The sequence below is a fragment of the Carassius auratus genome, unplaced genomic scaffold, assembly GCF_003368295.1.
Source record: "Carassius auratus strain Wakin unplaced genomic scaffold, ASM336829v1 scaf_tig00003248, whole genome shotgun sequence".
Lineage (NCBI taxonomy): Eukaryota > Metazoa > Chordata > Actinopteri > Cypriniformes > Cyprinidae > Carassius > Carassius auratus.
Window position 1 is genome coordinate 56,854 of NW_020523510.1, and position 72,089 is coordinate 128,942.

The 72,089-nt window shown below is 37.2% G+C and overlaps 2 protein-coding genes and 2 long non-coding RNA genes across 4 annotated transcripts in view; all 4 read left to right on the plus strand.

Annotated features, from left to right (window-relative positions):
* The first annotated feature begins 16,549 nt into the window (after positions 1-16,549).
* Positions 16,550-19,408, plus strand: LOC113070175 (uncharacterized). Its single transcript, XR_003279867.1, has 3 exons — positions 16,550-17,080; positions 19,180-19,250; positions 19,359-19,408. It is a non-coding gene; the product is annotated as an uncharacterized LOC113070175 (long non-coding RNA).
* A 3,017-nt stretch (positions 19,409-22,425) lies between these two features.
* On the plus strand, positions 22,426-24,013 carry LOC113070173 (uncharacterized). Its single transcript, XR_003279866.1, has 3 exons — positions 22,426-22,627; positions 23,480-23,550; positions 23,659-24,013. It is a non-coding gene; the product is annotated as an uncharacterized LOC113070173 (long non-coding RNA).
* Positions 24,014-33,381: 9,368 nt separating this feature from the next.
* On the plus strand, positions 33,382-35,718 carry LOC113070172 (hyphal wall protein 1-like). Its single transcript, XM_026243388.1, has one exon. It carries the CDS (start codon positions 33,544-33,546, stop codon positions 35,692-35,694), a length of 2,151 nt encoding a protein of 716 aa, XP_026099173.1. The 5' UTR covers positions 33,382-33,543; the 3' UTR covers positions 35,695-35,718.
* A 24,186-nt stretch (positions 35,719-59,904) lies between these two features.
* Positions 59,905-72,089, plus strand: part of LOC113070176 (uncharacterized) — a 25,927-nt gene continuing 13,742 nt past the window's right edge. The window contains exons 1-5 of the mRNA XM_026243389.1: positions 59,905-60,041; positions 66,981-67,328; positions 67,426-67,782; positions 68,505-68,606; positions 69,720-70,064. Of these exons, the coding sequence (XP_026099174.1) occupies positions 59,990-60,041; positions 66,981-67,328; positions 67,426-67,782; positions 68,505-68,606; positions 69,720-70,064 (1,204 nt within the window). The 5' untranslated portion in view covers positions 59,905-59,989. The remainder of the gene's footprint in view (positions 60,042-66,980; positions 67,329-67,425; positions 67,783-68,504; positions 68,607-69,719; positions 70,065-72,089) is intronic.

The window sequence follows — 72,089 nt, forward strand, 5'->3', positions numbered from 1 at the left end:
AATATAATATACAAGTTTCACTTTTTGAATGGAATTAGTGAAATAAATCAACTTTTTGATGATATTCTAATTATATGACCAGCACCTGTATATCATTGCTCTTTTGTTGATTTTGATTGCTTCCATTGTCCTCATTTGTAAGTTGCTTTGGATAAAAGTGTCTGCTAAATGTAAATTTAATGTTAATGTGTATTTAACTATATTTATAAATATTTATCTGTATTTTGTATTTTGTAATAATGTAAATGTATTTGTTTTATATCTATACATGCAGTTGTATTCATGTATGTATATTTATTTGTCTAATTTTTATATTTTAATAAAGCAGTTTAGACTACATGAGTGTTTTCTTTATTCTGGATGAATTACATATTCTTTTGTGTCTAGAAAGGGTTAATATGGGCCATATCTAACCCAGAAGTCAGCCACAACTGGGACGGATCTGGGCCACATCTCAGAAATGGCGTGGTTGACATCTGGGCCAGGTGTCGCCCATGCCATTTGTGAGATGCGGCATGGATCTGGTACAGTTGTGGCTGACTTCTGTCTGACAAAACTGGGCCAGATCTGGCCCAGATGTCACCCACACCATTTCTGAGATGTGGCCCAGATCTGGTTCAGTTGTGGCTGACATATGTCAGCCAGACTCAGGTTGAGTCATCGCCGTCATTCCGCGCGGTATGTGGGCCAGAAGAATATGGGAGATGTGGGCCAGAACTGGGCCACATGTTATTTGCTATCTGGGCGGTCTCGGGCTGGAGTGTGTGCGGTGAGCTCCAGCGCAGCGTTAGCGAGCTCTGTGACGTCAGCTTGCTGTGTCCCGAAATTAAAGATAGTGACATTAATCTCGGGGCACACTAAATAGTTGAACTAACCCCCCACTATCACCCCACGCAGCTCAGAGCATCACTCCCAGTGTGCGTTCACACCACCGGCGTCGAGTAAAAGTAAAAGTCTTGCATTGAAAATGCTACTTAGGTAAATATAATCAAGTATAAACATTACTTAATGTAAGTATAATCAGGGAAATGTGTTTAAAAGTAAACTGGGACTACAGTACTGTTATTATATCATTAGATTATTATTCCTATAACGTTACTGCACATAAGCAACTCACCAGAAAAATGAACAATCTCAGACACCTTGGTCCACGAATCACTTTTAATTGATTTTTTATTTCCCTGTACGCAAACAGGGAAACATCATATATTATTGAAATAGCGAAATAGCAATAATCAACCTGTCCTCTATTGTACTGGGAACTAATGTGGTCGGAGCTGCGTTCTCTGGAATCCTCTCAAGCGGTGGACTTCTACGTTCCGATTGGTTGCTGCCCAACCGCGTCATAGCTCATTTCCATAAAGTTGCCTTGATTTCAACTCTCTTCGACGCTCCTCGCCGCTGCTCGACGTCGGCTCACATTGAAAATGAATTACTTCCGGCCACGTTGACGCTCTCGACGCCGGCGGTGTGATTCGTGTGAACGCACAGTCAGTCTGTGTGACGCGTCCCGAAGCTCCTTCATTAACAGACAGATGCATCACAATCACATCACAGTCAGAGGAGGATTCTCTCAGTTATAGTCTGTAGATTGTGTCTGTGTTTCTCTCACTGATGATTCGCTCTCGGTCAGTGATTGTACCCGATCAGATCTAATATAAATAACACCAAATTTGCTGTTGTCAGTACTTTGTAGAATAAAATACACGATGCATGATCATATTACACAGGTGTTTCAAATGTTATTTTAAACATATTCTTAGTGATATTATTATTGTTGTCCATGTAATAAAGAGTGTGACTATTCTCGGGATCATCGACTGGCCCTCAGAGAGAAACCAGACATTAGTTCATTGTCAGTTGTTTTGCTGGTGAGATAGCATCGCTATTTATACGTTTTGGTATATAAATAAATGTTATAAATTATTATTTGTCATTTGATGCATTCTGTTTGATAGGATTTTAATGACCAATGCATGCCATATGAATGTGAGTCAGTAATGATCATAGATCAGTTTCAGAAACTGTATGTATTGTTCATGTTTGTTGAACAAGCCAATGATTACTGTACTAAATTCTTTTTGGTTTGTAAAGGTAGTCTCGTCGACGTGCGTGTGACGTAGCTGTGCGTGTGACGTAGCTGTGCGTGTGCAGAGCGCTGACTGCAGTCTGTCAGAGCGGTTCAAGTTTACTTTCGGTTTCGTTTCTCTGCCGCTGTTTCAAAGAGTGATACATGTGCGAGCATGAACGAAAGGTAATTTATCTTTCTTTATCTGTCATACTGCAATAATATTGCCACAGCATATCTGATTATTGTCATCAGTGCATATTGTAGTTTATACTTGATGATGTGCGCGCACGATTTCTCGTGTGGTATTTAATATCAATGTATAGAGAAGATGTTTACTGAGATAAATGTTGTTACTGTGTATTCTGATGTTTCTTTTGTTTATTTCAGACTAAAGCACATTGGCCACCTCTGTTCATGTAAGAAGTGTATAATGCTGGATGATGTAGAGTCACATCCTGAAGATATAAAGCACTGAACAGCCATCTGTCTCCTGTCTCACTTCTTGCTGGAGCTCCGTAGTGGACAAGCTGCAGAGAACAGATTCCTTCTACAACAACACAACCATATTTACAGTCCATCCAGTCAGACTCTTTAGATATGATCGAGTAGGATATTTCATAACGAGAATAACTCCATAGCGCCATCTAGCGTCAAGTTAATGATAGGGTTTATCATCGCTCCGTGTGAGACGGAATCGTCCCGTGATTAAAGCATCAGAGAGTCCCGCGTGAGCGCAGACTGCACCGTGTTCACAGACATGTACCGGATGAAGAACACATTCTCAACACACGATTCATCATCCGCTTTACACACATTATTGATTTATTCGTGAACTCAGCCGTTAGTTTGATGAAGGCTTCATAAGCTGAAATCCTCTTCCTGCTGCGCGCGCGTCACGAGCGCGGTTTGATTTCACCAAATAAATATATGCGATCGCACACAACTTACTGATCATGTGCTCAACATCGAGCAAGCCAGGAAAACACTGAATCTTTGCTTCGCAGATTAGAATTGTGCGGTAGATGCGTATCATATTCACGCCAAAGTCTATTTTTGCGTATCAATACCACGAGTTTTTGTTTTATTTGCAGTACTATTTATACACATTTTCATGAGACCGGGATCTTCAAAAAAGATGCATTTTCATTCATTCATAGGATATATGGTTGCATTGAAATTTTAGTTCGAAAATGTCAGACTTGTATACTGAGGCTTTAATGACATTATTTTAATATAGTCAGTTATGATCTAAAGTGGGCCGGTCTAATGCAGCACAGCACACAGAAACACTTCATTCATTCTGACAGAGGTCTGCAATCTTCTATCATCTTGTATCCAAGCAGCTTTTCAGAAGTGAGGGGGACAGAAATTACAATACAACATTATATATATCTGAGTCCCTTAAATGTCCTCAGTATATATATGTCCTCGATTTTTAATGTTTTTAAAGAAGCCTCGTCTGCATCTTGTTTCCTTCTGGAGCATCAGTGAATGTTTGAATCTTTTTAAATAGTTGTGTTTGAGTCCCTCAAATGTCCTCAGTCTGAAAAGATGCATCTCAAAATCATAAAGTCACTGCTGGAAAGGGTTCAAATACGCAAATATGCTGGAAAACTGAAGAATCTGCAGGACCTTAAAGATTTTTCTGAAGAACGCTGCTCAGTTTAACTGTTCAGAACAAACAAGGGACTCATGCACAACCATCACAAAACAGAAAGACAGTCGAGGATCATCAGGGAACAGAACACAGTACTAAGAACCAAGGGTTCCCAAACTTTTGAGTGGGGTTATTTTAATAATTTCAGCATTTTTTTTGTCTTGTGGACTAAATGTTAATATCTTTTATGTACAATATCTTACTCAGGACAGTACTAAATAAAATAAAACATGCATTTAGTATGATCTCTCTTATTTTTTGAAAATTACTCATATTTTCACAGATTCTGCAAGAGGTGCCCAAACTTTCGAGCCCCACTGTATACTACAAACACTTTTTTTATCACATAATAAGGCAGAATAGTTTGTATAATAATAGCATTTTTCTCATAGAAGGTTTTTCTGTGAAAACAATAATGATGGTGAACAATAGTGGACGCTGTCGCCCATATTTTTCCTGATTATCACTATCAGCGCGAGAGCGCGCTCTGGCTTCGAGTATGAGTGAAACACACACACACACACACACACACACACACACACACACACACACACACTCCCTCTGCATGAGAGTTTAGCGCTCTGTGATGTTCATCTCGCTGTATTCTGGGTCCGAATAAAATATCAGGTCATGCGCAGACTATCCTGTCTCTTTGAGTTTACATCTATATTTATTCACACCAGCTCTTGAAAACCTCTGCAGAAAGCCATCATGATATTGTGAGTGCACACAAGTAATAGACCTTATACAGATCCGAGCCATGAATATCTCTCATCTTTATGAGCAAAAATAACGGTGTATTTTGTTAACACCTGATGGCTTTTCTTCTGGGTGTTTGAATCACAACAAATGTGTTTCAGAAACACACGGTTATAACAGCCAGAGAAAAGACTAAGACAGAAGTCAAGGGTCAAGAGCCCAACTAAAGCAGACACTGATCTCTAACATGGTTACTTCAAATGAAACAATAAATCAACATCTAAACCTTAGTTCATTCTCAATAAGATCTTCTGTAGACGTCTGACAGAAATAAAGTCAGTCTGGTTATTAATAAGTGGAGCTGCTGATGCTGTTTGTGGGTTGTTTCATCAGATCTTGAGAGATTTCATGTATTTTATTTCAGTTGATTTCATCTAAGTCTGTGTCTGAAGTCAGTTGTAGTAGTTCTTGTGTTTCTCTTTTCTTCAGTGATTCTGTTTGTTAACAGCAGCTGTTCATCACTAATTCACTATTATCACTCAGTTAATCACTTAATTACTTAAATGCAATGTATAGCTTCTTTCAGTCAACTCAACTGAATTAAGTTCAGAGTACTCATAACTGTTAGTTTTAAAACTTAATAGTTTAAGGCAATCGGTTTCCTCAAACGGTTTGAGTTAAGTTTACTTGTCGGGTTTTAGAGTGTATCATCTTTTTTTTTTTTTCAAACATTTATTTTCTTTATTTTAATGTTTGTATCCCCCAAGACACGTTTCCCCTTTGCCAATTAACTGAAATTAAATTATTTGTCAAATTCTGTTGAACAATAAGTATCTGCCTATTTATTAAAACCGCCTGTACGGCATCATATTTACTACACAGAATCCCAGGGCCTATAAATGATCAATATGAACACAACTCCTTGTTTTACACAGTCTACTTCATGCCTTCTGTCCTCTGACTGATAGTTTATACTTTTTCAATCAAGTCAAGTTTGTTGTTGTTTTTGTTCAAGAAGTCTTTAATGATTTTTATAAACTAAATTTAAGATAAACTGGACTGAAGCAACTTGAGTTTACTACATCATTTCTATATTTAAAATGAAAACTTATTTTTACCTTTTTTTCATGTTAATGTAAATGTCAAATTTAAAACAACAGGAACATTTAATTGCAATGGATAGATTCAGATCCAGGGCCAGTACTCACAAAACATCCTAAGGCTAAAAGTCGCTCATAACTTGCCGATTTAAGAGAAAATATCAAAAATAACAATACTTAAAATAACGGTCGTGTCAAATGTAGGACTCATAATTTTAGGACTTTGTGAAAGATTATTTCACAAAGCGTTTTAGCACTACAACTAGCTCCTAAATCTGAGAAACAAACCATCTCAGAAACTGTAATGCTCCCCACTACAAATACCATCACAAACATTACAAACCATCAACTTTTAACCATTAAAAAAACACAAAATTACTCAAGTGCAACTTTTGAAGGGACACAAATAATCCAGCTATAACTGTACTTATAAGGAAATGTATGCACAGAGGAAAGCAGTACAATCATTAATCAACACTGTGACCCAATGACAACTTCGATTGATTGGTTTATTCATTCATTGTTTGTTTGTGCATTCGTTACAGTTGATAGTTAAATCAAAGTCTCTAAAACGTCTAATAAACTGAGAAATGATTCTTTCGAGGTGTACACCTTAAAATTAAAAATCGGATGATTTACAAAACATTGGATTCTTAATTTGTCAAATCAAATCTAAAAATCAGAACTTAATTTAATAAAATGATGGATAAAAATCTCTTTATGGGGTGATATTCCTTACATTTATTTATTATTATTAATGATGTATTTTTCCTAATCAATAATTATTTAATGTTGTTTTTTCTCTCTCTTTTCTTTGTGCATTGCTACTGCATCTGCTTTATGTTTCATATTACTGTTTTCATGATTGATGTTCTTTCTTTCTTTCTTTTTAATATTGTTCAGCTTTATTTCGAGTGGTTGGCTCGTCTCTTCTGCATCTGGATCTGGAGATCTTTAAGCACATCGTGTGGATTTCACTGGAGTGTGTGTGTGTGTGTGTGTGTGTGTGTGTGTGTATCTTACTGTGGGTTTAGCCCAGCGCTGTATGAGGAAGTGGTAAAGTTTGTTTGCACTTTCACTTCCGCTCTTCTCGGCAGAGAATGGTCGCTGGTGACATTAACAGAAGATCAAGCCAGTATGAGACCGGTTTGTCCTTCCACAATTTATTAGTTTTTCTGATTTATTTATACTCTATCTCAGTAGGTGGAAATGCACTGCAGATGTGAGTTGGTTTACCAGCCGTCACTAAATGAAAAGAAGAGGAAGACGTGCTCTTTCACTTCTTCACTACTTGTGTTGTTTGTGATTCATGTTTGAGTCGATGCGGCAGAACAGAACAAATGATTCAGAGAGAAACTAGTTGAACTCGCTCTAATGGGTATGTTTTAATGATATCATTCTTTTCTGTTTTTATTAATTGTATTATTGCCTGGTTAACTGTTGCCTGTGTGTCACAGTCGAAAATAACCGAGCCCAGTCTCATAAAAATGCACATAGACAGAAACTCGGGGGTATTAATATGTCAAAATGGACTTGGCGTGATGATAATCACGTGTTTGGTGCACATATAATTCACAGTTTCTACACACATATGATGCGCATCTACACACAACCCTAAACTTACACACTGTGTATCATATGAGCAACAAAGTCCATTTTAGCCAAATCGAAACGTAAACTCGTGCTATTGATACACACTTTTATGAGATCGGGTTGAAAATAAGGGACGTTAGGTGCTGTGTTTAATGTGAAGGAAGTTTTTGGTTTGTTTTTGAAGGATGTATAGTATTCATAGCGAATGTGTTTATATATTGTAAATGTCTTTGCTGTATTAGGCCTTTCAGGGATGCACGGTTAGCGTTTCCTTTAGATCTAATACTCTTGTTATAGTCTTTTACTTCTTATCTTCTGTGAATGTGGGATCCAGACTGACAGAGGAGAGATTAGGCCTCATTAGTTTGACAAAATTTTCCAAACCATTCATACAGTTCCTGAAACAAAGACACGTTTCTCAAAACCTTTAACACGTCACTTGTTTACACACACACACACACACACACACACACACACACATATACGGTCCAATCTGTTCAGGGTTTTCTTTGTATTAAAGATTGGTGACTTGTCTGAATAGAAACGTGCCTTTGATTTATAGTCATCTCATCGTCTCTTGCACCTGTTTATTATTGACCTCATTAGGTCATCAAGATTACAATTACCTTTTTATGGATTACATATTATTCAATGGCAGTAAATATTTCATATTTTAAGTAATTAAGTACTTAAATTAAACCTTATATAGTCCAGAACTGATTTGAATAATTTTCATAAAGGGGGTAGATTCATTAATATATTTCAGCTTGGCTGTCAGGGGCGATTCTAAGATTTTGATTTTAGGGGGGCTCAGCCCCCAATAAGGGTATGATTAAAAAATATTATTTGACTATTAGGTTAGGGTTGTATACTACTAACCTTATTGCAATCCACTATTCCATTGTATTCCCTGTATTTCATATATGGGAGTAGGAGTACTGACTGAGCCATATACAACACTGTAAAAAAAAAAACTAATACAGTTTTTTTTACATGTGACCAGTCACTGGAAAATTTTGAATTGGGAATGTAGATATTTTTTTTTATTTTTATTTTTTTACAATAAAGACTTCCTGATTCAGTATTAGGACATTCATGTTTATCCTTTGATGATACCACTGCTTTTTCTTATTAAATGTACGTGGAAATTGGCAGAAAATTAAAACAACATAAGGGTTCAATGACTGCAATGAATCTTGGGAACACAGTGGTATTGTGTGTGTGTGTGTGTGTGTGTGTGTGTGTGTGTGTGTGTGTGTGTGTGTGTGTGTGTGTGTGTGTGTGTGTGTGTGTGTGTGTGTGAGGCTGTCTGTTCTATTCTCACCTGACTGTTGCTCATTTGCAGACCTACTCTCGCACGACAAAAAAAAAGTTGTATATCCATCTACAATGAAATATAAATTATTATTATTATTATTATTATTATTATTATTATTATTTCAGGGGCGTCGCTAGGCCCTTTTTAGGGGGGCTTCAGCCCCCCTAAACTTATGCCCAGCCCCCCTAAATAATTATTTGATTAATTAATTAGTGATCGCTTCAGTCCCCTTTAAAATCTCATTTGAGACGGTGGCAAGCTGCATCAAGTTCCGGCTCCTCCCCTGATCTGAGTCTGCACGGATTCAGCGCGTTTTTCAATCCACAGGGGCGCCGAGCAGAGCGAACATCAGAGAGTATAAGGTGTGTGTGTGCGTGTGTGTGTGTGTGTGCGTGTGTGCGTGTGTGTGTGTGTGTGTGCGTGTGTGTGCGTGTGCGCGTGTGCGCGTGCGCGTGTGTGTGTGTTCTCGCATCCAATACCAGTACGTCTTCGCTGCGTTCACTTTCAGCCTTTATCACAGTGTGACAGATGTGTTTTCTTCCAACAAAAATGAAGCGATTAACACCCATGAAAACATACTTTAGAAAACGATCATGATTTATTTTAATTTACTTTTTGAAATTGAAAACATATTATTGTGTATTTCGGCATTACATTATGCAGCCATGCAAAATAAATTATTAACGACACACATCATTGTCTGAAAGCACTAAATGTCACAGAGAGAGAAACATCATGTGGAGATATTTTGTTTTCTATTATTAAACATAATTTTGTATTAAGTAATAATTAATCATTAGTGTATCATGATACATATATTAGAGTAAGAGTAAAGGGATCTGTGATTTTTTTTTTTTTTTAAAGTAATTGATTTATAGAAGTGGCAAATTGATAATGATGTTATTTTTAATAAATATAAATAAATATAGAACAGATTAAACATATTGCCAATAGACAATTACATTAATACATGTTTTGTCTATATTCTTAATGAATATTAGCTGGTTAGTTAAATTATTTGAAATGAAATACATTTTCAGGGGGTGACTTGATGTATAACCAACCGTATTGTTGATTATAAAGGCTAAAAAGCTAAAAATTAATAATAATAATAATAATAATAATAATAAAATATAATAATTTATATTTCATTGTAGATGGATATACAACTTTTTTTTGTCGTGCGAGAGTAGGTCTGCAAATGAGCAACAGTCAGGTGAGAATAGAACAGACAGCCTCACACACACACACACACACACACACACACACACACACACACACACACACACACAATACCACTGTGTTCCCAAGATTCATTGCAGTCATTGAACCCTTATGTTGTTTTAATTTTCTGCCAATTTCCACGTACATTTAATAAGAAAAAGCAGTGGTATCATCAAAGGATAAACATGAATGTCCTAATACTGAATCAGGAAGTCTTTATTGTAAAAAAAATAAAAAAAATAAATAAATAAATCTACATTCCCAATTCAAAATTTTCCAGTGACTGGTCACATGTAAAAAACTGTATTAGTTTTTTTTTTACAGTGTTATATATGGCTCAGTCAGTACTCCTACTCCCATATATGAAATACAGGGAATACAATGGAATAGTGGATTGCAATAAGGTTAGTAGTATACAACCCTAACCTAATAGTCAAATAATATTTTTTAATCATACCCTTATTGGGGGCTGAGCCCCCCTAAAATCAAAATCTTAGAATCGCCCCTGATTATTATTATTATTAATTTTTAGCTTTTTAGCCTTTATAATCAACAATATGGTTGGTTATACATCAAGTCAGCCCCTGAAAATGTATTTCATTTCAAATAATTTAACTAGCCAGCTAATATTCATTAAGAATATAGACAAAACATGTATTAATGTAATTGTCTATTGGCAATATGTTTAATCTGTTCTATATTTATTTATATTTATTAAAAATAACATCATTATCAATTTGCCACTTCTATAAATCAATTACTTAAAAAAAATAATAATAATCACAGATCCCTTTACTCTTACTCTAATATATGTATCATGATACACTAATGATTAATTATTACTTAATACAAAATTATGTTTAATAATAGAAAACAAAATAACTCCACATGATGTTTCTCTCTCTGTGACATTTAGTGCTTTCAGACAATGATGTGTGTCGTTAATAATTTATTTTGCATGGCTGCATAATGTAATGCCGAAATACACAATAATATGTTTTCAATTTCAAAAAGTAAATTAAAATAAATCATGATCGTTTTCTAAAGTATGTTTTCATGGGTGTTAATCGCTTCATTTTTGTTGGAAGAAAACACATCTGTCACACTGTGATAAAGGCTGAAAGTGAACGCAGCGAAGACGTACTGGTATTGGATGCGAGAAACACACACACCACACGCACACACACGCACACACGCACACACACACACACACGCACACACACACACACCTTGTACTCTCTGATGTTCGCTCTGCTCGGCGCCCCTGTGGATTGAAAAACGCGCTGAATCCGTGCAGACTCAGATCAGGGGAGGAGCCGGAACTTGATGCAGCTTGCCACCGTCTCAAATGAGTTTTTAAAGGGGACTGAAGCGATCACTAATTAATTAATCAAATAATTTTTTAGGGGGGCTGGGCATAAGCTGAAGCCCCCCTAAAAAGGGCCTAGCGACGCCCCTGTTGGCTGTATATAGCCGCGTTTCCACCGCAGGAACTTTACCCAGGAACTAGGGACTTGGTCCGGTACTTGGTGTGTTTCCACCGCAGGAACCAGGAACTAAATAAAAGTTCCGGGTAAAAAAATGCCCCCCAGAAAGTCCCTGCTGGCGAGGTGGTACTTTTTTAAAGTTCAGGAACTTTCGGGGGCGGGACTTTGGCGCTAAACATCCTGATTGGTTGAGTTGACGCAGCATTGGTTGAGTTCAACCACCATTTATTCGGATCAACATTTTCAAAATATTACTGTTATTGTGTCATGAAATGTAATTTTAAAAGTATTTCAGGCGAGAATGTAGTTGTTTAAAACTCAAATCTGTTGTTTATTTATAAAGACAGCGCCTATTTAAAAATGTGTTTCGCCGATCTCGTAGACGGTGAGCTCCACTCGATCAGCGGGAGCTCAGTCCTCATGTATCCGCCCAGAGGCAGCCTCACCTTGGATAGACCTTCTGATATGTGCCGCTGGCTCTGATGTGTCTTTAGTGGTTAAACATAACATATAATTCAGCTGCGGGGTAAATCTAACAGGTTTTCTTTGGTCTGTATTCAATTTATCTATATGTTAAAATGAAAATAAAAAAGGCAAGTCTATATAATATTTCGTTTCATTGTAATGGATGTATATAACGTTACACATATCCCTGAACTAAGTACATTTCTGCAGCTGTTATTATGTTTAAATGAAAACGAAAGGAGGCAGTGGTATTTTATATCCTATTTCGTTTTATTGTAAATATACTGAGAGGAAAATAACAGTAGCCAAAGCCATCTGAGTTCACGCAGCATTGGTTGAGTTCAACCACCATTTATTTGGATCATTTTCAAATATTACTGTTATTGTGTCATGAAATGTAATTTTAAAAGTATTTCAGGCGAGAATGTAGTTGTTTAAAACGCAAATCTATGGTTTATTTATAAAGACCGTGCCTATTTAAAAAATGTGTTTCGCCGATCTCTGCGACGGTGAGCTCCACTCGATCTGCGGGAGCTCAGTCCTCATGTATCCGCCGAGATGCAGCCTCAAATCGGCTAGACCTTCTGATATGTGCCGCTGGCTCTGATGTGTCTTTAGTGGTTAAACATAACATATAATTCAGCTGCGGGGTAAATCTAACAGGTTTTCTTTGGTCTGTATTCAATTTATCTATATGTTAAAATGAAAATAAAAAAGGCAAATTTATATAATAGTTCGTTTCATTGTAATGGCTGCATATACGTTACACATATCCCTGAACTAAGTACATTTCTGCAGCTGTTATTATGCTTAAATGAAAACCAAAGGAGGCAGTGGTATTTTATATCCCATTTCGTTTTATTGTAAATAGGAAAATTGCAGTAGCCAAGACGAGCTGACTGAAGTTATCAAGTACGCTGCTGTTTATAGATTTACCGGACTTGCGTCGTCGCGGACATCACACTCCCGAGTCGAATGCACAAAGTCTGAACTAACTACCGAGGATGCACGTCCAAAATCAGCGTACTTTAAAAAAACAAACAAATCAGCAGTACTTTGTATTGAGAAACGCGCGCAGACCTACGTCACCAGTCTATTTGCCTAATCTACCCGGTACTTTACACCGCGGTGGAAACGCAGAAAGCAACAGGTCTGGGGGGAAAAAAGTTCCTGGGAAAAAAAGTTCCTGGTAAAAATGTTCCGGGTAATTTCGGTGGAAACGCGGCATATAATGTGTTTTAGGCCTCTGAGATCGAGATAAGATGTTAGGATAGGTAAGATCTCTTTACAGTAGTGTAATGATTGTAAACTTATTTTAAAGTTTATTGCTATATTTTTCAGTGTCTGCATTCCTCTGTTTATATCGTATAGTGTAGAGTCATTGACCTGCAAAAGGAGGTTTTCGTACAGTGTTTGAAGTGATCTCACTAGTGCTCTCCAGGCAGTGAAGTACTCTGTGTATTTGACAGATTTGTGTATCACCTTGAGTCATGTTTTTGACTAAACTATTTGACTTTGACCTGGAGGTCTGAAGTTTGCACAGGTTGGTGTGTAGTTTTGAGAGTGTGTTTATAGTTGTGAGGAAATGGTGAATTGTGTGTTAGCAATCGAGAAAAACTGTAATGTGCATATGGACAAATCCACTGTCAGAGAAACAGTCTCTGAAATCAATCCTTTGCCAGTTCAGTTTTCATTGATCAATGATGGGACGAGGACTCTGCAGGAGTTGAACAAGAATACATCTGCCTTCAGTATGTGGACTCTGATCTTCAGCCATGAGAGGAGTTCATTGGAATTAGGCTTCTTCTTCAACCAGTCTGGATTATAGTAAAAGCATTGCTTTATTTCTATGAAGCCCTTTGCCCCACTGTTTGAACATCTGCTATTCAAGCAGTTCTTAAACCGTATTAATCTGTGTTTACTGTGTTAAATGGCATCCTGTGGCACAAATGATACATCAGTTAAGGCTCCTTAAAATGATACATCAGTTAAGGCTCTCTTAAAACTCCTTAAGAGAAACACTGTGCTTGGTCTTGAAATGGCACAGGACATAATCGGGGAGTTTGAGAGTTCAGTCAGCAGACCGTATCAGGGAAAGGAAATAATGCCCGAGAGGAGGACAGATGAACACTTCCAACAACTGTTCACCAAAGCTTGTGATCTAGAAACAAAGCTGGATCTGAAACCTGTTCACATTCCTTACATCCGAACACAAGCCAAACGATTCAGCGGTCAGACTGCACCTGATGTCCAGAGCTACTTCAAACCCCAGTAATACAGCTCTCACATTACTGTAGTTCACTAGTCTATTTAAAAAATTAAAAAATAAACTGACTGTGATGTGTGAATATGTAGCCTAATTTTTAGCTGAAAATATGCTTATTATAAACCATCAAAATCTGTGGTATGCTCACTGACCTTACTGTGGTTTTTTGGAGGAATGAATAAATAAAGATCTTGTGTTGTGTGTGTGTTTGTGTAAAGATGGACAGATAGATCCAGGTGTGGTTTCGTCCGTGGATCATATACATGATAACATCCAAAGTCTCTGCTGTGTTCATCTGTCTCTCTCACAGATTCTCAGGGTTCAGAGTGTTTTCCTCTAAACAGAAGGGACTTTCCACCTGACACATCAGGATTTCCTGAGCGTGAGTAATGTGTGACGCTGACTGATACGATGAAAACTTCAGCTCCTTCATCTCTTCTTTCACAGCTTTAAAGTCAACCTGACTGCTGCTGAATTCAGGACTGAAATCACTGGAGTTTCTGTCAGTTCTGTCATCAATGTGTCCAGAGGATCATCAGACAGGACTGTGTTCCTCTTGAAGTCCTCTCACAGGTCAGTGACTGAATAATGAGGATTCATGATCAACACAACACTGGCCTGAATCATATTTGTGATGCACTTGTAAAATGTAATTTTCTGTAAAGTTTCTTTGTAACGATTTGTATTGTAAAAAGCACAGTACAAATAAACTTGAACAGAATTGAATTGATTGTACATCAATTTTTGCAATCATATTTTTTTTAAATGATGAGAATATTTCTATTTGAAGCAATCTCTGTCGTCCCACATGAGAAAGGAGGTTTCAGAAGAGAGAAGGAGTGTTTTGACTCATGTGAGAGTGTGATGGAGAGACCTTAAAGTTGTCTTGATCAGTGTTTTACTGGCTTCTGCTTCTGCTCTTGTTATTGGGGATTTCCTGATCGAGGGGAAGCCCTCATTTGAGATCATTTATAAGCTTGTGAACACATTGTGGTGCTGTGTAAACTCCAGCCTTTTCTAATTCTTGGCAGTTCTAGTTTTACACTTTTATTAACAGTATTTGTTTTAAGCTCTTTAATGTATTTGCACATTTTGCACATCCCCTCTAACTGAAGAAACACATGTTTTGGAGATTGTGATCCTCCTTGTGACTGCTCGGGTCATTATCACCGGGACAGTCTAATATAATATTTTATTGAATTAATAAAATGTGCATTAATAAAGTTTGAAGCTTATAATGCAGCATTATTGTTTATTTTATGATCCAGATTCTAAATCTAGAAACTACATTGATATCTTTCTCTGGTTAAACCAAACTATAACAAAAAGAAATACTCTTAACACATTGATCTCTGATTGAACTTCCTCTGATGATTTTACATGACAGTTTCCAGAAACTCAGTGATTTCAGTCTTGAATTAAACATCAGTCACGTTCACTTTAAAGTTCTCAGAGAAGAGATGAAGGTCCTGAAGCTTTCATTACATCAGTCAGACTCGAGCAGATTGTTTCTCAGCTCTGACGTCAGTCGGGAATTCCCTCGTCGTGTTTTTCTGATGAAGAAACCACAAGACCTGCTTTAGAGAGCGACACAAATCAACTCAAGAAGAGGCTTTTAATAAAGATTCTCAAGACTGCTCAAGCACGATCAGATTCCAGAAATAAACTAGACTCACAGAACATTACACTTTATAAAGAGCATAATCAGATTACAGTTGCCTTTTATAGATTACATATTCTTCAAAGGCAGTAAATCATTCATATTTTATTGTTTTCTTCTAGTTTGTCTTTTTCTCTTTTTTTTTCTTTCCCCTCTAAAAATCCTACTACATGTCATAGTATTTGCTTTGACTATATTTATTAATATAGAAATAAACTTCACGTGTTCAGTTCGATGGTCACATTGACTTGCTGTTAAACATTTTTCGGTATTTGATTTATATTCGGTGGAAACGTGACGTCCGTGAGCGAGGCGCGAGTCAAACGAGTGTGTGCTGTAACCTGAATCTTTTCCTAGGAAATCACGAAATAAACTGCGTGCATGCAGTGTAGTGGTCAGTTAAGTCATGGAGTTACCAAAACGTTGATTAAATCATGCCTTAAAACTGCATGCGTGTAATATATTTTATCAGAGACATTTAGGAACTTAAATTGTTTTCAGAAATGTCCTGGAGCTCGTTTAGGTTCAGCAGAAGCAGCTCTTAAAGTTATAGCATGCCAATACAACCAGCTGTTGTGAAGTCTGTTAATCATGGGGAGAAAAGAGGGAAGAACTTTTATAGCTTTAATGATTCGTCTATATTTAATTTAGAATTTGTGAAAGTGTGATTAGTGTATTTTTTATTTTTTTATTTTTTTATGGACTGACAGCACTAGTTGAAATATCCTCTACAGCAAACCCAACCCTAAAAACACATTTGTGGATGCAGGCTTTCTGTCTTAACTTCCTCATGCAGATATGACACCCATCTTCGTTCCAGAGCAAAGCTCCTGGACTAGAAAACTCATGCACATGAAGCTGGATATGTGACGCTAACCTTCAAAAGTATGGTTTCAAATCTAGCAGATGTTGGAATTGTTTTGAAGTCATAGCATACTATTTAGATAAAAAGTCTCTGCTAAAATTACTAGATAACATAATATTCTGCAAGCAATTGTGTGAAAAAAAAAATAGCCTTTATAAATCAAAACTGTACCTGTAAATGATACTTTGTTTGAAAAGGAATAAAAGTTGTCTCTTGTGTTCAATTGTACTGGAAACTGCCGTGATTCGTACATATTGGTAGGCCATTTTTTCTGTTTTGCAGAAATGTATGTAGAGGCACATTTTTCCAATGAGCATATGTTGCAACCAGAGTTTTGGATGTTGTATCATGGCTGTTTAGGCAGAAAAACCTCATTAAAAGTCTCTGCGGTGTTCATCTGTGTCTCTCACAGATTCTCAGGGTTCAGAGTGATTTCCTCTAAACGGAAGGGACTTTCCACCTGACACATCAGGATTTCCTGAGCGTGAGTAATGTGTGACGCTGACTGATGTGATGAAAACTTCAGCTCCTTCATCTCTTCTTTCACAGCATTAAAGTCAACCTGACTGCTGCTGAATTCAGGACTGAAATCACTGGAGTTTCTGTCAGTTCTGTCATGAATGTGTCCAGAGGATCATCAGACAGGACTGTGTTCCTCTTGAAGTCCTCTCACAGGTCAGTGACTGAATAATGAGGATTCATGATCAACACAACACTGGCCTGAATCATATTTGTGATGCACTTGTAAAACGTAATTTTCTTTGTAACGATTTGTATTGTAAAAAGCACAGTACAAATAAACTTGAACTGAATTGAATTGATTGTACGTCAATTTTTGCAATGATATTTTATAAATGTTGAGAATATTTCTATTTGAAGCAATCTTTATCGTCCCACATTAGAAAGCAGGTGTCAGAAGAGAGAAGGAGTGTTTTGACTCATGTGAGAGTGTGACGGAGAGACCTTAAAGTTGTATTGATCAGTGTTTTACTGGCTTCTGCTGTTGTTATTGGGGATTTCCCTCAAAAAAAAAAAAAAAAAAAACTGGTAATTTCTGATTAGTAAGAGCGGAAAAATGTGTATTTAAGATGGCCTTCACTTTTAATTAGACCCACACTCAGAGTGTGAATTACCCCACCATAATTAACCATAATTGACCCCCTGTAATTCACACTATGAACTTTTCATTACCTGATGGGACACACTTACATAATGTTTTAAAAATGCAAGTTTTTACATAGTTTTATTTTAATTTTAAATTATTTTATAATAAAACAAACAAATAAGAAAAAATAAGGAAGTGCATATTATAAATAAAAATAAGCAACAAATACATGTCAACAAATCAAGCAACGAAGCTAACACAAACCAACAAAATTAAATAAAGTAGATTGTAAAAGTGAAAATTCAGTGCAAACAGTGAGTTACAGAGAAGTGCCAAATTCCACATAAAATCTTAGTTTGTCAAACTACAAACAAATTGTACATTTCAAACTGAAGACTCACAAACAGCTGAAATAGAAACACAAATATATACAACAAATAACTAAACATGTATTTTTGTATCAGACTGCAGGGGCTTCATTATAGATTTGCTTTTAACTCAAGAAGGAAGCATTTATAGCTGTGTTTATAATCTGCTTACTAATGTATATTAATGTAACGACGATGCTTTATAAATGATGAATTGACTATTCACTAATGTTTATTAGCATGCAGTTGTTAGAAAGTGTTACCATCATATTAACTTTTGTCATGATATATTGTTGATCAGATTTTTGATGTTAACAAGATCAGTCCTCATTCACTTTAATTAAACTGGAAAGACTGAACAGAATGACAGAATTAACTTTTATTATTGAAACTATCTAACCCTGCATAAAGAAGGAAAATCTCACAGAAACTCAGATATTTGAAGGTTTAAAATTAATGTTTCTTAATAGAGGTTTTAAAACACTGACAAATGAAAACAAATGATGCACTGAAAGCTGAATACTGTTGAACCCAGTGTGACTTTATAACGCCCCCTGATGCCTTAATAAATATCTGAATGTACTTCTTACATGTTTGTCTTTGTTCAGTAATGTACATTGAGAAAAAATCATTTGATTAAAAATATAAAGATGAATGTTTTCTAATAATGCTAAAACACAAATACACTGATTGATGATCACACTTTCCTGAAATAAGACTGAAATGAAAGAAAGCAGCGTTACATTATCATTTATAATGTTCATGAATGTGGTTTATTGTGTTTGTGTTTAATGTCCTGATCACCTGCAGCTTTTATGATTCATACTATTTTTGTTCATGTTCTGTGATTTCCACTTACACTTTTATTTCATGTACTTTTATAAAGCGCTGTAGATCTGGTTAGAGAAGGTTAGAGTCTGAAAGAAAGGTATTAAATAAAGTATTTTTAAAAATGTTTCTTCTTAATGATTCTACAAATTTAATCTTGATCTCTATGGTAAAAAGGGTTGACCAAGACATGTTTATGAAACCAAATATCTGTCTTGATGACAGGAGCTTCGAGTGCAGAAAAATGACAAAGGGATTTACAGACAGGAAATAAAACACAGGTCAGAATCAGATTCAGAAGAGCTTTATTACCAAGTATTTTTACACACACAAGGAACCTGACTTGACGACAGGAGCTTCAACTGACAAACATACATAGGATCCTTGCGTAATTCCCAGATCTGTCCAAGTGTTGCAGGATGTCATGCAGTCCCATGTCGACTGCATCAACCACAGATCTGTTTTCTCTGTAGGCAAACTGAAGAGGATCCAGCAAGGGGCCAGTGATGTCCTTCGTGTAGGCCAACATCAGTTATCAGTTCAGGTAACAACAGTTTTCAGGAGCACTGTGCAATAGAGTTCCTCTTATCCCTCATCATTTTCTTGACACAACTGAAGAGGTTTTTTTCTTCTCTCCGTTGAACTTTTTCAGGAGGAATCACTTGGCCCGGCTCGCTAGATCCACCTTTCCATGATCCCCCCCGTCAGCATGGGATGATTGTCATGAAACTCTTCCCATGATTTCAAGTTCTGCATCAGGAGGATGTTGTGAAAAAAACATGTCAGGATACCTGATCACTTCAGAGAACAAAACTGCACATAGTGCAATGGCGTCTTGGGGAGTCTGTATATAACGGTCGACTTTGGCGAGGTTCCCATTCATGTAGGACCAAACTGTCTCACTAAAATGTTTATTGAACTCTTTTGATGTTTTCAGTGTTGCATAACAAAGTCTTTTGTCTGAAAGATGCATGTCTTGCTCATCTTTTTTGATTGGACGACAGTACAGATTGTTTGGTCGCATCTGTATCGTGAATTTACCAACTAAAAAGTCAGTGGCCCTCATGTCCTTTTTATCCCAAGATTTAATGAGAAAACATATTATTGCAGCATAATGAGGAAAACTTGTTATTCTGATCGGTGCTCGCCATATGTTGTCAGCGACTGAGTCCTGGGGAATGTCTTGAATTGTTGCAGCGGAACACCCTTCCCAGGAGGTGTACACTTTAGACGCTCCATCCAGCATTTTTGCAGAGGGACTTCCAACATTTGTCCTTAGATGAAATATATCAATACCGTCGCTCAGAAAGTTCTTCTCTTTCATCTTCTCCGGATGGAAGGACAGAAGGACTTCTAGCTTGTTGTCGTTCCCCTCGAACCTGGACTGCATGAATGCCAAATACAGAGACGTGCGCAGATATTTCTTCAGAAGCAGTAGCCGAGATTTGGCCCAAGTATTGTTCAGTGGTTATCATTAATAGTTGAAATCTTCTTCAGTCTTCATCAGTTATAGCCGTAATCTTGTTTGGTCAATGGGGAAGTTCTCATTTAGTCTAAGTATTGTTCAGTGGTTATCATTAATAGTTGAAATATTCTTCAGTCTTTATCCAAATATTGTTCAGTGGTTATCATTAATAGTTGAAATATTCTTCAGTCTTTATCACTTAGAGTCGTAATCTTGTTCAGTCAGTGGGACAGTTCTCATTTAGTTTAAGTATTGTTCAGTGGTTATGATTAATAGTTTAAATCTTCTTCAGTCTTCATCACTTACAGTCGTAATCTTGTTCGGCCAGTGGGACAGTTCTCATTTAGCCCACTTATTGTTTAGGGGTTATCATTAATAATCGAAATATTCTTCAGTCTTTATCACTTACAGTCGTAATCTTGTTCAGTCAGTGGGACAGTTCTCATTTAGTCTAAGTATTGTTCAGTTATTTATCATTAATAGTTGAAATCTTCTTCAGTCTTCATCAGTTATAGCCGTAATCTTTTTTGGTCAATGGGGAAGTTTTCATTTAGTCTAAGTATTGTTCAGTGGTTATCATTAATAGTTGAAATCTTCTTCAGTCTTTATCACTTACAGTCGTAATCTTGTTCGGTCAGTGGGACAGTTCTCATTTAGCCCACTTATTGTTTAGGGGTTATCATTAATAATCGAAATATTCTTGGTTCGAAATCTTGTTCGGTCCACTTGCCCGAACTCATGTTCAGGGGACGCAGTCATTTTATTTCAGGCCTTTTTCATGCTTTTAGACAGGACAAGAAAGAGAGGGGGACTGGAAACTAAATTGTCGAAAGACGGGATTCGATCTCGAGGTTTAAGAAGTGGCGCTGCAGCACATGTTAGCGCGTTAACCACTAGACTATCATCGCCAACAGTTAACAGAAGTGTTGTTCTGTAGTTAACACTATGATAGGTCTGGTTATTCATTCATTATTTTGTATTTTGACCGTATGTATGACAGCTGAATTTAATTTGCTCTCCTCAGGCGACTTCAAGCCCTCTTTTTTAGATTTCAGAGAAACCAAAGGAAAAGAGGCAGCAGTCTGATGTGAGCTAACTTTTTAATACTTGAACCACTGGTCCGCTTGTCCTCCGATATCAGACTCCTGTAACTAATCATTTTTTAAAGTGAAAAAGTGACGTGACATACAGCCAAGTATGGTAACCCATACTCGGAATTCGTGCTCTGCTTTTAAGCCATCCAAAGTGCTCACACACACACCGTGAACACACCCGGAGCAGTGGGCATCATTTACGCTGCGGCGCCCGGGGAGCAGTTGGGGCTTCGGTGCCTTGCTCAAGGGCACCTCAGTCGTGGTATTGAGGGCTGATAGAGCACTGTACATGCACTCCCCCCACCTACAATTCCTGCCGGCCCGAGACTCGAACTCACAACCCTTCATTTAGAAAGATTGTATTGCTTTTGGCCCACTTTTATTTTCTAAAGACTGATCTTTTTGTCATTGACTGTTTAACTTTTCCAAAAGAAATAAAGTGACTCTATAGGCTACTGTTGAAAATATGTCTTCTTGTCTTTAAAAGGTTTTCCCCAAACTTGGAAATAGTGATGAATCATCTTCACTTCATTATGTTGATTCAATTACATTTTCATGATTTTCTGTGGAAATCTCAAATTTGTTTCAGCATTAATTGCGGGTGCCAAAGTGATATGGAACCAGCATGACTTTGTCACTTTAATTCAAAGTAGTTGTCGTTGACACGCTGATTTAACATTACTGGTGGCTTGCTGTCCGGGATCTGTGTCAATAAACGGCTTTTCAGCGTCAATGCAAACCTAAAGCGGAAGTTATTACTCCACCCCCAGAGGAACGTCATCATGGCAGCTCTACGTTTGGACCCATGTGGATCAAACCACGGATCTGTGTCAAAGTACAGTTTCAGGAAACAGTGTTCACTAAATCGTTTATTTCCCCTGCAGGGACGCGTCGTACTGTGGTGGACGAGCGGCGAGCCGCGTCTTTATGCGGGAAACGCGCTCCCGGTGAAAGCAAAGCGAAAGCGAATCTCAACTCAGCGGCTACGGTTCTCTCCGTTTTTCTTTGCACCAACTCCTCGACATGTTACACTTGAACAGCGTGATTTATAAATGGTTTATCTTACTTGTACTTGTTCAGTTTCGTTACTTTCCCAGTTTTTATTCATTTTCATGACTTTTGGAGATGTTTTTCATGTTCGTGACTTATTGAGATTTTTTTGTCATGACTTTCCCTGTTTTTATTCTTTTTGGTGTCTTTTTGAGAAATCATGTTCGGGTATTTTCATTTGGAGCCAAAATCTTGTTCAGTAGCCTAATACAAGAAATAAAAACAACTTTTCTTTCTTGTTCTTTTAATCTGTGTTTTTATCAAGCGCTGTCGAACTGAAGGTGAGAATCTGAAAGAACGGGATTCAATGAGGTATGCAAAAAATTGTTTCTTAATGATTCTACAAATTTAAATGATGATTAATTAGATTGATTTTCGTTACTTTCCCAGTTTTTATTGATTTTCATGACTTTTCGAGATTTGATTCATATTTGTGACTTTTGAGATTTTATTTATTATCATGACTTTCCCTGTTTTTTATTCAGTTTCATGCTTTTTTGAGAATTTGTTCATTCTCACGACCTTCCATATTTTTATTTTTTGTTCATGACTTTTTGAGATTTTTTTCATGTTCGTGACTTTTGAGATTTTATTTGAGAAATCATGTTCGGTGATTTTCACTTAGAGTCGAAATATTGTTCAGTAGCCTAATATATAAAAAAGAGAGAGAAAAAAACCTTTTCTTTCTTGTTCTTTTAATCCGCGTTTTATCAAGCGCTGTAGAACTGAAGGTGAGAATATGAAAGAACGGGATTCAATGAGGTATTTAAAAAATGTTTCTTCTAAATGATTCTACAAATGTAAATGATGATTAAAATGTAAAATGTCATCTTTACCTCTATGGTAGAAAAGGTTGACAATCACACAATGTCACCAAGACATGTTTATGAAACCAAATATCTGTCTTGATGACAGGAGCTTCGAGTGCAGAAAAATGACAAAGGGATTTACAGACAGAGAAATAAAACAAAGGTCAGAATCAGATTCAGAAGAGCTTTATTACCAAGTATATGTACACACACAAGGAACCTGACTTGACGACAGGAGCTTCAACTGACAAACATACATAGGATCCTTGCGTAATTCCCAGATCTGTCCAAGTGTTGCAGGATGTCATGCAGTCCCATGTCGACTGCATCAACCACAGATCTGTTTTCTCTGTAGGCAAACTGAAGAGGATCCAGCAAGGGGCCAGTGATGTCCTTCGTGTAGGCCAACATCAGTTATCAGTTCAGGTAACAACAGTTTTCAGGAGCACTGTGGAATAGAGTTCCTCTTATCCCTCATCATTTTCTTGACACAACTGAAGAGGTTTTTTTCTTCTCTCCGTTGAACTTTTTCAGGAGGAATCACTTGGCCCGGCTCGCTAGATCCACCTTTCCATGATCCCCCCGTCAGCATGGGATGATTGTCATGAAACTCTTCCCATGATTTCAAGTGCTGCATCAGGAGGATGTTGTGAAAAAACATGTCAGGATACCTGATCACTTCAGAGAACAAAACTGCACATAGTGCAATGGCGTCTTGGGGAGTCTGTATATAACGGTCGACTTTGGCGAGGTTCCCATTCATGTAGGACCAAACTGTCTCACTAAAATGTTTATTGAACTCTTTTGATGTTTTCAGTGTTGCATAACAAAGTCTTTTGTCTGAAAGATGCATGTCTTGCTCATCTTTTTTGATTGGACGACAGTACAGATTGTTTGGACGCATCTGTATCGTGAATTTACCAACTAAAAAGTCAGTGGCCCTCATGTCCTTTTTATCCCAAGATTTAATGAGAAAACATATTATTGCAGCATAATGAGGAAAACTTGTTATTCTGATCGGTGCTCGCCATATGTTGTCAGCGACTGAGTCCTGGGGAATGTCTTGAATTGTTGCAGCAGAACACCCTTCCCAGGAGGTGTACACTTTAGACGCTCCATCCAGCATTTTTGCAGAGGGACTTCCAACATTTGTCCTTAGATGAAATATATCAATACCGTCGCTCAGAAAGTTCTTCTCTTTCATCTTCTCCGGATGGAAGGACAGAAGGACTTCTAGCTTGTTGTCGTTCCCCTCGAACCTGGACTGCATGAATGCCAAATACAGAGACGTGCGCAGATATTTCTTCAGAAGCAGTAGCCGAGATTTGGCCCAAGTATTGTTCAGTGGTTATCATTAATAGTTGAAATCTTCTTCAGTCTTCATCAGTTATAGCCGTAATCTTGTTTGGTCAATGGGGAAGTTCTCATTTAGTCTAAGTATTGTTCAGTGGTTATCATTAATAGTTGAAATATTCTTCAGTCTTTATCCAAATATTGTTCAGTGGTTATCATTAATAGTTGAAATATTCTTCAGTCTTTATCACTTACAGTCGTAATCTTGTTCAGTCAGTGGGACAGTTCTCATTTAGTTTAAGTATTGTTCAGTGGTTATGATTAATAGTTTAAATCTTCTTCAGTCTTCATCACTTACAGTCGTAATCTTGTTCGGCCAGTGGGACAGTTCTCATTTAGCCCACTTATTGTTTAGGGGTTATCATTAATAATCGAAATATTCTTCAGTCTTTATCACTTACAGTCGTAATCTTGTTCAGTCAGTGGGACAGTTCTCATTTAGTCTAAGTATTGTTCAGTTATTTATCATTAATAGTTGAAATCTTCTTCAGTCTTCATCAGTTATAGCCGTAATCTTTTTTGGTCAATGGGGAAGTTTTCATTTAGTCTAAGTATTGTTCAGTGGTTATCATTAATAGTTGAAATATTCTTCAGTCTTTATCACTTACAGTCGTAATCTTGTTCGGTCAGTGGGACAGTTCTCATTTAGCCCACTTATTGTTTAGGGGTTATCATTAATAATCGAAATATTCTTGGTTCGAAATCTTGTTCGGTCCACTTGCCCGAACTCATGTTCAGGGGACGCAGTCATTTTATTTCAGGCCTTTTTCATGCTTTTAGACAGGACAAGAAAGAGAGGGGGACTGGAAACTAAATTGTCGAAAGCCGGGATTCGATCTCGAGGTTTAAGAAGTGGCGCTGCAGCACATGTTAGCGCGTTAACCACTAGACTATCATCGCCAACCGTTAACAGAAGTGTTGTTCTGTAGTTAACACTATGATAGGTCTGGTTATTCATTCATTATTTTGTATTTTGAACGTATGTATGACAGCTGAATTTAATTTGCTCTCCTCAGGCGACTTCATGCCCTCTTTTTTAGATTTCAGAGAAACCAAAGGAAAAGAGGCAGCAGTCTGATGTGAGCTAACTTTTTAATACTTGAACCACTGGTCCGCTTGTCCTCCGATATCAGACTCCTGTAACTAATCATTTTTTAAAGTGAAAAAGTGACGTGACATACAGCCAAGTATGGTAACCCATACTCGGAATTCGTGCTCTGCTTTTAAGCCATCCAAAGTGCTCACACACACACCGTGAACACACCCGGAGCAGTGGGCATCATTTACGCTGCGGCGCCCGGGGAGCAGTTGGGGGTTCGGTTCCTTGCTCAAGGGCACCTCAGTCGTGGTATTGAGGGCTGATAGAGCACTGTACATGCACTCCCCCACCTACAATTCCTGCCGGCCCGAGACTCGAACTCACAACCCTTCATTTAGAAAGATTGTATTGCTTTTGGCCCACTTTTATTTTCTAAAGACTGATCTTTTTGTCATTGACTGTTTAACTTTTCCAAAAGAAATAAAGTGACTCTATACTGTTGAAAATATGTCTTCTTGTCTTTAAAAGGTTTTCCCCAAACTTGGAAATAGTGATGAATCATCTTCACTTCATTATGTTGATTCAATTACATTTTCATGATTTTCTGTGGAAATCTCAAATTTGTTTCAGCATTAATTGCGGGTGCCAAAGTGATATGGAACCAGCATGACTTTGTCACTTTAATTCAAAGTAGTTGGCGTTGACACGCTGATTTAACATTACTGGTTGCTTGCTGTCCGGGATCTGTGTCAATAAACGGCTTTTCAGCGTCAATGCAAACCTAAAGCGGAAGTTATTACTCCACCCCCAGAGGAACGTCATCATGGCAGCTCTACGTTTGGACCCATGTGGATCAAACCACGGATCTGTGTCAAAGTACAGTTTCAGGAAACAGTGTTCACTAAATCGTTTATTTCCCCTGCAGGGACGCGTCGTACTGTGGTGGACGAGCGGCGAGCCGCGTCTTTATGCGGGAAACGCGCTCCCGGTGAAAGCAAAGCGAAAGCCAATCTCAACTCAGCGGCTACGGTTCTCTCCGTTTTTCTTTGCACCAACTCCTCGACATGTTACACTTGAATAGCGTGATTTATAAATGGTTTATCTTACTTGTACTTGTTCAGTTTCGTTACTTTCCCAGTTTTTATTCATTTTCATGACTTTTGGAGATGTTTTTCATGTTCGTGACTTATTGAGATTTTATTTATTTTCATGACTTTCCCTGTTTTTATTCTTTTTAGTGTCTTTTTGAGAAATCTTGTTCAGGTATTTTCATTTAGAGCCGAAATCTTGTTCAGTAGCCTAATACAAGAAATAAAAAAACCTTTTCTTTCTTGTTCTTTTAATCTGTGTTTTTAGCCTATTAAGCGCTGTAGAACTGAAGGTGAGAATCTGAAAGAAAGGAATTAAAAAGGTATTTTTATTTCTTCTTAATGTTTCTACAAATTTAAATTATGATTAATTAGATTGATTTTCGTTACTTTTCATGACTTTTTGAGATTTAATTCGTGTTCGTGACTATCGAGGTTTTATTTATTTATCATGACTTTCCCAGTTTTTATTAATTTTCATGACTTTTCGAGAATTTGTTCATTTTCATGACTTTCTTTAATTGTATTATTGTTTTAATTGTATTATTGACTTTTTAAGTTTTTATTCATTTTCGTGACGTTTTGAGAAATCATGTTCGGTGATTTTCACTTAGAGCCGAAATCTTTTTCACTAGCTTAATAAATTATGGTTTGATCCTAATATGTTTATTTACATTTATAATGTGTATTTTATTATTTATTGTTTCCTTATAGTGTTTTCATGTATATGCATATAGTTATAAATTTATGTATATTTTTATATTATGTTTATTGGTTTATTTTACGTGCGTTCATTCCATGTGCTCGTGGCGTTATTAGCACGAGTCGGATCGACATTCAACGCCGATTGAAACGTGAAACAGATAGCGCCCCGGGTGACCGGAAAAGCCCGGAGTTCCTCTGTTGCTGCGTGGGAGAGCCGGAGCCTGCCGAGGCTGTCAAAATTGCAACGTTTCATCTTACCGCGGGACCCGTCGCGTTCTTGGAGAAACCTCAGGCCTGCAACGTAGGGTGTTGTGAGTGAGTGAGATCGTGAATGTGGGCCCACGTAAGTGAGTTTTGTTACTGAATGTAATGATTATTTCAGTGGGTAAATCTTAAAGTGTAATGTCTGGTTATTGAGTTGTACATTGTACATTTGTAAATTTTTCCAATTTAATTCCCTAAAGTGTGTTTAACACTTGTGAAAATAGAAGTTTGATTCATTACACCTTTTCACTTATTTTGAAGCATTTGATTTGACATTGTAAAAGTTTGTAAAAATAATTTATTGGGTTATTTAAATATAAACAAAGCCTCGTAAAATCAGTATTGGATTTTAGAGTCTGTATTGCTGCTGAAACAAACAGAAACAGATTATAATTGACAATAGAAGTTAAATATAGCATTGAAATAAATACTTACCCACACTGTTAGAAAAAGAGGTACAATACAGGTCCATTTTTGTTCCCTAAGGTACAAACTTTGCATGTGTACCCTTAAAAGTACAAAAATGTATCTTTAAGGTACAATTGTGCACCTTTGAGGTACAATTATGCACCTTTCATTGTACATTGTGAGCTTTTCGAGGTGTAAGGTACATATTTGTCCCTTACATATTTGTACCTTAATGTTTAAATATAAAATGGCAGGAATTAGTGGATGCTGAAAATGTCATCTCTCAATATAGAAACACAAGTTAACCTATACTATCAAACTCAATAATGTCAAACTAAATTAACTGTGAAGTTTTGAGATATGGGCAAAATAAATCAGAATGTTTTTTTTTTTTTTTTTTTTTTTTTTTTTGTGAAATGTCCCTTTGAATCATTTTTAATCATGTTAATGAGGATTATGTAATCATTTATATTCACAAACAGTATTGAAGAATTTGATTTTCAAACCATTTACCCTATTTATATTAGAATAAAACAGACAAATAATTGTTAACGCTTTAAGTTGTGTTCTATTGAAAGGATCTAGCTACAGGCTAACCAGAGTTTGACTCGGCGGAAGCATAAATATTGCAGCGCGGAAGGATACATGAGTGAATCGACAATGATCCAACTGTCAGTCTCTGTCAGTGTCGATCAAAGGTGGGAGGATGGCCCTTCGACATTTATCAACGGAAGATTTAATCACGGAGTTATTTACTTTGGGGACAGAGGTCACTGAAGAGGAGAAAAGTTAATTCAAAGGTAATTTGAATTTTTAATCAGTGTTTGTTGTGTTAATTCAAAGTTGGAAGTTAACTTTTACTGTTAATGTTAGTGCTAGCCAAGTTCATACTCTGTCAACATTAGCTAGCTAGACTCACGTTGACGATTGCCATTATTAACGTTAACTAGTTAACGTTAGTTAAAATATTATTATATAATAATAGCATAAATAAATATTATTATTATAAGTAGCAGTACTATCTTGGCTACAGTTCACCATCGAGCTAACGTTAACTTCTCGGCGGCAAAAACGCTTCTCATCCAACTCTGCAGCCGAAAAGTTAACGTTAACGTGAAATATTAAAATATTTCAGAACAAAAGACTAATGGGCGGCAAAAACGTTTTTTCCACATCATTATAGCTTAGCTGTAAAACTACTGCGTCAGAGTTGGATGAGAAGCGTTTTTGCCGCCGAAAAATCTTTTGTTCTGACTTATGTGAGCTAGCTGGACTGCGTCAGAGGAGAACGATAAAAAAAAAAAAAAACCTTTTTGCCGCCCAACAGTCTCTTGTTCTGGAATATTTTAAAGCTAAAGCAAAGCCATTTGGGCGGAATGTGACTATCGATAGCCAGTGACTGTTTGAAAGTATGATTTAGTCTTTAAATATGCGGTTTATTTATAAAGACAGCGTCTATTTAAAAAATGTGTTTCGCCGATCTCGGAGACATGAGCTCCACATGATCAGCGGGAGCTCCATCATCATGTATCCGCCGAGAGCAGCCTCAGCTCGGATAGACCTTCTGACATTTGCCGCTGGCTCTGATGTCTCTAGTGGTTCAAGATAAAATGTAATTCGTTTGGGGTAAAGCGAAACGTTTCTTATATTTGTCCTTTATTCAATTAATCTATTAATATGTATATATATATATATATATATATATATATATATATATATATATATATATATATATATATATATATATATTAGGGGTGTAACGGTTCACAAAATTCACGGTTCGGTTCGATACGATACACTGATGTCACGGTTCGGTTCGGTTCGATACGTTTTAGATACAGCAAAATGTAAAAACATCTCAACTTTTCAGAATGCCGCAAGCGCACCGCGGGTCATGTGACAAGAACCAACCAATCAGCTTCATCCTTTCCCGTAACAACGTTGAGAGCTCAGCCAAGATGAAGGAACAGCTGATCATAGTTGTATATGGATTGCAATTTTGAAATAAATTCAGTAGCAGAGCTACTGCAAGCGATTTTTAGAGCTGCAAATCCATTTATCCTTCGCTGAAATTTCCGCGTCTCATGGAGAGAGCACGTCATTGTTGCTTAGCAAAGACAGACGCCTCAGGAGAAAGACGCGCTTAGCGTTTTCCATGCGTTTTTAGGCACGATATGTGAACGGCCCCTAAGGCGCTCGCTCACTCAGCACGCGCTGAAGGCTCGTTGCAAAATGTCTAATGCATTTAACAGACCAGAAATATAAGATCCTAAAATAACCAACAGGTCTGGTGTTTGGGTTGGATTCCCTGTAAGCTATAGTGTCTAAATGCTGCAGGGATAGTTTGCTGCGTGCATGTTTCTCCTTTTTTTCGTCTTTTCCCAGATAGTACTGACGCATATATCCCAGATATTCCCGCTGTTTTTTTTTTTTTTTTTTTGTAATCCCGCTGGTGTACCCTGTCATGTTGCAGATGCGACATACCGTTGTTTATTTATCCACCACTCTCTTGCCATCACCATTATAGCTTAAAGGGAATCCAAAGTGCACCCAAACACCAGACCTGTTGGTTATTGGAGGATCTTCTCATTTCTAGTCTGTTAAACGCATTGGCTATTTTGCAACGAGCCTTCAGCGCGTACTGAGTGAGCGAGCGCCTGCTGAGTAGCCTAACATAAACATATAAGATGGTGTTTTTTTCTTCTTCGGGAGTGTCAGGGGCGTTGCCTGTTACGTTGTTTGGGTTATTGGGCTACCTTGTTGAACGCATATCATTATATTTCTTTCTCTCTCTTTTTTTTTTTTTCAAATATAATTAATTACTCCAACGAACCGTTCGGTATACATAATGCGTACCGCGTACCGAACCGAAAGCGTCGTACCGAACGGTTCAATACGAATACGCGTATCGTTACACCCCTAATATATATATATATATCGTTAGGTCCTTTTTATTCCTGAAATATGAACTTTTGTCATGAAGCTCTGGCTGACTGCTCACCGACAGCATCAGTTGTTTCTCCATGTTGAATGAGTGACTCCTAGCAGGCTCCTGATTGGTTAACGCGGCGCGAATTGACGCCCAAGTTCAAATTTTTCAACTCGGGCGGCAGACGCGAATCGCGTCAAACGCTTAAATGCACCATTCGCGCTTAACGCGCGTGTCGCGCGAAACGCTCAATTCGCGTCATTCGCGCTAACTAGACTCGAACTTTTTCCCCATTGACTTACACTAACGTTACAGTCTGCCTTTTTAAATTGTTGTATGTTGTTACCAAAGTGGTGGTTAACATTGCTGTTTTTCTTTTCTCTTTTGTCTAGATAATGATGTTGATGGAGAAGCAGTGGACTATGGATTGAGTGAGAGGATGATTTCATGCCTCTTTGAAGGGTCGTTTAAGAAGCAAGCCAAATTCAACCGATTTGTTCAGCAGTGGAAAGAAAACGTGACACTAACCCTCGAGCCTGTCCCGGTACATTCAGAGAAGGCTACAGCAGATACATACTGTGTCGATGATAAACTGTGTGTTAGTATGGGGCATTTATGTTAAGCTGTGTTGGGAGGGCTGTAGAGGGTTGTGGATGAACTCAAAGCTTGTGTTTTTTAATCCAGAACACATCAAGTGTCATTTAGTTTATCCGTTATGTTACTCTCTTTACTTTGGTGTGGTGTGCTAAAGTGTTTTGCTTGGTCTTTGATAAAAAACTCATGTTTTTCTGCACTATATTGCTGTTCTTATTAGTGATGTTCATGAAATTGAAAGAAGGAAAATATAAATGGTTCCATTGTATTCATTCTCTGATATCGCTGTTCATTTTGTTTTTGAAGTGGCAGTAAGTTGTCAGTTTGTCAGTGAAATGCTTCTTAAAAAAATGTAATTATTTTTAATGTTTTTATATCAGACATGACATCCTAAACATTGTTACATTTTATTTTGGGTTGTTACATTGTATGGTTGTGAGATGAATTATTATTGAATCTGTGAATTAAACTGTTTTCCATTTAAGGACTAAAATAAATGTCTTAAAATGCAGTTAGTTGTTGTTTGCCTTCATTTTCTTTCTCTCCTTAGGGAATAAAAAGGAACTTTTTTGCCACCTAAAGGTACAAAATGGCTTTGTCACTGGGGTGGTACCTTAATGGGACAAAATTGTACCTTTTTCCAGAGGTACTTTATTGTACCTTTGTCTAAGGTACATTATTGATCCTCAAAGGTACAGTATTGGCCCTTAGAAGGTACAAAAAAGTAAGGTACAAATTTGCTCCTCTGACTCAAGGTACAATAATGTACCTTTGAGGGTACCACCCCAGTGACAAGATTTTGTTCCTTAAAGGTACCGTTTTGTACTTTTTTTTTCTGAGAGTGCAGGCCCCAGCTTTAACATAGCAGGTAGTTTTACTGGGGTCACAAAAATAAATAAAAAACATTTTCTTTCTGTTCTTTTAATCGGTGTTTTTTCAAGCGCTGTAGAACTGAAAGTGAGAATCTGAAAGAAAGGGATTAAATGAGGTATTTACAAAAAAAAAGTTTCTTCTTAATGATTCTACAAATGTAAATGATGATTAAAATGAACAATATCATCCTTACCCTTTGTGCAAAAGGTCATGGTCAAGTTACATTTATTTTAATATTATAGTCGTTTAGTATTCTGTTCAAGTGTTGCACCTGTTGAGTGGGCGGAGTTTAATCGGAAGTCTCGCGAGTTTGGTGAAAATAGCGTGAGATCAGATATACGGCAATGGAGAAAAAGGAGAAATGCGGTCCGTGTTAGTATTGTAAATTCATGCGGCAAGTTGGATTAAAGCCATCAAGCTATAGATTTATAATATAGCTCTCAGCTGGTGAGCAGTTTGGCATTTCAGATGTGTTGGGCGGCCGATGTTGTGTGATCGCTTCAGAAGTTGCTGGAATTATATGTTGAATATCAGCGCGTGCATCATTGCAGAACGTAAGTGTTTATATCATATTATTCAGTCTAATAATCATCGTTTGATATGCTGCTAGATGCATCAATAAGATATTTCTTCAGTTATAAAAGAACAGCTGTTATATTATGCTTTTATCATATGTTTTCGATGTCTCTCGCGTTTAATCATGTGAAGTGATAATGACACAGCACTTTGTTGTACAAAATGTAACAGAGACTAATTGAGTTTATTTGTTTCATTATAGAACCACACGTTTGTCCAGCGGACTGTAATCACACAAACCCAACACACACACTGAATATCGCAGCACACGAAGCTAAAGGCCTCACTGTTATCACCACATCATATTAACCCTATCAGTATCAAACAAAGATCCCTACTAACATACTGTCTGTTCAAGATCCAAATGTGATGACATCATGTCTGAGGATCAACGTCTGAAGATATCTGTGCCTTCCTTTCATTAAATGATGTTTTATTAACAAAGTTCGGGAGAAGCACGAGCAGATAATTAACACAGGTGGAGAGCACTCAGCAATCAATGGTAAGAGGTGTATATATACAGCAGTCTCACCTCAATTCATTTGACAGTCTCGCAGCAGTTAGTAGCTTTTGGTTCCAGCTCTGCCATTATGTCACAATCGAGCTCTTCATCTGATGAGAACGGAAACACCACCAAGGATGCACGTTCACATTCCGCCGGTCCAACGACCATCCCTCCAACGCCGGACGTCGCACCTGAGCCCCAGGCTTTTTCACGCGGCCGCACACCAGCCCGAACAGCCCTACGCTCACCAAGACGTCGAGGCCAGTCTTCACCGCCCCCGGCAAGGCTTCCACCTTCTTCCCCGGCCTCCTCCTACCGCTCGGCCGTCCCGACGATCCCACCTATCGGGAAGTGGACCGTAGCTGGATTGAGGGAAGCGCTCGGCAACTCAGACATACAGGCTTCGCGAAAAATGAACAAAGCGGAGCTGTATGATCTGTACGTTTCCCTACAGTCGACTCCAAAAACGACCCACAGGCAGAGCAAAGCCCGCAGGGCCCAAAATTCGCCTGCCCAGCTACCACCGTCGTGTTCCCGCACAGGATCCGGCTCGCTTCGCCCATCGAGCCGCAGAAACCGGTCTTCAGCGAGCCTAGGCCGCGCCCCAGATTCCGCCATGGCAGGTCCACACCCACCTCCCGATGAGGCCCAGCCCTCCACCACGGTTTCTGCTGCCACAGTGCCGCATGCAGCCAGGCCCAGCGGCCCCCCCACAGCCACTCAGTTTCATAATCCTGCTATACATAACCCTTTTTCTTTTCAGTGGCCTACAGCCCCCGTTGGAGACACTAGCGCGAGGCCATCGCTGCTACCAGCACAGACCCAAGGATACCAACAATTCTACCCACCAGGTTATAACCCCGCCCACTTCCAGTGGCCTGCGGCTCCAGTAGCTCAAACAAGCGCAGGCCTGCCTCCGCTTGCAGTTCAAGCCCACGCTTCAAATTATTATGCTCCCTGTTCGTCATACCCTCCAACTAACTTTCCTTTTCAAACCACAGCAGGTCATCTAAGCGTGAGGCCGCCGCCGACATTCGCAGCCCCGGATCATACCCTTCCTAGCTCTCTCATACAAAATAAATCACCTTATTCTCTCTTCACAGCGACTCCGATGCCCGTGCCATCCAACGCAGTCGTCATGGAACCATCACCGGTATCCCAAAGCATCCGAGCACAGATCTTATCAGAAATTCAGGACGCTGGCTCCAGAGGCGGATCAATTCCCAACTCCAGTACCTCGCTATTCAGAACTAATATTCCCGTAACCCACCCGTTAAAACCCCTGCTTGACGCATCGCTCGACACTATCCTCAAAGCAGTTTCTCCCAGAACCCTCCAATCCTACATAACGGCTTGGAGATGTTTCAAAACATTCCACGTCTCTTATAACATGCCTTTCCCTGATTTCTCTCTTCTTTCAGTCACCTCTTTTATTACCTACCTTAATAGCATTAAGGGCCTCCAAGTCGGGTCCATCAAAGGATACTTGAGCGGCATCCAGTTTTTCCATAAATTGATGTACGGCGCTCCTTCCCCCGAGATAAACAACTCACAAACCTCCCTCCTGATCAAAGGGATTCAAAGATCCCAGCCCAGCCGTACCGACGCTAGACAACCTATAACGTTAGACATTCTCACCAAATGCATTCGCGCCCTCCGCACAGGCTACCAGCCCATCAGTACCGCTCGCACACTTGACGCTATGTTTGTCCTAGCCTTTTTTGGTTTTCTCAGATGTTCGGAACTCGCCATCACGTCCAACTTCGACCCAAAAATCCACCCCACCATCTCAGACTTATCAGTAATAGATGGGGAATCAATTTCATATTTGATTAAACAAAGTAAGACCGACCAAACCAAAAAAGGCCATTTCATATACATTTTTAATCTCCCATCGCCAATCCAACCATACCAGTCAGTTCTGGCATATTCGCAATGGAGAAGCTCTCAGGCCAAATCTCCTCTGGAACCCCTATTCATAGACGAATCCAAAAAACCTGTGACTCGTTTTTGGTTCCAGAAACACCTCAAAGCCGTTCTCCAACAGTCAGGCATTCCAGTAAAGAATTTTTCAAGTCACTCATTCCGTATTGGGGCAGCAACTTCAGCAGCCCAAAAAGGCCTCTCCCAACAGCAGATACAAGCCCTTGGGAGATGGTCCTCAGATGCTTTCCATAGCTATATCAGGACCAACCGATTCCACATTAAAAAAGCTCACCAAACCCTCATTGAATGAGAAAAAAAAAAAAAAAAAAAAAAATTTCTCTTTCGCCCAGCGAGCATTGGTCTCAAAGCGGACGCAGTGTGAGAAAATCTCCCGGTCAAGGTCTCATTTTCTCTCTTTTCTGTTTCTCTTTCTGTCCAGCGAGCATTCGGTCTCACAGCGGACGCAGCGAGAACTTTTCCGGTAGAGCACTTACGTTTTCTCTTTCGTCCAGCGAGCATTGGTCTCAAAGCGGACGCAGTGTGAGAAAATCTCCCGGTCAAGGTCTCATTTTCTCTCTTTTCTGTTTCTCTTTCTGTCCAGCGAGCATTCGGTCTCACAGCGGACAAAGCGAGAACTTTTCCGGTAGAGCACTTACGTTTTCTCTTTCGTCCAGCGAGCATTGGTCTCAAAGCGGACGCAGTGTGAGAAAATCTCCCGGTCAAGGTCTCATTTTCTCTCTTTTCTGTTTCTCTTTCTGTCCAGCGAGCATTCGGTCTCACAGCAGACGCAGCGAGAACTTTTCCGGTAGAGCACTTACGTTTTCTCTTTCGTCCAGCGAGCATTGGTCTCAAAGCGGACGCAGTGTGAGAAAATCTCCCGGTCAAGCTCTCATTTTTCTCTTTTCTGTTTCTCTTTCTGTCCAGCGAGCATTCGGTCTCACAGCGGACAAAGCGAGAACTTTTCCGGTAGAGCACTTACGTTTTCTCTTTCGTCCAGCGAGCATTGGTCTCACAGCGGACGCAGTGTGAGAAAATCTCCCGGTCAAGCTCTCATTTTCTCTCTTTCCTGTTTTTCTCTTTCTGTCCAAAAAAAAAAAAAAAAAAAAAAAAAAAAAAGCCACAGGCCCACTGGCCAAACTTTCAGACCCTTTCTAGAGACGCCAGCACGCCAAACGTGGCACTCATTTGGGGGGTCTTTTAGTTCAGCGGCTGTCCTCTGCTATTTCGCTTTTTGGGGGAGTACTCTGGGTTCGGGCCGAACTCCGAGCTCGGAGCCCTCCCTCCGGACAGCACGCCAAATACGCATTAAATCTTACCCTCCCAATTGTATGTAAGTGTGAACTCGTAAAATGATGTTTTATTAACAAAGTTCGGGAGAAGCAAGAGCAGATAATTAACACAGGTGGAGAGCACTCAGCAATCAATGGTAAGAGGTGTATATATACAGCAGTCTCACCTCAATTCATTTGACAGTCTCGCAGCATCCCCCCACCACCCCTTCTCCACACTTCTAATCCTAAACCACTTACATAGGGTAGGGGGGAGTACTCTGGGTTCGGGCCGAACTCCGAGCTCGGAGCCCTCCCTCCGGACAGCACGCCAAATACGCATTAAATCTTACCCTCCCAATTGTATGTAAGTGTGAACTCGTGAAGTGGACATTCTCTGGAAACTTGGGACTTGTTGGGACTGAGTATTCTCAATAACACATTTCACTGCCTTATATCAACATTATTGTATCTTTTGATTTAAAGAACATTGTTTTATTGTTTTATTGTTTTGGTTATTTCACGTAGGCCTACGCTGTCTTATTGTGTCATTTACATTGTGTTAACATTGTGAGGAAATAATTCATTTTTTCATTAATACATTGAGTTAATTGGACACATGACTCTGGCTTCTTTAATCCTTTCCTAGTTACTGGACATTATTTGTGTAACTAGTACTCTAAGGTGATTTAGAACCGTAACAGTAATCAGTGCATACTACAGTCTTCAGTACACCCTTTATCGTTAAAGGTTGACAATGACACAAAGTCACAATGTTTTAGCGGACAGGACAGTAGAACATTTTTTTAAAGTCAATCATACGGCGTTTAATCTTTTACTATTCCTGAATATGACCGAATAAAATGTGGAAAAAAAACTTTCGTTTTATATTAACATAGTATACATACATAAACAAATACATTGAAATTGCCATTAAAAATATTTTAAACCATTCAAGTTTGTACAGTCGGATTTTGAGACATTTGATGAAACTTAAATTGAAAATGAAAATATGAAAATGTAATTTAATATTTTTTAACAAAAATAAAGGACAAAATATGTTTGCAGCTACATATTAACAAGGTCATAGTCGGGTATACTTAATAAAAATAAGAGTAACAGAAAAAAAATCTAGTTTATGTTGTTGTGTTACTTTCGTCCCAACCGACGGAGTCGAAAGTACATTTCTACAAAATACCACCTGGTATTGATAGAGCACACTTCTGAGTTACTGGCCACAGCAGAAATATATCTCTGTCTACAGGAGATTATATTTTAAAATGATGATTTCCTGAAAATGGTACTTTGGCCCCTGCTCTCCCCTACTACAAACTGCTTCAGATCGCTTCAAATGATAATTTACAAAGCATTCAGATAATATTTTTGTGGAAATAAAAACAGACCTAAGCGAACAACAAGCTTTAAATGAGGCAATAATGATTGGTTATTTAATAATACTTGTATTTTTTAATTGAATAATACTGTTAAAATACATATTGTAATACAAGATAATATTTTTTTGTACATTACATAGGCTATTATCACAAATGCCTGCAAAGGGCGCTAAAGGTCTGATAATTGCTGTTTTAACACTTACAGGATGGTCAAACATTTGATTCAAATATCCACTTAATATTTCATTTCTGCCCACCTTTTTGCGATAGAAATGCTATAGCCTCTATAATTTCTTCAACAAAAACATGTGGACATCACCAGGGGCGTAGCAAGCTTTTCAAAAGTGTGGGGGATGGATGTGGTTTGTTTATAAACAATAAAAAAAACGCTGAATACAGTGACAGAGGGGTACAAAATGCAGGGCTTAAAGTTTGGCTGGGGAAAAAAATGATCCTACATTAAAAAAAAAAAAAAATAGAAAAGGGGAGAAAAAAAAACCGCCCACACAGAGCTTTTTCTCTGGTGGTATAAATAATGTAACAATTTACAAACAAACAAACAAATTTTTCTTTCATAATTCTTCAACAGGTAGGCAAACAATGTCATCATTTCTCACTTTTTTCTCCTCAACAGGTAACGTTACAATCAAACACTCAGTAAGTATCCACAAAAGTATTCAGCTAATCAACAAACAATGCTCAAAGTATCAAAATCAGTTGCACTGGCAATGAACCCATAAATACACTGCTTAACAATGCCAGTTTGTCCACCCTCCTTGGCAATTCCCTGCCTTCTTCGTCACAGTTATGTTATACATTGCATGCCACATAACGTTACATAACCGAATTTAGCTAGCTGCTGAACAATATCCCAATAATATAAATAAGCATTAGTCTAAAAAACGAAATATAATACCGAAAACACTCGACATGTCAACAAAAACGATAACAGAACATCTTCCCAAACTCTTCCCGCCTAGGTGCCCGCCTCCTCAGCACGAGCTGACCAATAACACCCCAAGAGAGGCGGGACTTAAGGCAGAACAGCCAATCATCAGCCGGTCAGGCTCAAAGCAGGTGTCATGAGAGGGAGGCAGCCGCGGAGAGCGCAGACACTGAGCGGCCAGAGAAACGGAGGAGCGACTGTAGTAAAGCGTTTGTGCAAAACTGCGGAAAAACTGCAGAAAACGTGTGGGTGTTGAACCCTCTCACCGGGAAAAGTGTCGGGTGCGACGCCCCTGGACATCACAACCATTACAAAGACTAATCCTTTTTTTTTTATTGAAGTACTATTTCTTGTGTGTCATTAATAAATGCTTGAGACTATAAAATTAATCAGACAACTGTAGTAAAATCATAGCCATAGACGACTATCTTCAACTGTAATTATTAAATAATAAAATTGAATTAATATTTAGTTATTTTTATATTTTATTACAGTTCTATTTTGACCTCTATAGTAGGTGTTTTATTTATTTATTTATTGTACTTCCATAATAATGTGGGTTAAGGGCACAACATTTCTGTTAGGGAACGCATTTGTCCAGCAGCGCTCTGTCGTCCCACATGAGAAAGCAGGTTTCAGAAGAGAGAAGGAGTGTTTTGACTCATGTGAGAGTGTGATGGAGAGACCTTAAAGTTGTCTTGATCAGTGTTTTACTGGCTTCTGCTTCTGGTCTTGTTATTGGGGATTTCCCTCGAGGGGAAACCCTCCTCATTTGAGCTCATTTATCAGCTTGTGAACACACTGTGGTGCTGTGTAAACTTTTCTAATTCTTGGCAGTTCTAGTTTTACACTTTTATTAACAGTCTTTGTTTAAAGCTCTTAAATGTATTCGCACATTTTTCACATCCAAGAAACACAATTTTTGGAGTCAACTTCGCTCCGAGATTGTGATCAGTTTTAAAGCTTATAATGCAGCAGTATTGTTTATTTTATGATCCAGATTCTAAATCTAGAAACTACATTGACATCTTTCTCTGGTTAAACCAAACTATTCTGATTCTCCTTCTTAAACCGCATTTGCCAAAATGATAATACTGCTGCAATGTAAACCCCCAAATCAAACTTTCCTAACACAGTTATCAGTTAAATATCATCAAATATTCATAGTATATTTCCCACATTAGTCCAAACAAGCTGTCACAGATTTGAAACGTCCTTTTCTAAAGTTAGACGACAAACATTGCTTCAAAAACAGTGAACATAGTTTTGTTTCTAGCAGATTTCATTCAAATCCTCTGTGATTGAACTTCCTCTGATGATTTTACATGACAGTTTCCAGAAACTCAGTGATTTCAGTCTTGAATTGAACACAATCACGTTCACTTTAAAGTTGTCAGAGAAGAGATGAAGGTCCTGAAGCTTTCATCACATCAGTCAGACTCAAGCAGATTGTTTCTCAGCTCTGACGTCAGTCGGGAATTCCCTCGTGGTGTTATTCTGATGAAGAAACCACAAGACCTGCTTTAGAGAGCGACACAAATCAACTCAAGAAGACGTTTATATTCGGTGGAGACGTGACTTCGGTGCGCGACCGATCTGGGATCATTTAGCATCATTTACATGATTAAACCCAGTCTCAGTCGAAATGCGTTCCTCTAAACACGTCATTACGTACATTACTCTACCTTTCGCTGCAATTTGAAAAAAGAGAAATGTCCAGAGAGAGGCGCCAAAACACGTTTAATGCGAGCCGTGGCACTCTTCTAGGTATTTAATTGACACTTATTGTAAAAATGCAAGTGTTTACATAACTTTTTATTTTTATTTTAAATACTTTTGAGGTAAAACTTACAAACAAGAACAAAGTAAGAAAATAAATAATATAAATAAAAACGAGCAATAAAAAGAATACATTGCCAACAAATTAAGCAACAAATCTAACAAAAACCAACACAATTAAAAAAGTACATTGTAACAACATACAAATTGTACATTTCAAACTGAAGACTCACAAATAGCTGAAATAGAAACACAAATATGAACAAAAATCTGTTTATATCAGATTTCAGATTTTTCTATGACATTGTAGAGGTTTATGTTTCATTTTGTACCTTTTTCTGTCTTGGATGAAATATTTCTACATTCTGTATCACTCTTTTCTTTCTTACATTTTTCTGTTTAGAAGATAAGTGAGCCTTTAAATATCCTTTGTTAAAAGCTGACGAAAGTTTTATTACTGTCTGAATCAATACTGAATTTCAGTAAGAATGTGTTTATAAAGCATTTATTAACAAACTGAAAAACTAATGTTTAATAGCATGCAGTTATTATAAAGGGTTATCTAGTAATTTTCCTCACACAAAACCTATTTCAGAAGACTTATGAATATTGTCATATTAACTTTTGTCCTGATACATTTTGGATCAGATTTTTGATCTTAACAGGGCCAGCCCTCATTCACTTTAATTAAACTGGAAAGACTGACCAGAATGACAGAATTAAAGATTAATGTTTTCTAATATTTCTAAAACACAAATACAATGATTGATGATCACACTTTCCTGAAATGAAAGAAAGCAGCATTAGATTATCATTTATAATGTTCATGAATGTGGTTTATTGTGTTTGTGTTTAATGTCCTGATCACCTGCAGCTTTAATGATTCATAGTCAAACCGAAAGAAGACGCTCATCATAATTCATGTTAAAATAGATATTTATCATATGCAAATGTACTTGCATACATTTCTAAGCATTTCAAAGAAATATAGAAAAATATGGGACAGCGCCATACAAATCAAATTATGCTTATCAATTTAATCAAATCCATATGGACAATTTACTAATTTTCTCACATTGTTGTTAAACAAAAACAAGCATATCTAATGCTTTCTGGGACTTTAATTACAAACTGTACAAGCAGCTATCCTGATAAAGGCAAAACATTTTATGCAGTTTGTTTATTTAATGACAAATGTAAAAATTTACTATCTTTTATCTTCATTTATTCCAGGAAAATAAAGTTTATTGTGAACGTAATGTGTGTTTTTATGCATATGCTTGTGTGAAAGTTATGAATGGTTCTTTTGAAAGCATCGATCAACACTCATTTTTAGCAGATATACGTTTATTAGTGTAAACTGTCAAATTAAATCTTTATTTTAATTATATTTTCCCGTCTCTGAAACGGTTGAATTTTATTTTAACTATTTCAGTCATTTATTTTTGTGAAAAGGTATTTAGTTCACAAATGGTGTGTAATGTTTTATGAATGTTCATTTGTAAATTGTATTTGAGTATTATAAATACTGGGCAATAGTGACACCTACTGGTGAAATGTGTAACATTCGTTGAATTTGTCACATGATCTAGTAAGCCATGTGAGTATCAGATCCACAAAAGAAATGCGCACATGCTGAGAGCTGTTTAATTGTATGATTGGTAGAAAGAATGTCTTTGGATTGCATCTGTTACTTTGCAAGGTTAATGTATTGTGTGTACTGATATTGGTTCAGTAAGTAACAGACTTGGTTAAACTGCGGTAAAAACAGAAACGCACTCACAGTATCTGAATGTAATTTTATTTGTTTCAGTTTTTCACTGTGTCGTGATGTAAAGATGTCAAAATGTTGATATCGATGTTTAAGTGATGTCGAAATATAATCAAGATGGCGATGAAGATGACACTTGTACTCTTTGAAAAGAAGACATTAAACGTTAAGACATCAGTTGAAGCGGGATCCTTTTAATCAGAAGAAAACCTTCAGGAGCCGTTACATCAGGCACGTGCACAGGTAGGGCTCAACCTGTGCAGAGCACATGCCCTTTTTGCCCTTACACTCCGAAGTGCCCTTTTTTTGGTGGTTTTTTTTTTTTTTTAATCACTGCTATTGGTCACCCTTTACGTCTGTCTTTCTGTTTTACCAAATGAAAGTTCTTAAAAGGAGCTTGTGTAAATCTTATTCGATCCTCAAGCTGTAAGTAAGCTGATAACTCCGCCCCCTCTCATTGAATCAACTGAAGTTCCACAGCAGCCGCACTGTAGACAACAGCTGAGCTGAACAAAGATTTGCGAAGGGTAAATAAATATCTTGTTGTTTGAAGAAGTACTAATAAACACTGTCTATAAAGGCTCATATTTTATTTATTTGATGTCTGACTCACTGACTGAGACATGTGGGACGTCGCCTGAGAGAGAGGGCTAGCATTTGCCATCTAGTCATAGCCAATACATAACCAACATTTAAATAGCCTGGGCAGATAGTAGCATTTCATCTTTTATAAAATGCTAATTTGGCCAAATGCATTTTACCACAGGAAAAACTGAGCGCTCCGTCTATATAGCTAAAAAAAACTAGTTTGTAACCTGTAGATGAAAATGTAATGTGATCCCGGCAGCGGCAGGCGCTGTCGCCGTTTTAATGACGGACAGAAAAAAAAAAATCACATTTGCACACATTCACTGGTCAAAAACGATATATTGATAAGTAATACAATTATGGGAGGCCGTTTCAGCAAAAAAACGTCCCAGCGTTACTCGTCGTAATTATATTTTTACTAGTAACAATTCAATTAAAGAGCTCTATAATTTAATTTCTACTAGTAACAATTACAATTAAAGAGCTCTATAATTAAATTTTTACTAGTAACAATTATGATTGTAGAGCTCTCTAATTGAATTATAGAGCTCTGCAATTGTATTCTTACTAGTAACAACTGAATTAAAGAGCTCTATAATTCAATTTTTACTAGTAACAATTCCAATTAGAGAGCTCTACAATTCATTTATTACTAGTAAGAATACAATTGCAGAGCTCTGTACAGTGGCGGTTCTACATTGAAATACACCCTGGGCGAGACCCCTTTCGAGCGCCCAACCCCCCCCCCCACACACACACAAAAAACAATAGCAAACAAAGTTCTGCACAAACAGCAATATTTTATTATAACAACTGTTTTCATATGATGTGAGATCATTGCATGCATGTTTCCAATTTGCCATTCCTGCACTTGTTAAATTGATGTTCCTCTTGGAAAACAATTTGCAGCAGAAGCAAAAGAGGCTGTTGTTCTTAATTGAAGAAATCAGCCAACTTCTTGCCATCTTTTCACCACTTACTAATGTCTTATTAAAATATTAGTGGTGGCAACTTCTCCCATTACTCTCATTCCTACGGAAAACAAAGCCAGGTGGCACTTTACTTGGTCCTCTGTGAACCAGCTCAGTCTGAATCCTGTCAGTCAGATGTGAGGGCCAGTGGGGCTCAGTGGGGGTTCAGCTCCAGGCATTTCTATCAGACAGCATATTGGCATATTACTCAAAACACATAGCAGTGAAAAAACACAGTCCTACTCATAAATTATCAGAAATATTAAAATTACATTAAATTGCAGTTGTCTTGTAGCCCACACACACACACACACACACACGATATGTACACCTGAAAGCTCATGCTGGGTAGAAGTAGAGGCAAAGAGATCTTCATCCTCAATATCAGATATTTGTGGAGACATGTGTAGCGGAGGAGGTGGTTGGCTCATCCTGACCAGTGGCAGAGGATGCTCCAAAATATTTTAGAAGTGCCCCTGAAATTGCATTTTAACTTCATTTGAAATCAAAAGACCATAGGATAATGTTTTATAAAGCTAAAACAGCCTAGGGTCAAATTGACTCAAAACATAATAGAAGGGTTACATAAACATGCTCTTACACACTAAATGTCTGTCATTACACGCTATATCCTCCTAGACCCGGAAAATAAAAACATTTATTTATTTAATTTTTTCCCCCATGTCATCACATTTTTTAGAGCATAGAAACAAATAGTAAAAAAAAATACATTGAAAAATTATATTTTATTCACGTTATGCTATGGTCACTGGGACTCAGTTGTTTAAAAAATAAAATGACTTTAAATTATATGTATAGGCAAAAACAAAAACTTTTTGGGTTTCAGGATATTTTTCAACCAAAATATGTATATCAATCTAACTTTCATGGAGGTGCCATTAGGTTACTGCCTCAAATTATACGCATGACACACTTTTAGTTATGACTTGTAAAACTATACTTAGGAAACTATACTTAGAATATTGTGTAGCAAATAAAATGCCATTGGTTATTTAAAGGGCCTAATGTTAAACCAACTGATGGAAATGATAACTGAACTTTTAACAGTTTTATTGCAAAGCACAATATTATAAATTAGATCTCGTGATTGAGTTGAAACCAAATTATTGTTATATAATCATAGCAAGCATCATAGCAAAAAGGTTAACATAGAGTTATACCCACCACCAATTAACATTAGCCCTTCATTCATGAAATGGATACTGTAATTATACAGAGACAATAGTTGCATACCTTTATCTTTTGCTCGTTTCTCCTCTTCTTCTTTTCTTTTTTTTCGAAATTGGGCACCTGGCTTTGACCTTTTCTTCTCCATCTCTGTTTATTTGGCACTCGACAATCAACAGATTTCCCATCCCCCCAACTGTCACTCAGGACCAGAAGTCAGGACTAAACCAATTCACCTTGATGACCGCATAATCGTTTTGTATTACCTAGTTTCATTTGCAGGAACTATAGGCATGTATTATAACATTATGAATGAAATGTGCGTTATTTGGAAGAAAGTCGAGGTGTGTGACTGACTTTAGCCTATTATTAATTATATTACTAGTGTGGATCCCCCGTCCCCGTCCACCCCCGCCCTGTCCGTTCCATTTGAGAGAGACCCAGAGGTGAAAGGTCTCACGCGCCTCTCGCCCCACCCCCTTACACTTCTCTCACAACACAAAACTTCTGTTTGCATTTTCAGTGTACATTTTCAGCAAGCAGGGGCGCCGGCAGCTGCAAGGAGCGCCAATTTGCCAATTCCACACACAGTGAAATGATATAAATGACGAAAAACCGCTTCGCGACACAGAGGATTTTTTGTTTATCTGCTCGTGCTGCCGCCCCCAATGTGTCACGAAAAAATGAACCCCGGGCGGCTGCCCGGTTCGCCCGTGCCTAAAACCGCTACTGGCTCTGTAATTCAGTTGTTACTAGTAATAATCCAATTGCAGAGCTCTGCAATTCCACTAGAGAGCTCTCTAATCCAATTGTTACTAGTAAAAACTGAATTATAGAGCTCTCTAATTGTAATTGTTACTAGTAAAAACTGAATTAGAGAGCTCTTTAATTCAATTCTTACTAGTAACAATTCCAATTACAGAGCTCTATAATTGTATTATTACTAGTAGAAACTCCTATTCATGAGATGCAAAACAGATTGCAGATATCCCGCCTACAACAGTGCATTTCAAAATAAAAGCCCTGTAGCGTGGTTCTAAAGTATCCTGAAATATTGTACAGACTTAGGTAACATTAATCATGTTCACATTAAAGCAAAATTAAGATGATGCCTGAGATGAATATTTACAGTGTTTAGAATTGATATGCAATAATAGAATGATTGTGTTTGTTGTTTAGTAAAATAGAAAACATTAGGCCAAATAGTCTTAAACTTTTTTATAAATTGTGACTCGGGGTTAAATCTAGCCTAAAGTTTTTTTCAAGTTTTTTTTTTTTTCTTCTTCTTTTTTTCTCCAGGTTGCAATATTGTTTTATATTTTGCCTTCAAATAAGCTTATGCCTGTTGTGGTTGCATGTGTTTGTTGTTAAGTAAAATGAACAAGAGAACACTGAGGAATTCTGACTGTGCATTTAACTCTTTTGTATATATAAATATATATATTATCGTTAGTCTCATATCATAATTGATAAAAGTTATATTTCAATGTTTTGGTAAACAAGAAAAAAATTTTTTTAGAAATCACATTGTTATTTTTTATTGATATTATAACAGTACATTCAACCAGATGTGTGAACAAGTATGCAAAAAGAAAAAGATCCATCATCAATTGCCTAACCAATAAAAGTGACTCAGGCAGAATATGCCATGACTTTCTCTTACATATAAAATGCAAACATAACAAAACTTGTTTTACTCTCCTAAATGTAACCAAGATGTGTAACTTGTGAACCCTAACCAAGTTGTTTCTTATTAATGTCTAACCTTAACCACTGTTTTCCTTTCCCACCCTTAATCGAAGTTCCACTTAGGTGCTGTGCAAACATAACCAAAGTTTTTTTATTCTCCTAAATATAACCAAGATGTGTAATTTGTCCTGACGGCAGTAATGGGATGGGACTGTAGGCAGTCCAGAGAGCCATTCTTTCAGGAAGGTCTGGTCAACATCTGATATGGGCACACATGGGCCAGTCTTGTTGATCTCGGGTTTACACGGATCAGTTTTGGATTTTAACCATGATCTGATGGTTCTGGGGGCGATGCAAAGTGTTGAACAGAAAAGATTCTTACACACAGGTAGTTTACGTCTATCTGCCAGTTGCAGGTAGTATAATAGGGACGTTGTTCTCCAAGATGCAACAACACCTTTCTTCTGTTTTATGGGCACATTTTGGACTAGAGTCTGGATATACAGCTTGCGTGTCTCCCAGAAAGGCATGGACCAGAAATTGTTGAAGATATCTGTTCCATGCTATTCAATCAGTTTCTCTGACTTTAAGCAGTGATGTGATGTGTAGGGTGGGCCCATGGTCTTTGGTGGTCTCTCCTGTCCCATTGGATTCTTCTAATTCTCCCCCTTAAGACGCTTCTCCTTTATCAGCTCTCGCTTCACATATCTGGCCTTGGGCGCCTATGACGTTGAACAGCAGAAGTTTCAAGTACATCTCCTGCATCTCCTTCACCGACAGCTCCTTGAGCTGTGTCTGTATCACTACCATTATCTGGGCTGTCATCTTTCTCAGGTGTATAGTCCTCATCCAAGACAGTGTCATCGATTTCACTATTTGACGATAAATCAGGATCTGATTCTGCTCTGGAGGCTTTACTGGCCGTTTCCTCTTATATCTGTTGCCCCATGTCTACGCCATTACCTTCTTTCTCAGATCTGCTCTCATCTAAATCCTCCAACTCCACTACATGGGTATCAACTTTATTTCCTGACATTAAAACAGAAAATGGAGTGCTGTTGAGTATTTTAACTCAGTAAATCATGTTAAATTCATAGGTCCACTGCAAAAAAAAAAAAAAAAAAAAAAAAAAAAAATTCTAAATCTTACCAAATACTTCTTATGTCTAGTCAAAATGTCTAATTTATATAAAAAACAATTTTACTTTTTTTATTTTACTATTTTTACTTTTATTTGCATTTAAAATAAAAAGTAAATGCTTGAAAAATTACTTCACTTTATTTTTTCCAGCATCTTTGCATATCTGAACCCTTTCCAGCAGTAACTGTATGATTTTGAGATACATCCTTTCAGACTGAGGACATTTGAGGGACTCAAACACAACTATTAAAAAGATTCAAACATTCACTGATGCTCCAGAAGGAAACAAGATGCATTAAGAGCTGGGGGGTGAAAACTTTTGGAATTTGAAGATCAAGGTAAATTGTACTTAATTTGTGCACCGGGAAACATACAAGTATCTTCTGTTGCTTAAGAAGGGCAGAACTAAATGGAAAACAATTATATTTCAACAAAATAAGAAAAATTTGGCCATCTTCATTGTGTTCAAAAGTTTTCACCCCCCAGCTCTTAATGCATCTTGTTTCCTTCTGGAGCATCAGTGAATGTTTGAATCTTTTTAAATAGTTGTGTTTGAGTCCCTCAAATGTCCTCAGTGTGAAAAGATGCATCTCAAAATCATAAAGTCACTGATTGAAAGGGTTCAAATATGCAAAGATGCTGGAAAACTGAAGAATCTGCAGGACCTTAAAGATTTTTCTGAAGAACGCTGCTCAGTTTAACTGTTCAGAACAAACAAGGGACTCATGCACAACCATCACAAAACAGAAAGACAGTCGAGGATCATCAGGTAACAGAACACAGTATTAAGAACCAAGGGTTCCCAAACTTTTGAGTGGGGTTATTTTAATAATTTCAGGAATTCTTTTGTCTTGTGGACTAAATGTTAATATCTTTTATGCACAATATCTTACTCAGGACAGTACTAAATAAAAAATAACATGCATTTAGTATGATCTCTCTTATTTTTGGAAAATTACTCATATTTTCACAGATTCTGCAAGGGGTGCCCAAACTTTCGATCCCCACTGTAAAAACATAAAAACTATCATATTGTATTATTTGTCTGATGATGTTCAATTATCAATCAATCCATCCATAACCAAGATAATTACTAGACGATTTTCATTATCATTATTATTACTATCATCATTATCATAGATTTTGGCCTTTATCATAGACTTTGGCCTTTTCAGAACTTTTACTATTATTATCATTATTATTATCAATATCATTATTATTATTATCATTACTATTACTATCATCATTATCATAGATTTTGGCCTTTATCATAGACCTTTCAGTGTCCCACATCAAAAAAAATTAAATGTTGGGTTTAATTAAAAATATTATGTCACCAGGTTCAACACAATTTGTTTAACTAATCTCAACAAACAATAATTTAGTTCATTTTACAAAAGATGTTAAAGTAAACTTAAATTAACAAACCTTAGTAGGATCAACAAACAACAATTCAGTTCATTGTACATGACAATTGTGATTAATGATGACAAAGAAAACTTACTGATTCCACTTCAGAAACACCGCCCCCTGCACTAAGGATTTTGTAAGACTTAAATACCGAATCAGTAAACTAGAGTGCAGTCGCCCAATACAATTCAACGCCAACATTGCTTTGTAATTAAGGTTCATCAAACAGACCACAAACACACGTTTGAAATGCAATACTACATTTTAAAGAACTTATTTGTGTAATTTGTTATAAATTACATTAGAACAAATTCATTAACTAAACTGTGATCTGTTATTACTCAGGTACCTATCTAATGGTGCTACACTTCTGCAAGAGGGTGACAGAACAACAATTACCCATAATACACTGCAAAATCCTCAGCCAATGAGATTCAAGTCTGTATTGGTTTTATTAATCTGTTACTTTTATGCAACAGTTATGTTGGCTGAACAAATCATTTTTAAGCTGACAATACACACTTTTTTGTTGAATGAACTAGACTAAATTAAGTTCACATTGTTAAAGTAAATTTGCAAAAGTGAAAGTAAATTTTGTAGTGTAGGAAGCACCAGATTGTTTTTAGACAACTTGCACTAAGAGCACTAATATGTCTATAATTTCTTTTATGAATGTGTTATCTGCTTTTTCTCTTTTTATTTTGTTAGGAGACGTCCTGGGGATTTAAAATGGTATTGTGTTTGAATTTAATGTTTTGGCTACAAATCGCAGATATTGCAGACTGCTCAGCCCTGCCTCTCCACCGTGTACTTCGTCCATGTCAGCTGGGGGCGCCAAAATTTCCCGCCTGCCTGTTTATATACCCCAGTTGAATATGCATAAGGCACGATTAGCAATGATATGTCACCGATTACAGAGCTCTGTAATTCAATTTGAACTAGTAAGATTGCAATTACAGAGCTCTCTAATTCTAATTGTTACTAGTAAGAACTGAATTATGGAGCTCTGTAACTTAATTCTTACTAGTAACAATTCAATTAGAGAGCTCTGTAATTTAATTATTACTAGTAAGAATTGCAATTAGAGAGCTCTGCAATTGAATTCTTACTAGTAATAATTTGATTATAGAGCTCTCTAAATGAATTACAGAGCTCTCTAATTGAATTGTTACTAGTAACAATTCAATTAGAGAGCTCTGTAATTCAATTATAGAGCTCTGCAATTACACATATCTTTAATGTGTATTTTTACTAGTAATAAATCAATTGAAGAGCTCTGTAATTCAATTGTTACTAGTAAGAATTCAATTAGAGAGCTCTATAATGGTAAATGTTACTAGTAATAATTCAATTAGAGAGCTCTATAATTGTAATTGTTACTAGTTAGAATTCAATTAGAGAGCTCTATAATCAGAATTGTTACTAGTAACAATTGAATTGCAGAGCTCTATAATTAAAAATGAATGGAAGTCAATGGAGACATATGACTAGTAATAAATGAATTGTAGAGCTCTCTAATTGGAATTGTTACTAGTAACAATTGAATTAGAGAGCTCTATAATCATAATTGTTACTAGTAATAATTCAATTATAGAGCTCTATAATTGTAATTGTTACTAGTACAAATTAAATTATAGAGCTCTTTAATTGAATTGTTACTAGTAAAAATATAATTACGACGAGTAACGCTGGGACGTTTTTATGCTGAAAGGGCCTCCCATAATACAACAACATATAATTTGTTTTTACCATCGGAAAATCAGGTGCGCCCCCGCGCTGTTTCGTACTGGAACTTACACAAAGCAGCGAGTGATCCTCGTCACCTAGATAACATATTTCTAAGAAATTTCTTCTTTGATTTATGATTGCTAATACACTTAATTTATTAACATTTAGGCTAATCATGTTATGGTATACTCTCTGTATACTCTCTTTATAAAATGTTGTAAAACATGGTTTTACTACAGTAATGTAGTAGTAACTAAAAAAAAAAAAAATACTACAGAAGATCACTGAAATCTTTATATTTTATCATACAGAATGTAATTCGTGATTCATTCCAAAGCTTCATTTATTTGATCCAAAATACAGCAAAATCAGTAATATTGTGTAATATTTTTACAATTTTAAATAACTGTTTTCTATTTGAATATTTTAAAATGTTATTTATTTTTGTGATCAAAGCTGAATTTTCAGCATCATTACTCCAGTATACTCTTCAGTGTCACGTGATCCTTCAGAAATGCTTTTCACTGCAACTGTACTTTTCACACTATTTTTATTTATTTTTTCATTGCTGGCTTATTTTAGGGAAAGTGTAGTGAATAAGAGACCTTCGAGAGACCAACATCCCTAGTCCACCACAGTATCAAATTTTTGCCAGATACATGGCTCACAGAAGGTTGCTGTTGTATTAGGTTTAAAGAAGCCCTTAAAACCCTGTTTATCTATATTATCTAATATTATTATTATGGTTGTTATTAATCGTGAATAAATCTAAAGCTTTTGAGACTATTATTTTGTGTTATTGAATTTGTCATGAAGATGTGACCATTTCTTCCTTTTATGCAGGCTTACTAAATAATCTTGATATAAAAAAAGGGGGGGGGGTGCCCTTTTTCAGTTTCAGCACATGCCCCTCAAAAGGTCTGTGCACGGCCCTGCGTTACATTAAAGTTGCTTATATGTCTCCTTAAGTAATTCACGGTGCTGACACATTTTCCAATGTTAAATGTTTTATAAACCATGCTAATTAACAAATCTGTCACAATCAATAGACAATCAGTACACAGTCCAGCGTAATTAAACACACAGTCAAATAAAAATAAAATCAAAGCATATGTTACAGCGAATCCTCGATCAGAACAAGTCGGCCATTAATGTTTGATTACCACCCCTTTACCTGAATTCATTACTTCAGACTTGTGCCTCTAGAAGCTTGTGCTCTTCAACTGAACGTCGCTTTGTGGTTCATCTCAAAGAAGCACAAAGTCACTTTTACAGACTTTTAAATTAAATGTTCCCTCCTGGTGGAATGACCTCCTTAGCCATCTTCAAGAATCGGCTTAAAACACCTAACCCATCTTTATTTGACCCTCTAACGAGTCCGAGAATATGAAAACAAACACATTCAAACATAGGAAATTAAGGGAGCCTATATTTGTAATGATTTATAAGATCTAAAAAGGAACAATTGTGCATAGTCATTAACATAATAAAAGCAGTGCTTTAAGTGGCCCAAAAGAGGTGCCGGTACTCTATTATAACATATATATATATATATATATATATATATATATATATATATATATATATATATATATGTTTTTTATGACTCCCCTCATCCCCATTGTTAAAAGAAAAAAAACATAAAAAACAATGACAGTTGTAACAGTGCGTAAATCAGACCTTAACTCTAATGAAATAATGTACACAGTGCCCGAACTGTCAATCACTCCTGTACGCGTGCATCACTGACTGTCCTCATCGCAGCTGCAGCTGCAGCAACTTGCGCTTTCACTCTTCATCAAGCTTTCAAACAAAAAGGGGACAAAACGGTCGTATTGTCTTTGTGCATATGGACTTATTAGATAAATAAATATCTAAATTCGTGCCTAGCCGCCTACGGTATGTTTGTTTAGAACTTAGAGAAAAGATGCTGCAGCCAATGAGCATCCGGCGGGGGCTGGTTGCAGGACGACTCAACCTCCGCACACAGTTTTTAATGTTTATCAGACAATAACTACTCAAGATTTTGCTTTAGTATCATTTTCGGGACAATCAGGGCCAGATTCGGGATCCTGGACAACAGTTTAGATTTCGGGAATTGTCCCGAATTTTTCGGGATGTCTGGTCACCCTTCCTGAAAGAGCTGCTGCATTACTTCATTAGCTTGCGTCTGAGCTGCAACGATATCACACAGACTTGTTAAAGAGTCAGACAGTGTCAGTCATCTGATTCTGACCGTGCCGTTGTTACAATACTCACTGAAGCTAGGAGAGCATGTAGGGTGTTGTTCACCATCTTTGAATTTTACAGAACTGAGCATGCGTGTATCACACATTTTGTCCAGCTACGTTGAGTTGTTATAACTTATTGTGTGGACAGCGGGAAAATCGACGCAATCGCATGCGCTTTTCACTAGTAAATCTCAAGGGTTTAAGGGTAATGTAGTTTCTGCTCTCGGTGGGACGAATTATGAAGCTTGCATTGTGCAGGGCGCTCTGAAAACCGGCAGCGCAGGCAAAAGATTAAAACCTCTATTAAAACAGATGTCCAAATGAGCGTACCGGTACCCTACAAGCACGTTCTGGGCGCACGGAGAGGTGGCGGTACGCTCAAGAGCTGTATTTGGAAGTGGCGGTACTGAGTACTGGTGCATACTGGCCCACTTAAAGCACTGAATAAAAGTGCAATTATTACAGAATACAACACAGAGGAAAATATATCTAAATATAGGTATGAAATAATGAAATAAAAGTAAACAATAAACATAAGAATAAAACATAAACTAAAATGTGCATTAAAAGTTTTTTTTGTCCATGGAACGGACCTGACTCACATTTCACTTCCGGTTATATATTCTCTATATAATCGAATATCAATGTTGAATCTTCAATCTTAAAACACAGAAGTGCGGGAAATATCGTCTCAACAGGAGTCCAGCTGCTTTTCAGCTTTACTTTCACTTTCGGTTCCGCGCCATTACAGATGCCATGACGTCATCGCTACCATCACGCGACCTGCAGAAGAGGCGACCGACTCCTGTACATCTCCTATTCTGACAAACGTCATAGATAATAATAATATACATATCAAGTATTTTTTTATTAAGTGTTTTGTAGCTTAGAGCAAGAATGAGTGTATTTCCTAAAACACGCTGCATGAAACATTCTCCTGAATTGATCGAATTGGCATCAATCACATAAATGCACAAAAGCACCATTCGCGAGTACCGCGCGTATCGCGCCAGACGCCCAATTTGCGTCATTCGCGCGAACTTTACATTGACTTAACATTGAAATCATTCGCGCCAGACGCTCTATTCGCGTTTGGTGTGAATGCAGCATTAGAGTTTGGTCAATAAATTTCATTCATTCTGTCAATGATAATCTCCAATAATGGAGATCTGGCGCCTCCTGCAGGACAACCAGCGAATATCAACATCCATAAAACACATTACAGTGTCAGAAACTGCAGAGACAGATCACATGCTGCTGTTATTTTCAGTGTCATTACAATTGCTTTGTAATTTGCATATATATACAATGATTTCCTGCCATTGTGTCATGCTGAATATTAGTCTAAACATACTTCACTTAAAGTGGGGGTGAAATGCTATTTCATGCATACTGAGTTTTTTACACTGTTAAAGAGTTGGATTCCCATGCTAAACATGGACAAAGTTTCAAAAATTAAGTTGTACGTTTGAAGGGTTTGTCACAAGTTTGGGAAAGTTTTTTTTGAGTATGGCTCTGTGTGACGTTAGATGGAGCAGAATTTCCTTATATGGGTCCTGAGGTACTTCTGCTGGAAGAGAGCGCGCTCCCGTATAGCAGAGCACTGAGAGCACAACAGACTTCACTGATCAGAGCGAGAGCGTCGAGAAATGTCACAAAAGAAGTGTGTTTTTGGTTGCCAGGGCAAGACAACCCTGCACAGATTACCAAAAGAGAAACAGCATTAAGGGACCAGTGGATGGAGTTTATTTTTACAGAGCATCAACGGAGTTGTGCAAGTGTTTGTGTTTGTTCCCTGCATTTCGAAGATGCTTGTTTTACAAACAAGGCCCAGTTTGACGCCGGATTTGCATATCGTTTATTTCTTAAGGATAATGCAGTCCCAACGAAAAAGGGTCACGATCGTGTGTTGGAACCGCATGCGGTGAGTAAAACTGCTTCAAATATCTCTGTGTTGTTAACTTCGCTATCAGCGCGTAAGCACATCAAGTAAACAACATGCGATGTTGTCATCAAACTGCACTTTCCACATGTACAGCTTAAAAAAAAAAAAAAAAAAACTTAGTCATTTTCCAAAAGCGCTAAACAAATATATACAGTTTCAGTACATACCACATAGAGACTGATTGCTGATGCTGCTCTTGTTAAATTTCAGCCTCTGGATCTGATTCTGGATCATAAATATACGCTGAATCTGACTGTTAGCCATGGTTTGTTACTCTCGCTCCTGATTCTTTAGCTCCGCCCCACGTCACGCCTCCAGCGGCTCGTGTTTTTCCGGGAAAAATCGGTACAGACTATATTTCTCTTATGAATATAATAAAACTAAAGACTTTTTGGAGTTATGAAGGATGCAGTACTACTCTATAGTTACTCAAGATTAACAGGATATTGAGTGAAAACGAGCATTTCACCCCACCCCCCCAGACATTGTTTGTAGGAGAAACTCTTCCTGCATTGATCACAAGTGAATTGCTTCTGCATCCTTATGTGAAGCGCAAGACTATGTTTGCATGTGAAACTCTTCCCATACTGAGAGGTTTTTCTCCAGGTTTGCCGTGGTGTTTCTCCTCCACTTCACTCAGTTCTTAACTCTCCTCGTTCTCTTCTATCAGCATCAGTCAAATTGAAATGGTAAATTAGAAAAATCACAATTTGATTATCAGCTTAGGTTTACAATGCGTTTGGGAAACGCAGCCCTGGTCTGTTTTACATTGTAGCAGTCACACTGAGACATCAAACATGAATTCACTTGAATTGACAAATAACATTATATTTTCATATAATCATTCTGAGTGAAGCAACAAATAAAGAGGAACCATCCCACATCTTCACTCAGTAAGGTGTGAAAAAAGACGTCTGTATGTGTCCAATACCTCAGAAGATCAAAGTATCAGAGGTTATTTCAGCCTTACACTGTTACTGACAACATGATGCCTCTCCTTTAAAAAAAAATATATATATATTGACAAAGGAAGTGACATCATAAATAATCTCAGTCCATTCTCTCGGTTTTTACACAAACTGTACAGAGCTGACCGCATTTATCACTCAGCTAGACAAAAAAACATTAACAGTGAAAACAGCGATGGAAGACGATTTCCAAGTCTCCCCATTACACTGATGAGGTGCTTGAAGCTTTATAACATGAAAGAGTGAAAAATCAAGAATAATAATCATCAACCTGTTTGTTCTTGAGTATCTTCAGTGTGTTTGATTCTGCAGGGTTCTGGATCACTCATCTTCTCTCTGTCCTCTTTAATAAACTTTACAGATTTCAGCTCCTCTTTCTTACAGCATTTATTGGTGAACTGCAGAGGGAGGAGCTTCACGGATGACGTAATTGTTGTGGGAGGGGCTTCATTGATGATGTGTTGTGACTGCCATGAACATGGGGGAGGAGCTTATCTGCCAAAATCCAAAATACATCACTGAGTTACTGAGTTTGTTTCAAGCAATGGACAACATAAAATAAATAATATAATGTAAATTATTCCAAGTATAAATAATGGTAGGAAACACAGACTGTATATATACATTCCCTTTTTTTTTGGGGGGGGGGGGGGGAGTGGGGGTCCCCTATTTATTTATTTACATTAGTATTATTATTATTTTTGATAAATCTCTAAATGTAATACATTGTCAAAGCTTGGTAGATGGGTAACTATTATAATTAGGTAGAAAATACAATATATAATAATGTTATTTATTAATTTATTGTTAATTTATTGTTTATTTAAATATGAATATATTCATGTGTGTGTGTGTGTGTGCATAATAAATAATCTTGTCATATACAATGTATGGCATTAAAATAGTTTAAAAGTGTGAAGTTATTTAAATAAAAATAGAAAAAAAATAATTACATAATAATGTTAACCATAATCTAAGTAGTATATCAATTAAAAGTTTTTTCCCATCTCAGTTCCCCAAAATATGCAGGTTCAGAAAGACTGATTAAGGTTTAAGAAATAAATAAAATAATAAAATAATAATAATAATAATGTATTCTGTTGCAAGTTCACATACTTAATCTCGTGTTTTCTCATGATTCATTGGGTTGAGCTGTAGAAATAATCAGCTCCAAGCCTTTGACACTTTTTTACATTTTATTTTAATATTTTTGGCTCTTATTTTGCTTCACTGAAGGTGGCAACCATAATGACCCAATGAACCTGACACCAATGCAATGAGATTTAAGTGTCATTTTACAGGAGATCTGAAGATAATAAATGAGCTGAAAACAGGATTTACTGACATGAAATGAATATTTTACCAGCAGCTCTGGTAATATTGAGTCTCAACAACACATTCAGATAATCAGCAGATCATCTCTCTTCATTCTGAGTGTTTGCTGATAGAAACACATTATTTGAGTTGTGATATATAATCAAAGAATTTAAAACTGCTCTACTGAAAGACATTATTGTTATTTCTCACACTATGACATGTATCTAATATAAAAAGCCTAATATAAAAAGAAACACTAATGTAAATAACCACCATCTACATCACCACAATATGCATGTCCAAATGATTTTGTAATAACTACATTCATTGCAATAAGGTAATAAGATCATTAACATGTTAGAGCTTTGTATGTGCAGAAACAAACTTATGAAACATTTCATAATAAAGAGCATCAGCAATGTTTCAAGTGTGAAATACATGTAAATAACGTGGCTCATTACAGGCTCAGTGTACTGTATTTAGAAGTAACAGATTTGATCTCCCAAAGATGTGGAAAAAATAAAATAAAGAAAAAAATAAAATAAAACTGAAGTAGCATCGAGAGTAGCTTTGGGATCGATTCCCATCACAGATCTCAAACTGTCATTCAGCAACAGTTCTCTGTGCATCGGGGAATTTCACTGCAATGTAGGATGAGTTTAACTTCTGCTACACTATATCTCACATCAGCCCACAGGACAAGAGGAATAACCCCACTCCAAGATAACAGACGTCTGGGTTATTAAACAGTGTCTGGTAACACAAAAGAAACAATATAAAGAAACACACCCTCTTCATTTGTGAACTGACCGATGAAAATGTACAAAGAAAAAAAAACTATTTTACTTAAATCAAACTTGTGTTCAGAGTCTCTCTGTTTGCTGCTGTTATCCCCAAGACAATTAGAATCAAAGAAACAGATCCCTCAAAAAGTTCAGATTAAATTCACTTAAACCAACAGATCGTAGCACATTTTTACATCTGACTTCACAGACGGTTTAACATGACAGTCAACACACCCGAGTGTGAATCATAACTCAATATTAGTCTTTTAGCTCAGCACAGAACTGAGCTGATGTTGGAGTGTCTCATATGACAGTTAGGGAAATCAGTCAAACAACTGAAACCAGATAATATCAAGTCTTTTCATTTAGAAAAAAAACAAAACAAGAAAGAACAGTCCTGAGGAAATTAGCAAAAATCACTGTCCATGCGAATGCTTCTGGTAAACAGGAAAATCTTTATATTAAAAGGTCTCAAACTTTAAAATAAAACATGTAAACACATCAAGGGGTTTGTTTTAAGCCTAATTTGCTTCTCTAGATTTCTAGCTATCTGCATATTTAAACACAACATTTTCAAGAGAAAATACTCTTGATGTGATTCATTAACTAATAACTGGAGAAGTTCTGTGGTGATGATCCTGGAGTTATTTTCTTTATCCTCTTAATCTGCAATAACTTGTGTCAAATTTATGCAAATGAGCCTGATTTGCAGATCTATGTGGTGATTCTGATGATGTTATTAATTTTACTGTATTCTGTTGTTTCTTCGTTAAGTTAGCCTGTGTGCCCATGATAATATTGCTTTAGCTAAACTTGAGCTAACTTCTGACATGGTGTGAGTCTATGGATGTTCAGACCCCTGGTACAAGTACAACAACCTCATCCTTAACACACACACACACACACACACACATGCACGCAGACACACACACACACACACACACACACATCCAACAGGTTTTAATGGAGATTTTGTGTGAGCTGTCTCTTTAAAGATCATAATCTGTCCATCTAGAGTTTAATGAAGTGTTTGTCTCTCCTCTGAATATAGTCTTGTATCTCAACTGTAGTGAAAGAAAGAAGCATTGGAGAAGCATATTTATCGTTTATGAATGTTTCATTGATTAACGCTGTATAAGTTCATTGTGTTTATGTAGGCTATAATAAATATCATAATATAATTGTATATAAATAATAGAATAATTGTAATAATTACATAGCAGTCAGGAGTATAGTCACACATTTTGACATTTAGGGTAAAAATTCTGCTTCAGATTATACTTCTTTTACAGACGCTGTGTCTTCTTTTTTTCATTCTTCATGACGCTTTTCCATTTAATCAGAACTGGTTTATCGAGACGAGCTGCAGATTCTTTTCTTTGTTTGTCAGTCAGAAGGAAGAAAGCAGGTTTAATGGTTCTTCCTTCATTGCAGCAGATCACTTTCACTTTGACGACGCAGAGAGATGAACTGAACTTCAGCTGAACATGGAGCTGCTCATGCTCCTTTTAGTGACTGTTAGTCCTCTTATATCTGACGGTATGTACATCTGTTTATTTCTCTTTAAGTTGATTCTGAAGGCAAGGCACATAGTTAATTATGTCCCGTTTAAATCTCTGCAAACTTACAGGATTCGTTCAAGTTTTGGACACATTTGACTGAATTTATTTTGCTCGTGATTGTAAAAATATTTTTTTCCTGTAGAGGCTTCTGCTTAAATGCTTGAAATGAGATTGTGCCTATATGGATTACTTTACAGAACAGTTCATCAAAATGTCATTATATAATGTTATATAATTATATTAATAATGAAGAAAAATCATCATCATTATCATAAAATCAGTTCATGTGTTATAAACACATATTAAGAGCAGCTTTAGATGAGCCTGCTTTTCTCTTCATCTTCAGCATGAGTTTGCTTCATCTCTTAAGTTTCTAGTAGTTTTGTAGGTCGATTTACTTGAGATGATGATGAACATGATAATGAGATTTGTACCTACAGCTTTATTCAGATTGATTTTTCTTGTTTGATTTATATGTGTAGATGTGTTTTTAATCGCAAGGCAGTTTTTTTGGTGATTTTCACTCCTTGCAGTTCTCATAGTCTGGAGATAAGTGAAGCTGGTATTCCTGGCCACTTGTATTTATTTATTTTTACACTGTGTAGTCTTCCATATATCTACATATTTTATTGAAGTGAACGTAGTAACTGAAGGGTGTTTTCATTTGAAATTCATTCGAGTTCATTTATCCAGCACTTCTTTTACAGATGCTTTTCTTTTTTTTATAGTGACGTTTTTCCAACTAATTCAGAACCAGTTTGTCTGGATTGGTTGCAGTTTCTCTGTAAAGTAAAACAGGTTTCAACATGTCCAGATGCCCCAGAATGATCTCTTAAAAAACTTCAGTTTGACTTTGACGAGCCAAAGAGATGAGGATCATTTATCATAACTGAACATGGGCCTGTATATGTTTATGTTAAAAAATATTTACTTTCAGCTCTTTATCTTATATATGTGTGGTACACAAGCCAAGAAGTATACATTATATAAAACTGAAGTATGGCCAGGAGGTTCTGGACATATTAGGATCACACTTGGCAAAGGATACCTCAACTCTGAGCAGAAGGACAGACCAAACTCAATAATCTTCAGGCCTTGTCCTGGTCTGAACATCTGAACTCATGAGGAAATATACATGTGTGTGCATGAGTGTAGATATTCAGATAGAGAGAGAGAGAACACAGAAGGGAGGAGGGAGAGAGACAGAAGAAAAGGAGTGAGGAGGCAGGGATAGCAGAGAGGCAGGGCTGGATTGGTAATTGAGCTGCTGGTCTGCTGTATTGACAGTGTAAACAGCCAATCACAATGCACCATAGACAGAGCCATGAAGTATTTCATTCACTTCACTTCAACTTCTTCCTCTTCAGCTTTCTCTTGTTTTCACATCAGCTTTATCAAGAACAGGCTTGCTCTGCGGTGATTGACTCGGGCCAAAGAGCCAAGCAGGAGGAGAAGAAGAGAGTAGTTGAATCAGTAAAGTGCTTGATAGGGACTCACAACAGAGACAGACATCTAACCTGATCTCATGAGTGCGAGCCATCGAGTCAAGTGTGTTCAGAGAGTCTTCCATGGGCCAATGCGAATAAAACTAGATTTAGAGAAAAAAAATATTGTCGCACGTGACATTTTATTACCAAAACAAGATCTGAGATGAGTGTGATAGCCTACATAGGTACACTACCAGTCAATTATTTTTTTTTACAGAAAGACATATTCAGTAGAAAGATCCAAATGATCAGCATTTTTTTTTATCTGAAATAAAAAGCTTTGGTAACATTTTGCATATATGTATAATGATAGAAAATAATACTTTTATTTAGCATGAATGCTTTTAAATGTATCAAAAGTGATGATACAGACATTTATAATGTCACAAAAAATTATATTTCAGATAAATGCTATTCTTCTGATCTTTCTATTCATCAAATAAACTTGAAAAAAAAATTATACTTGGCTGTTTTCAACATAATAATAACAACATAATAATAATCATAAATGTTTATTGAGCAGTAAATCATCGTATTAAAATGATTTCTGAAGATGAAGACGGCAGTAATGGTGCTGAAAATACAGCTTTGAAATTGCAGGAATAAATTACACTTTAAAATATGATAAAATAGAAAACAGTTATTTTAAATAGTAAAAATATTTCAAAATATTACAGATTTTGCTGTACTTTGGATCAAATGAATGCAGGTTTGGTGAGCAGAAGAGACTTCTTTAAAAAACTTTACAAATCTCGCTTTTCAAAAACTGTTGACTGGTAAAGTGTGTGTGTGTGTGTATGTTTTTGTTGGACGTGACAAGCTTTGCTCATCAGCATTTGGCAGTTATCTGCCATTCTTCTCCTCTCAAGCTCTGTCATGTTGGATGAGAGCAGATGCACATCTTCAGGTTTCTCCAGAAATATTTTACTGGGTTCAATCCCAGGCTGTCTGGGTCACTTAAGGACATATAGGTCTATTAGCTACTCCTGCTGTGTGTTTAGGGTCACTGTCCTCTTGTAAGATGAACCTTCTGTCCAGTCTGATCTTCTGAATGCTCTGGACTAGGTCTTCATTAAGACTATATCTTTTATTTGACTGCACTGAGCGTTTCTTCTACTCTGACGAGTCCCTCAGTCCCTGCTGCTGAAAACAGCTCCACAGCATGAGGCTGAGACCAGCACACTTTACTTTTGGGATGTTACTCTGAAGGTGAAGAGCAGAGCTGGTTTCCTTTAAACATGATGTTAAGAATTGAGCTTCATCAGACCTGAGAATCTTGTTTCTCAGAGTCTGTGGGTCTTTTAGGTGTTGTTTTGCAAATGCAAAGTGTGTTTTCAAGAGTCTTCACTAAAGAGAGGATGGAGTCTTGCCATGCCGCCATAAATACCAGATTGGTGGAGTGTTTGAGTGATGTCTGTCCTTCTGTAGAGTTCTCCTGTCTCCACATATGATCATGGAGCTAACATTAACTCAACATTTTTCTCATTCCACTTAAGATCAGTGCATTCCTATTCAAATAGGAAATATACATGTGTGCGCATGAGTGTAGACAGGAGGAGGGATTGCAGAGAGGCAAACTCACAAAAATATCTGATAGAGATCATGATATAATCCAAGAGTTTATATTTGTGTTTGTAATTCTAATAATATTAAATGGTTTGTACTTTATTTTTCTCTCTCTCTCTCCGTAATCTAATGCTGGTGAAATAAGCACACACAATTGACAAAATGAAAAGGCACAAATATTTATATATTTTTGCACCTAAAATTTTAATTAGGAATTCAATTAAATTCAAGTTTATTTGTATAGTGCTTTTTACAATACAAATCGTTACAAAGCAACTTTACAGAAAATTACATTTCTACAATATTTAGTAGTAGCTTATAAGTGGTGACTGTCAGTTTGTGTTTGTATGACAGGATTTTTCAGAAAAATTAATACAAGATGTAGTCAGCCAAGATGATGAACATTATTAACAGCAATTATTATTATATCATGCAGTCACACTTGTAGCAATAATTGTTAGTTCTGTTTGTTCATTCAGGGTTAGCATCATCTGAGGTCCTCTGAGGGTCAGCATCATCTCTTCTCAGGTGTTCTGGATCCAGACTGGAGCTTGTGTAAATCCTAGTTACCACAGGATGAAGATCCCAGCAGAAACAGAGAAACACAGAGAGACGTCATTAGCATAGCTGCTGATCCAACAAAATAAATTAGTTTAACCCAAGCTAATGAATAAAAATGCACATTTGATCAGATGCAACTACACTCACAATTTAAGAAAAGCATTATTCGAATGCTTGACAAAAGAGATGTGTTTTTAATCTAGAATTAAATAGAGAGAGTGTGTCTGACCCCGAACATTATCAGGAAGGCTATTCCAGAGTTTGGGAGCCAAATGTGAGAAAGCTCTACCTCCTCTAGTGGACTTTGCTATCCTAGGAACTACAAAAAGTCCTGCGTTTTGTGACCTTAGGGTGCGTGACGGGTTGTAACGTGCTAGAAGGCTAGTTAGGTTCACAGGAGCTAAACCATTTCGGGCCTTATAGGTAAGTAATGATAATTTGTAACTGATACAGAACTTAATAGATAGCCAGTGCAGAGACTGTAAAATTGGGGTAATATGATCATATTTTCTTGACCTCATAAGGACTCTAGCTGCTGCATTTTGGACTACCTGTAGCTTGTTTATTGATGAAGCAGGACAACCACCTTGAAGTGCATTACAATAGTCCAGTCTAGAGGTCATGAATGCATGAACTAGCTTTTCTGCATCAGAAACAGATAACATGTTTCGTAGCTTGGCAATGTTTCTAAGATGGAAGAATGCAGTTTTTGTAACATTGGAAATATGATAAGTTGCTGTCTAATATAAAACCCAGATTTTCGACTGTAGAGGAAGTCTAGATTCAGATTGTAATCTATAAGATTCTGTGTACTGTGTTTTAGTCCAATAATTAATATCTCTGTCTTATCCGAATTTAATAAGAGAAAGTTATTTGTCATCCAATCTTTTACATTTTTAACACACTCTGTTAGCTTAGATAATTGAGAAGTTGAATCTGGTCTCGTTGAGATATATAGCTGAGTATCATCAGCATAACAGTGGAAGCTAATTCCGTATTTTCTAATAATATTACCAAGGGGCAACATGAATAGTGAAAATAGAAGGGGACCTAGGACGGATCCTTGTGGCACTCCATAGTTTACTAATGATAAATGAGATGACTCCCCGTTTAAATAAACAAAATGGTAGCGATCGGACAGGTAGGGTCTAAACCATCTTAGAGCCTGCCCTTGAATACCTGTATAGTTTTGTAATCGATCTATGAGTATGTCATGATCTATGGTGTCGAACGCAGCACTTAGATCAAGTAAGACTAGAAATGAGATGCAGCCTTGATCTGACGCAAGAAGCAGGTCATTTGTAATTTTAACAAGTGCAGTTTCAGTGCTATGGTGGGGCCTGGAACCTGACTGAAATTCTTCATACACATCATTTTCTTGCCTGAAGGAGCTCAGTAGAGCAGAAACAACTTTTTCTAAAATTTTAGACATAAATGGAAGATTTGAAATAGGCCCCACCTGCAATCAAAGGTAGACATTCATCTGCCATTAAAGCAAGTAACAGTGAGTACAGCAATGGTAATGGTAATGTGTGTGAATAGAGTATTAGCAATGCAAGCGCGTTTAGCAACAACCACGCTTGCTGATGCTAATGGGCTATAAGCTAATAGTGGACGCGGGAGATCAAAATAAAACTAGTGATAACGAGGCGCTCTGATTGTTTTTGTTGTACAATATGATAGAGGATATATTCACACGTTATAGAAACGGAAACAATGGTGTATAAAATAGATTTTTAAGATAAAAAATTGTCAATAAAAATAATATAGTGACGGAGCTCAAGCGCAGTTCAAACGCCAACAACAAACAGGAATTGATGTCTCATCTCCAATATTTCTGTGGATTAAAAGCAGCATTTAAATGCTTCCCATGATGCACCTCTTGAAGCTGAAGGTCCAGAGAGAGAGCAGGGCTGGAATCTAGACAAAAAACAGGCTCAAAGATTTGTTTAACTTTGGTTTGGTAAGATTCATGTCAGATATTGTCATGTTGTCATTTTTATCAGGTCATGTTTCCTGCTTACCTGATTTGACCCAGCAATCAATGAAAGTGAAATAATTTCTGTCAATGATTAAAAACTATTTGCTTGTGAAGTGAAAAAGCAAAAAACAGAACTGAACTGAATTAGACACAGATAATCACAGGGACTTGTGAACTTGATTTAAATCCCTCTGCTGGGGAGGGTAATGTGCATGTGCACATGTTGTGAATCTTGCTTACACTGCTTTCATCTTGCTTGTCAGTTTTTGATTTTTGATAGTGTGTTGACTTTTTTCAAGTATTTTAATGTATCTGCTCTCTCATTGGCTGTGGGTCTGTTATGACTCCTCCCCCTGAACGCTCCCTTACCCTGTATCTGCTCTCATTGGTTCTAAGTCTCATATGACTCCACCCCCTGAACTTTCCCTTACCCTGTATATGCTCTCTCATTGGTTCTAAGTCTCATATGACCCACCCCCTGAACTTTCCCTTTCCCTGGATCTGCTCTCTCATTGGTTCTAAGTGTCATATGACTCCACCCCCTGAACTTTCCCTTTCCCTGGATCTGCTCTCTCATTGGTTCTAAGTGTCATATGACTCCACCCCCTGAACTTTCCCTTACCCTGTATCTGCTCTCTCATTGGTTCCAAGTCTCATATGACCCACCCCTGAACTTTCCCTTTCCCTGGATCTGCTCTCTCATTGGTTCTAAGTGTCATATGACTCCACCCCCTGAACTTTCCCTTTCCCTGGATCTGCTCTCTCATTGGTTCTAAGTCTCATATGACTCCAGCCCCTGAACTTTCCCTTACCCTGTATCTGCTCTCTCATTGGTTCTAAGTCTCACATGACCCACCCCCTGAACTTTCCCTTTCCCTGGATCTGCTCTCTCATTGGTTCTAAGTGTCATATGACTCCACCCCCTGAACTTTCCCTTTCCCTGGATCTGCTCTCTCATTGGTTCTAAGTGTCATATGACTCCACCCCCTGAACTTTCCCTTTCCCTGTATCTGCTCTCTCATTGGCTCTAAGTCTCATATGGCTCCACCCCCGGAACTTTCCCATTCCCTGTATCTGCTCTCTCATTGGCTGTAGGTAACACACACACACACACACAAATTAGTGGTGAGTCCAGAAATTTTCAAGTTAGTAGACCGTGATGAAATGGAGTTGACATCAGTGCTTACTCTCAAACCAAAGTACATCATTTTATAATAGTATACATGAGATTAGATAGGGGATTCAAATTTTGACAGCTAAAAATGTCAAGCTGTATTTCACTTTTCTCTTTCTGTTTCTATGGGGAAAACCTTGTTTTCAGGGTTGACTGTGCGCGGTCCGTCTGCTCCTCTGGTGGCTCCTCTGGGATCTTCAGTGGTTTTGCTCTGTTATGTTGATGACCCTTTACCAGTGGAAGATCTGGAGGTGGAGTGGAGAAGACCAGACTCTGAGACTTTAGTTCATCTGTATCAGGACGGTAAGAGTCAAACAGAAGTCCAGGAGCAGGATTATCAGGACAGAGCTCATTTCTTCAATGAGGAGTTTCAACATGGAAACTTCTCCCTCCGTCTGGACGATCTGAGAACTGAAGATGAGGGACAATACACATGTACAGTTCACGGTCAGCAAGAGTCTGGAGAGACTGTGGTTCAAATAAACATTGATGTTGGTGAGTTTTGACCACATGAGTTCCTTCCTTTATTTCCACAATGATTTTACAGAAAATTATATATTTTATGGTGAGATATACATATATTTTCTTTCAGAGCGTTTGCTAGTATCAGGATCGAGTCGCTCTATATCTGCTTATGTTGGTGAAGATGTCACTCTGAACTGCTCTATAGACTCTAACATCACACTTCAAGACACTGAACAGGTTTTATGGAAGAAGACAGATGAAGATGAAGATATTATGGTTCTGCTCTTCCAAGACCAAGTGGTTAGACCAGAGGCATCAGATGAGCGATACGGAGAAAGAGTTGAGTTCTTCACTGATGAAATCCCCAAATTAAACTTCTCTCTCAGACTGAAGAGCATCAGAACTGAGGATAAAGGAATTTACATGTGTGAGGTGTTGGCTGGAGGACTTTCAGCCAATACAACTGTAGAACTGGAGCAACTGGGTGAGAACAGATATATGATGCATGTTTCACACTTTCGTAAACATACATTTTATTGGCTGCAGGTTCATGCCATATACAATCAACTAAATTTGGCAAAAAAGATGGCAACATCATTATTTTACTTTATACAGAGATTGGTAGGTCTGTTGTCTTTAGTAATTTTTGCATCATATGCAAATAGTGAGAAATGATGACTCTCTAATCATTAGGCCACAATAATACATAATACCAGTGGTTCCCAGACATGTTCCTGGGGGCCTCTGATTGAGTTGACATGGAATGACTGCAAATATAATTGTAATTCTCTCTTTTAGTTTTTTTGTAAAGTACATTTCACAGTACATACTGTTCCAAAACATCTAAAAAAGTTAAAGTACCTAACAACCCCTAGTAAAGTAATTTAAAAGCCTATATTTCAATATTTACTCTTTTATACATTCATTCACATACTTACATGAAAAAGAGAGCGAAATCTTTCAACAATAATTACTGATCCAGGATATCAAGAGTTTTTATTATTGCTTAGACAGAAAAAACTGTTATTTCATGAAGTGTAATGTGCAGAAAGAGAAAATGGATAATCTTTAGGTTTATTAGATATTCATTATTATGATCACACAACATCACAAAATGAGTAGGAATGGTATTTCATGGACAATATACAGGGAATGTTACACGTCAATGTTTCTCTGTGTTCAGTAACTGATGTGTGTGTTTGACAGGTTTCTCTGTTTTACACATCGTGGTGTTGGTTCTCTGTATTTCTGCGTTTGGATCTGCTCTTCTGCTCTGCTGCCTGATCTACTGCAGATCCCTACATAAAGGTATGTGTAAAACTGAAAAAATATTCTTATCAGCTGTAAATCAATGGTTCTCAACTGCAGGATTATGACTCAATGACTAAAACAACAACAACAACAATAATAATCATTTAACTTACTATAATTGTGCACAGCAAAAAATAAAAACTCTACAGTATTCTCGCCTAAACACATATTTCACTTTGTAATATGGCTTATAAAACAATTCAGGGTTTTGGGCTGGTAAATGATGAAATATTTTATTTGTATTTAGGAATTTAATAGTAGTTAGTGAAGTCTGTGGTGGTGAGGGAGCAATATATTGGAGAGGACAGATAGGGAAAAGGTTGAGATGTCTACAGTAGATAAGGATTGGAATAAAAATGTAAGCTTGTCAGTTGTGTTTAACTGAAATGGTGATGATTGCTGTGTTATATAAACTATAGAACATGTTGTGGGTATAATGTTCATCATATACTAGCAGGAGTTAGTTTGTCTGTATAAAGAGTAGCTCAGCTGGCCATCGTTGTGATCCTTAATTTAAGCACCATGAGTGGACATTAAATCTGAAGTTATCATGTGATATTTGAGATCATTTTGTTAATTAGTCTTAATACACCTGTGTTTTACATGTTCTCCTGTTCTAACTTGTATTGAGACTCATTACTCAATGTTGTATTTTAAATTTATCAGCAATAAATTGAAGCAAGTTTAAGTGAGGGTGAGAGAGAGAGAGAGAGGGGTGTGATAATTTATATGTGTGCAAATGTGTATAAATTTAAATAATGTCACTAATTCTTGGCAAAATAAAGCATTCATTATATTAACATAAGTCTGGAATTCATTTAAGGAAGCAGTCACTTTACTTATTTTTTTCCCAGGCAGCCTGTGCTCAGCTGGATGGTAAGCTGGTCTCATTCACCAGCCAAAAAGTGTTCAAAACCCATCTGACATTAACCAACCATGCTGAGAGGCCAACCATCTTTTTTAATTATCATTTTCCTGCAGGGAATTTAAACATGCTTGTTGCCCTCTCCAGTACAAAGTTAGCCTGTATAGTAAAAAAAAAAAAAAAAAAAGTGAAACCATTGTTTCTTGTCTAACTAAAAAGGCATCATGCAAATTTTTATTTTTCAGGTTTTTTTGGCCAGCATACTTATAACCATAAATTTAATCTGGGATCTTCAGTGGTTTTACCCTGTCATGTTGATGAATGCTTATTAAAGAAAAGTCTGAAGGTGGAGTGGAGAAGAAAAGACACAAAGACTCTGGTTCATCTGTATCAGGACGGAGAGAGTCAAACAGAGAAACAGCAGCAGGATTATCAGAACAGAGCTCATTTCTTCACTGATCAGATTCAACACGGAAACTTCTCCCTCCGTCTGGACAAACTGAGAGCTGAAGATGCTGGAGAATACACATGTAAAGTTCACTGTGGCCTTTTTACAGTGACCAGGACAGAAGAGACAAGTTTGGTACCACGTAAGTCGATAAATAAAAGATAAAAACAAAGACAAACTACTGAACCGCTGCACAGCACATAACTATAGGGATTCACCCATATTAATTTTCATGGCTGATTCTGACTCTGGATATTTTTTTTCCAGTTTCCGAAAAAATATTGCCCATTTTCTTAAATGTATACAGTTTTTAAGCAAGAGACAAGAAAGAATAAAAATATAAGTGCATCAAAATGTTTATTTGCTATATTGCAGGCAGATCTGTAGCCATTGAAAGTGAAACGCAAACACTGCTTTTTAATCACAATCCAAAAAAAAGATGCTAAGTTTGAAGGATCTCATCGCTTTTGTTCGCTTTTGGATCTCATCGCTTTTGGATCTGGTCGCTCTCCATTTTGATTTGACCAATTCGTTCACACGTCCTTCGTGCACTAAGATGAACAGCAGTCAGTGGGCTCAATTCCCCATTAAATGCAAGGACACATAATTTTGTTGATCTGTATTTACTGAAAAGTGAAATAAAATATCCTCTCAGTGGTGTTTCACTGCAGACATTACACATCAACAGCACGCATTCCCCGTGGCATCTGCTGTTACACAACAACAGTATAGAACCAATAATAGAACCGCAACACAAAACCATATTTCGTATGAAACAGGATGCTATAATAAGAGCAAAAGCAATAATAAACACAAAAATATATATAAAAACATACATGAAAAGTGAAATAAAATATCCTCTTAGTGGTGTTTCCCTGAAGACATTACACATCTTAATAAAATATAAAATAAAATAACAAGCTCATGGCCTTACTAACGAGAGCACTATCCGACGGAAGTACACAAAAAAGCCATAACAAATCAAATATATGTTACTCGGATTAAAAGTAATTTTGTACTATAATCACACAAATATTGCAAAAATGAGACAGAGCATGAATTTAGGTACCAACAGCACGCATTCCCCGTAGCAACAAAATTGATCTTTGCAATGCAGAGAAAACAGAAGCTGAATCTGAAGTGCTATCGAGATGTTTTTACACACTGTTTAATGCAGCTCTGTGGGACATGGGATTATTTAACCTGCAGTTACAAATAAATCAACAATGTTTTGGAATTTAAACATAAAACATTGAAAACTGATGCTTTAAATTATTTTAAAAATGAAAAGGTAAATTAAATGTGAAATTAAACCTCCAGTATGTGGCAGTGAGTAACTGTTGATAAGTGAGTCATTGCGATTGAACCGAATCATTTAAACGGTTGATTCATTCAGGAACGAAACACTATCATGATGCTCAGAGACGTAAAACAGTGTCTGTGTTTGGAATGATTTTTGTTTTTAGAAATAGAGCAAAAACAGGGAAAATTTTGTCTAAAACGTAAGTCTCTTGATATTAACTGCTTGTTTATTGAACTGTTGTATAAAATCAATAATACATTTGTAATTATGCTGACTTTTGGAGTCTTCGTGTGATAGTAACTATATGAAACTATATAAACTACATAGATCTATTTTCTGTCATTTTCTGTCCCATCTCTTGAAAAATATCATCCTTCTAAATTTCCAGTGAAAGAACGCACTATAAATGCATATGTAAACTAGTCCAGACCATCACGTGATGTGTGGACGCACTCTGTGTCTTGTTTGGATGGGGGAGGGTGAGGGGGACAGGCTCCTACTCTGGTGGCGCCAATCTGCAAACTTTTTTGTGATCATTTGCTAGCCTGGTAACGTTAACTGCTACTTTGCTTTGATTCATAGGGCTTGGGCATCGTGACATCATTACTTAGCGTCGCCGCCAGGTTGATGGCCTCCTTTACTACTACTCGGACTACTGCGCTGTGTTTAAATGTACTCCCTCTCAGCCGTGTGTCTTAATTTGATTAATTAAAAATCTATTTCAGCCATGGTAAACCATTGCTGTATTGAGGGGATGCTTTGAAAACATCTGTTTCACTGGAAGGGCAAGGAGTTGCAACAGGACAACAGTACAGAGACTGACAGGTCCGATTGAAGGGCTAACGGGATATTTTACAGGAAAAT

Coding starts and splice junctions, on each gene's coding strand:
- LOC113070172 (XM_026243388.1), top strand. CDS start 33,544: ATGTCACAATCGAGCTCTTCATCTGATGAGAACGGAAACACCACCAAG.